This window comes from Piliocolobus tephrosceles, chromosome 9 (genome assembly GCF_002776525.5).
Source record: "Piliocolobus tephrosceles isolate RC106 chromosome 9, ASM277652v3, whole genome shotgun sequence".
Taxonomy (NCBI): Eukaryota; Metazoa; Chordata; class Mammalia; order Primates; family Cercopithecidae; genus Piliocolobus; species Piliocolobus tephrosceles.
This window is the reverse complement of record NC_045442.1, coordinates 80226232-80281732: the sequence shown is the minus strand read 5'-3', so window position 1 is coordinate 80281732 and position 55501 is coordinate 80226232. Positions and strand designations below refer to the sequence as shown.

The following is a 55501-nucleotide window of genomic DNA, read 5'->3' as shown; positions in this document are numbered from 1 at the left end:
AAAAAAAAAAAAAAAAAAAAAAAAAAATTAATAACACACTAATATAAAGATAAAATTTAGCTTATCTGGTATAAAAATCATATGAGAAGCATTGTTAAATGTAAAATGGTATTTGGCTTTCTTTGGTTTAAAAACTAATAAAAATAGGTGCTAAAGGAAATTTCTCAGTAAAAAGGCAGTAAGGACTATAAAGTCCACTGCCAAGGCCCCCACATTTAAAACAAAAGGTCAATTTCTTAAAAATTATATACGTGGTTTATCTTCCACTTTCCTTTCTCACACACACACACAAAAAACTAAGAGTCTTTTAGCACATGTACTGCCCCTAGGATTTCCAGTAAACCAGGACCAGCCTGAAGATCACGTTCTCATTAAAGGATGGAAAGAAGAAAAACTCGACCCAGCCTGGGAACAACCCTACCTTGTGCTGCTAACCACCAAGACTGCCGTTCGTACAGCAAAAAAGGATAGACTCACACCAGAGTCAAGAAAGTGCCACCCCCTCCAGAGTCGTAGGCCATAGTTCCAGGGGAAAACCCTACCAAACTAAAGTTAAGAAAAATTTAACTCTTTTCATCTATTCTATTACTCTTTTTTCTTTCCTCATTCTACTGCTGGCCATCTAGTTATTAACATAACCAACTCAATTTTGCCTCAAACTATTCCATTTAATGCTTGCCTTGTTATATCCTGTGGGGACTTGCCAAGTCAAAGACAGCTCTCTACTTCAGAAAAGTACTTCTGTCCCTCCTGACTGTCCTCAGACTGGGCATTAGTAAACTAGGACCATTTATTCCAGGAAGATTTTGATAAAGACCCCAGTGCCAACCAGGAGTCTTGCCCCCGATGTACAGCTTTCATGCCACAGTTGGTCCAACGTTCTGTGGACCACTGAAGGGCAAAGATGGACTGCCCCAACTGGTTTTTGTAATTTCCTAAAATCATACATTCATTTTACTATAGGATCATAGAAGTTAAAGACTTAAAACAAACTTTAGCAATTAAGACAGGATACCAAGATGCAAATGCCTGGTTAAAATGGATCAAATATTCCATCTGCTTGTTAAATAAAAGCAATTGTTATGCTTGTGCACATGGCAGGCCAGAGGCCCAGATTGTCCCCTTTCCACTAAGGTGGTCCTCCAGTCGACCAGGTGTGGGCTGCATGGTAGCTTTTTTCCAGAGTTCTACAGCCTGGAGTCATGCCAAGCTCTCTCTGCTATATCCCAAAGTCCAGCACCCTGTGGGTCAGCCCCCGAGGGCCATCCAGCCTCTGTCTCCCAACGCTAAGTTCACTTCATGTCTCTCACGACAGGGAGGAAACTTAGTGTTCCTTGGAGACCTGAAAGGATGCAGTAAGCTTAAGAATTTTCAAGAGTTTATCAATCAGTCAGCCCCTGTTCATCTCTGAGCAGATGTGTGGTGGTATTGTGGTGGACCTTTACTGGGCACTCTGCTGAATAACTGGAGTGGCACTTGTACTTTAGTCCAATTGGCTATCCCTTTCACCCTGGTATTTCATCAACCAGAAGGAAAAAAAATAAGACATCAAAAAGCAAGAGAAGCCCCTTATGGGTCTTTCGACTCTCATGTCTATTTAGATGCAATTGGAGTCCCACGAAGAATACCAGATCAATTTAAAGCTTGAAATCAAATAGCTGCAGGAATTTAAGTCAATATTTTGGTAGGTGACAGTTACTAAAAATGTAGATTAGATAAACTACATCTATTACAACCAACAGCAATGAGGTTTTCATGAATTAAAAGAAAAACTCACATCGGTCCCAGCCCTGAGGCTACCTGACCTGACAAAACTCTTTACACTCTATGTGTCAGAAAGAGAAAAAAAATGGCAGTTGGAGTTTTAACCCAGACTGTGGGGCCCTGGCAAAGGCCAGTGGCCTATCTCTCTAACAACTAGACAGGGTTTCCAAAGGCTGGTCCCCAGGTCTAAGGGCCCTAGCAGTAATGGCCCTGTTAGCACAAGAAGCAGAGAAACTAACCCTTAGGTAAAACCTGAATATAAAGGCCCCCCATGCTGTGGTAACTTTAATAAATACCAAAGGACATCATTGGTTAACAAATGCTAGATTAACCAAGTACCAAAGCTTGCTATGTGAAAATCCCCACATAACTATTGAAGTTTGCAACACCCTAAACCCCGCCACCTTGCTCCTGGTATTAGAGAGCCCACTTGAACATAACTGTGTAGAGGCGTTGGACTCAGTTTATTCTAGTGGGCCCAACTTCCGAGACCATCCTTAAACATCAGTAGACTGTGAGCAATACATGGATGAGAGCAGCTTCCCCAAGCCCTGCAAAGTGACTCCGAAGAAGACGACAAGCCCTGCGTCAGTCACACCCAGAAGCTGACTAATCCACACGTGGCCGAAGCATGAGGAAACTCACTGTGGGACTCATTTTCCTTAAAATTTGGACTTGCACAGTAAGGACTTAAACTGACCTTCCTCAGACTGAGGGCTGTTCCCAGTGTATACATCAAGTCACTGAGGTAGGACAAAAGGTTGCTACAGTCCTATTATTTTATGGTTATTATAAGTGTACTGGAATTCTAAAAAGAACTTGCTTGTATACTGTCATCTATACAAGGTATGTAGCACAGGAAATGACCAACCTGATGTGTGTTATGACCCATCTGAGCCTCCCATGACCACAGTTTTTAAAATAAGATTAAGAACTGAAGACTGGTAGGGGCTCATAAACGATACGAGTAAAGTGTTAGCCAAAACAGAAAAAAAAGGGGTGCCCAAACAAGTCACCTTAAAATTTGATGCCTGTGCTGTCATTAATAGTAATAAGTTAGGAATAAGCTGTAGTTCTCTTAATTAGAAAAGAGGCTATATGGCAGAAAATAAGTACATCTGTCATAAATTAGGACTGTGTGGAAATAAATGTAAATACTGGTCTTGTGTCATTTAGGCCACTTGAATTTAAAAAAAAAGAAAAAACATGAAAAGGATCCAGTCCACCTTCAGAAAGGAAAAAATGGCCCTTCCTGTATTAAGGGACAATGTAACCCCTTAGAGCTAGTAATAACCAATCCCCTTGATCCTTGCTGGAAAAAAAGGGGAACATGTAACCCTAAAACTTGATGGAGCTAGACTGGATCTTCAAATAAATATTGTGGTTTGAAAAAAAGTTTATAAACGCTGTCCTGAGCCAGTATTTCAAACCTTCTATGATAAACTAAAAGTGCCAGTACCAGAAATTCCAGGAAAAACAAGAAATTTGTTTTTGCAATTAGCCGAGCATGTAGCCAAGTCTCTCAATGTCACTTCATGTTATGTATGTGGAGGAACTGTAATAAGAGATCAATGGCCATAGGAAGCCCGAGAATTAGTACCTACAGACCCAGTTTCTGATGAATTCCCAGCTCAAAAGAATCACCCTAATAAATTCTAGGTCCTAAAAGCCTCAATTATTGGACAACATCGCATAGCTAGAGAAGGGAAAGAATTCACTCACCCCATAGGAGGACTTAGTTGTCTGAGACAGAAACTATATAATGGTACCACAAAAACAGTCACTTGGTGGAGTTCAAATCACACAGAGAGAAATCCATTTAGTAATTCCCAAAGTTGCAAACTGTGTGGACCCACCCAGAATTCCACCGGGACTGGACAGCCCCACTGGATTATATTGGATATGTGGACATTGAGCTTACACCAAATTACCTGACCAGTGGGCAGGTAGTTGTGTCACTGGCATTATTAAACCATCTTTCTTCCTACTGACCATAAAAACAGGTGAACTCCTGAGCTTTCTTGTCTATGCTTCCTGCGAAAAGAGAAGCACAGCTGTAAGAAATTGAAAAAATGATAAATGGTCCCCTGAGAGAATCATACAATATTATAGACCTGCTACTTAGGCGCAAGATGACTCTTGGGGATACCGGGCCCCCATTTACATGATCAACTGAATCATACAGTTACAAGCTGTCTTAAAAATAATCACTAATAAAACCGGCAGAGCCTTGACTATTCTTACCCGGCAAGAAACTCAGATGAGAAATGCTATCTATCAAAATAGATTAGCTCTCGATTACTTGCTAGCAGCTGAAGGAGGGGTCTGTAGGAAATTTAACCTTACTAATTGGTGCCTACACATAGATAATCAAGGGCAAGTAGTTGAAGACATGGTTAGAGATATGACAAAACTGGCACATGTGCCCATGCAAGTGTGGCATAGATTTGATCCTATGGCCATGTTTAGAAAATGGTTCCCAGCGCTAGGAGGATTTAAAACTCTTATAATGAGAGTTATAATAGTAATAGGAACCTACTTACTGCTCCTTTGTTTGCTACCTGTACTTCTTTGAATGATAAAAAGCTTGATCGCTACCTTAGTTCACCAAAATGCTTCAGCACAAGTGTACTATATGAATCACTATGGATCTGTCTTGCAAGAAGACATGGGTAGTGAAAATGAAAGTGAGAACTCCCACTAATAAAATGAGTGAAAGTCTCAAGAGGGGAATAAGGGAAGAGACCACCCCTCATATTGTCTTATGCTGAATTTCTGCCTCCAAAGAAAGAAGTAAAAACTAAAAGGCAGAAATGAAATCCACAGGCAGACAGCCTGGTGCCGCACCCCTGACCTAATCAGTTATGTTATCTATAGATTACAGACATTGTATAGAAATGCACTGTGAAAATCCCTATCTTGTTTTCTTCCCATCTAATTAAAGATGCATGTAGCCCCCAGTCACATAACCCCTGCTTGCTCAATCAATCACGACCCTCTCACATACACACCCTTAGAGTTGTGAGCCCTTAAAAGGGACAGGAATTACTCACTCGGGGAGGTTGGCTCTTGAGACAAGAGTCTTGCTGATGCTCCTGGTCAAAAAAACCACTTCCTTCTTTAACTCGGTGTCTGAGGAGTTTTGTCTGCCGCTCGTCCTGCTACAGTTTCACGTCTCCCTGTACCCTGGGTTAATCTGTCCACCACAGCATTGGTGGTAGGGCTACCCTGCCTCACTATGGCAGCAGCTAGCAGGCCTGCAGGCTCCTCCACAGGGAATGTGCTGAAATGTCATGATGTCTACTATGCCACAAAGATGACACTAGAAGGCAATGTCTTTCATTCTCCCATGGCCGCTCTAGGTTGGTGTTGAAGCATGTGTGAAACCAGACCCTGGGCCCTTGATGGGCATACCCCCTTCATATTTGGCCTTGCTCTCTCTCTCTGGAGTTTCTGTCTTTTGCCCCCAACCCTTCACACCCAGTCCAAGTTTCAGCCTAAAGTGGAGGACTCAGGACCCTTGTATTTGGTGTCTTTCTACCTCCTCCACACTTGCTAAAAAAGCACAGGCTCCACAGCCACACGATCAATGCTCTAACCAGCGCTGTCCTATGTTTTAGCTGTGTGACCTGCACAAGTTGCTTGACTTCTCTGTGTCTTTGTTATTTTGAATGTAAAATAGTAGATGCAGCTGGAGAGGAACAGATTCACTGGATGAGAGCTTAATGTTAAACGTGCCACGCAATATGAACATAATTTTTTATTATTTTAGGTGGCCAATTTTCAGAAGTGGGGTACATAGCTTTCCCTTCCTTTCTCAATTTTTCTTACCCCCCATGTTTATTATAATTGAGTATTACAATAGTTAAGGATAAAAGGCTTTTGCTTTTTTGAGACAGGGTCTCCTCTTACTATGTTGCTCATGCTGCAGTACTGTGCCTATCCGCGGGTGCAATAACAGTGCCCTGCAGCCTCAAACTTGTAAACCAAAAGTAAATTCTAAGCCCCACCCCCAACCAATGGAGTGGACTCCTCTTCTGGGCCAAGGGCATTCTAAAGTAAACCTGAAACACTAGTTCAGGCATGATGGGAATGGGTGGGAAGACAGGCCTCATTACCCCCTCCTCCCTTTGGAATTCAGGCACAGTCGACCAGCGTTAACATTAAAATAGAGACCTGAAGACTGACAAAAGACTCTTTGTAGCAATATGACAGCTAGCAGGCCCTGAAAAAATATGTATTTTTACCCCCAAAATGTATTTCTTTGACATATTCTGAAATGGCCCTGCAAATCTGTCTCTTGAGAGGAAAATCAACATTCCATAGAGTTGATTTTCATCCTTTTCCAGGTCTTTTTCCTGATCCAGGAGAGAATTAACTAAGAGTCTAGCACCCAGTCTGATAAGAAGCATTTATAATCTATTCTCTCTGAAGCCTGCTACCTGGAGGCTTCATCTGCATAAGAAGAACCTTGATCTCCACAACCTCTTATCTTAACCCACACAATCCCTTCAAATGATTCTAGATCTTTAGATAAACTTTCAACCAAATTGCTATTCAGAAAATCTTTGAATCCACCTAAGACCTGGAAGCCCCTAGCCCTTCGAGTTGTCCCACCTTTCTGTACAGAACCAATATACATTTTACCTGCATTCATTGAAGTCTTATGTCTCCCTAAAATGTACAAAACCAAGCTATAGCCCAACCACCTTAAGCACATGTTCTCACGATCTCCTGAGTTCTGTCATGGGTCATGGTCACGCATATTTGGCTTAGAATAAATCTCTTCAAATATTTTACAGAGTTGAACTCTTTTCATCAACAAACTCTTGGGCTCAAGTGATCCTCCCACCTTAGCTTCCCAGGCAGCTGGAACTATAAGAACATGCCATCGTACCTGACTACGGATAAAAGACTTTAGAACACTCAACTAACAAGGCCATTCTGACCCTGAAATTCTAGTGAAATTGAACTTAACACAGATCCAAAATGTAATACTATTCCCCAGGAATTTTTTTTTTTTAACTTCTGGATCTTTTTGGTTAACCTTGTAACCATTGGCTTAGATTTCCAGTTTCTGCAGAATTCTCATTATTTAATTTATAATATGATAATAAAGTATATTTTAAAAATTATTTTATTTTTTGATAAATTATAATATATTATTATGGCAGACAGTGATGTTATATGTACACAGTGTGGAATCATGGAATCAAACTAATTACCATATCCATCACCTTAAATACACATCATTTATAACATCTCCTCATTCCCTGCCACCCACCAGCCCCTGGTAACCACCATTCTACTTTCCACTTCTATGAGTTTTAGATCCCACATGGAAATGAAAATGTGCATTGTCTTTCTGTACCTGGCTTATTTCTCTTAACGTAAGGTCCTCCGGGTTCATACTTGTTGCTAGTAACAGAATTTCATTCTTTTTAAAGGCATTTTTTGAGTGCATTCCATTGTGTATATATAGCACATTTTCCTTATCTATTCATCTGTTAATGGACAGTTAGCTTGATTCCATATCTTGGCTATTATGAATAGTGCTGTGATAAATATAGTAGTACAGATATCTCTTCAAGATACTGATTTCATTCCCCTAGTATAGCCAGTGGTGGGATTGCTGATCTTCCTTCCTTTTTCAACAGCAATCTGTCTCCAAAAAATACCCCACCTCCAAAAAGTACCCCACCTCCCACTTGTGCTCAAGGATAGCTGATACTGGTTTAATGGGGAACGACTATTTTTCTTGCCACAATTTGAGGCAAAGGAAGCACACACACTGAAATTTAGGTCCAAATGACTGATCCTAGGCCCATATCCAAGTGCAGATTTTGACAGAGAAAGGTGAGAGGACAAATAGAGCAAGTGCAGGAGGAACTCGGGCAGGAGGAGGGAGGGAGGTTGTGTAGAAAGGAGAATTAGCAGCGCCAAAGCTTTCCTCTTTTGCCAGTGCTTAGACCTGGAAAACTGTAGGTAGGGCTGGAATGGATCCTGTTTGTCGGCGTCTGTTCTGTACTTTGCAATTTGACAGTAGGCTTCCCAGCAAACATGTGTCACCTTGCCTCAGCATTTTCACCCTCACACCTAGCACTCCCAGGAAAGGGCAGGGATATGGGAGGTGCAGCCAGGGCCATGTACTCTGGGGGTAAACTTCAACCTCACAGAAGGAGCCAGGCTAGGAGGACCCTGAAGGCCCTGGGTTCAGTTCTGCAGGGCGGAGAGACTCTCTGCTTTCCTGGGCCTTTCCGCTAGTTCCAACGTCTGGAAAGCTCCTCGTAAAGTGTTTCCATAATTTTCATTTTCTCTCCATTTGTACTCTGCCTTTAAAAAAACTACTTAAGGGCAGCTATAATATACTTAAAAAGATACCAAAAGCCCCATTTTCTTATCAAATGCCCATTTTTTTTCTGCCACTCAGAATTAACAACAGTGAAAGTCATGTCAAAATTTCTCCAACTTCTTTTTAAATAAATGTTCTACTTAAATGAGGAAGGCAATCATGCCTGCATCTTCTGAGAAACAGTGTGGTTAAGGGTGGCGTCATTTGATTGTCACACAGCAGAGTCCTGGAGGACATTGTATAGCTTTTCAAGAATACCCACATTTTTGTCAGGGTCTTGCAGGCAGAGAAAGTTGGGTTCTCTGCAAAGGAGTTGAGGAACTCCCCATGATGCTACACATGCGAGCTGGGCCAGACATTCCCCTTTCCACAAAGTACCAACCTTTCTGAGCTGGCGTGTGTGGACTCAGATGTCCCAATATGCACTTCTCGTATTTGCCTCCTTCCTCTGAACTCCTGTGGCAATTAGTCTGAATAAACCTTTTGTAGTTTCCGGATAATGATTTTATAATTACCCTGAGTCACTGAAGTGTGTTGCTATTTCTTATCATTTAACTACTCTTGTACTACTTTAGAGTGTCTAATAAATGTTGACTTAATCTCTTAAAACAGTGGCTTCCAATGATTAACATTCCCCACCCACAGTCAAGGCTTCTACCTTCAGCACTGCCTTCTCACACTAGAATTAGATCCCTCCTGGCAACTGCCCACTCCCACTGCTCATTGAATGCTGTCTTCTAGAATGATGAGTTTCCAGCCGTTCATCCTTGTGTTTCCCCACAGCTGGTGCTAAGAGTTCATTCCCTCAAGGTGTACCAAATGGAATGAACCTATTAAATCCCTCACTCTACTCACTAACAGATCATACCAAACCAGTAACGTGCCCTCTCTTAACGTCCATTTATATTCCTGTTTGGGAGTCATTCTGTGTTGCTGAGCTCAGTTCGTTCAACCTGCATACTTAAAAGTACATAACTGGGCCTTCACTCTTCCTCCCCCCACCCCACCATGTGAGGACACAGCAAGAAGGCTGCCATCTACAAGCTATAAAGTGATCCTTGACTGAGTGTGGTGGCTCACGCCTGTAATCCCAGCACTTCGGTCTCAGAAAAAAAAGTGATCCTTCACCAAATACAGAACATGCTGGCACCTTGGACTTGGATTTCAAGCCTCCAGAACTGTAAGAAAATGAATTTTTGTTAAGCTTATAAAAAAAAAAAAGAAAGAAACCTTCAAAAAAGTACATAACTGGGTGGGGTCAGCTTGTTTGTACTTCAGAAGATCCCCTCTGAATCATAAGTAATAATTAGTTACTGAGGTCATTTATCAAAAGACAATGCTTTAAATACCTGTTCTTACAGGACAGTGAAGTATTAGAAAATCATGGGAAAAAGAAAACCACCGAAGAATTTTTTCCATTTTAAAATGACACTGACTTTAAGACATTCTAGTTTTGGGGGGGAAAAAAAAAATCCTGAAATAGAATATGCACTTCAGAAGTGAAATGCAAAAAAATGCTGTATCTTAGAAATAATACAACTACTAAGCAAATAAAATAAACCTGTAACATTCCTCCGATGAGATGGCCATGGGCCTGTTCTCTCTGTTGACTGTGTGAACACTCTGGACACATAGGTGAGAAAATCCACGTCAGCCATATGGAGGGTTAACTTGGAGGAATCATGGCCCACTGACACCACACCTGTGGGTCATCAGGCCGCTTTTACAAAATTGCCCAGTGGAAAGCATAAATTGAAGGTTTAAAAACTACTAAACTTGTGTATACGGTTGTGAGGAAAAATGTCCATTCAGTCCTGCCAGAACACATTAATTTTATCTCAGTGCAGCCACAGGGATCCCTGCACTTCTATCTGTATCCAGTGAGGTTGCAACAACCTCACCATCCATCAAGCTCTCTATGGAAGGTGGAAGGCTGAGAGAAGTCCCCTGAGGAAGACTGACATTGCACTGGGTGACTCTGATGCAAGCTGCAAACGAGGCGGAACAGGATGCTGAGGCTGAGGGGAAGAGCTTGTGCAAGACCTCCCCTCATGCTAACTGGGCAGCAGCCCATGAGATGCGGGCGAGAATGGTCCTTATGATTCTCCTCCCCAACCAGTCTTCTATTTAGGTTCATTTTTGCTTCTGGCAAAAATACTCTCTTCATGGTTCTCAAATGTTAATGAATGTTCACCATCCATCTTCCTGAACCGCTTCAAAAAGAATCTTACTTTAAAGGTGCAAAGTCCTCAAGGTCGTAGCTTTCTAATCTATTCCTGAAAAATCGTTTCCATTTTGTGCTAGTTAAAAATGGAATGCATTTAAGGAAGGATTTCATCTTACTGATTAAATTGACCTTAAAAAATGGTTTGATTTGTAGCTCGGAGTGGACTGGGCAATACAACAAAGGACTATTTTGTACCCTAAGAAATAGATGTGAGGAAGGCACGATGATTTCCATTATCCTTCACTGAGGTCAATTTTTTTCACAAAAAACTAAAATGTTTTACTCAGAATACTGATTCCCAAGATTTTAAAAGTGACTTACAATTTAATAGAACCTCAACCTATTTAATTTACACAGTGCTTCTGTGATTCTCAAACAAAATTTTACTTTTTCAACTTTTACTTTGGATTCATGGAATACCTGTGCAGGTTGTTACCTGTGTATATTGCGTGATGCTGAGGTTTGGAGTACCGATGATCCCATCACCCAGATACCGAGCACACTGTCCAGTAATTTTTCAACCCTTGCCCCACTCCTTCCTCTAGGAATCCCGTGTCTATTGCTGCCATCTTTACATCCATGAGTACCCAATGTTTAGCTCCCATTTGTGAGAACATGAGGCATTTGGCTTTTTGTTCCTGGGTAAATTTGTTGTAATAGGATAATGGCCTCCAGCTAACTCTGTAAAGACAAGCTTGCTTTCTTTTATATGGCTGTGTCAAATACGGTTTTAGATCTATCATCTATCTTCCCGGCATAATTGGTTAGGGAGTTTGTCTGACTCTTCTTCCCAGCCATATGACCTTGTGCAAAGATCAAACTTTGGGCAAAGAGTTCAATTCAAACATCAGCTATTACTAGTGTAGCTGGGCCATCCTACCCACTGGAATTACACAAGAATTGTGTATTACTCAGTTTCAGTACCTTTAACCTGGACACATCCTACCCAGATACAATTTCAAGGGAAACATGCCTAGCCGTCTTCCTATTTTTTTTTTTTTTGCCCAGCAGGAGTGCAGTGGCACAATCGCAGCTCACCACGGCTTCGAACTGCTAGGCTTAAGCAATCCTCCTCGGTAGCTGGGACTTCAGGTATGCGCCACTGCATCCCGCTAATTTAAAAAAAATTTTTTTTTTTGAGGCGGAGTCTTGCTCTGTCGCCCGGACTGGAGTTCAGTGGCCGGATCTCAGCTCACTGCAAGCTCTGCCTCCCGGGTTTACGCCATTCTCCTGCCTCAGCCTCCCGAGTAGCTGAGACTACAGGCGGCCGCCACCTCGCCCAGCTAGTTTTTGTATTTTTAGTAGAGACGGGGTTTCACCGTGTTAGCCAGGATGGTCTCGATCTCCTGACCTCGTGATCCACCCGTCTCGGCCTCCCAAAGTGCTGGGATTACAGGCTTGAGCCACCGTGCCCGGCCTTAAAATTTCTTGTAGAGATGGGTTTGTTGTGCAGACTGGTCTTGAACTCCTGGGATCAAGCAATCCTCCTGCCTCAGCCTCCCAAAGCATTGGGATTACAGGCATGAGCCACCACGCCTGGAGGTTTTAATGTGTCAGGCAAAGAACACACCCGCAGCAAGTGGGAAATCCAGCTTCAAGACAATTTCCATTTCTTACCATCTTTTTCCACTTTGTCCATCTCTCCCTGCAACCCTCCTCCATCAATCATCCATTTTATAAAATGCCCATACTACCTACTCTTACTCTCAAAAATTTCCTCCTGGGTCATCTTAGAAACTTATTATTCAGTCTGCATTTCATTTTGCTTACCTTTCTGTGACACTCATCCAATGGCCTATGGCCGTGTTTACACGGATTTGATATGCTTTAGAAGGCAATTACTTTTATTCATCATTGCCTCCCCTGGGCCCAGCTAGCATGGCACCTGTTACATAAAAAATTCATGTTTTCTGACTGTTCAGTAGATACCATTTTAAGCAACAACTCAAGGGCCTTTTTCTTGGGATTATTTTAAAATGTTTCATTTATCCTTTAGTATTTCAGATGATGTCAGAAAATGAAAAATGGACATTTTCCTTTTTTACCTAAAGCCTATCACTTTGCAGGTCATTACTCTTTGCAGTGAATGAGAAAAAAAAACAAAAACAAAAAACTCTGTGGTATGTTAACAAGAGCCAAGAAACTAGTGATTGTTTTTCTATTGCCATTTTACAACTAGTATATTTTACAAATGACCACATTTTATGTATCAACTTACCTTTTATATGTTATTTATTTTTTTGGAGACGGAGTCTCGCTCTGTTGCCATGCTGGAGTGCAGTGGCACCATCTTGGCTCACAGCAACCTCTGCCTCCTCGGTTCAAGCGGTTCTCCTGCCTCAGCCTCCTGATACCTGGACTACAGGTGCGCGCCACCACGCCCAGCTAATTTTTGTATTTTTAGTAGAGACAGGGTTTCACCATGTTGACCAGGATGGTCTCCATCTCTTGATCTTGTGATCCACCTGCCTCGGCCTCCCAAAGTGCTGGGATTACAGGCGTGAGCCACCGCACCCAGCCACCTTTTATATGTGATTTTACACAGTCTTCATTGTCTTAGCAAAGTCAGAAGAAGTCCAATAACATAATGTCATTAACAACAACAACAACAACAAAACAAAACAACCCAGGATGGGGGCAGTGGCTCAAGCCAGTAAAGTCAGCACTTAGGAAGGCCAAGGTGAGTGGATTGTTTGAGCCCAATTCGAGACCAAACTGAACCCCTCTACTAAAAAAAAAAAAAAAGCAAAACAGTAAAAAAAACCCTTGGTTTTCTAGATAAGCTGCCTGATACCATCACTGAAATTATATCATTTTGTGTGTGAGTGATATTAATTTAAAAAAGACATAAACTTTGGGTTCTAAAAGGTGACTTACAGAAAACAAAGCACTTTAAGATCATACTGATATGGGTATCAGGATGGGGTGGAGAAAAATAGAAAATTGGCATTTACATTTTTACTAATAAAAATGTGAGCATCAATAGCTAAGACTTATGTAATGCTTACTAAGTGCCTGCACGTTTAACCATAACCCTGTAAGACAGGTTCCAATATATTCATTTTACAGGAGAGGAAACTGGGCACACAGAGGTTAAGTAATTTGCCCAAGGTCACATAAGAAATGAGTTGGTATTCAGATAGAGGTAGTGTAGCTACAAGTATCATGTACTTATCACACTGCACTATATTACACTGGCAAGAAACTAAGTTGCTTTCTTGAACAAATCCCTATTCAAATGGCATGCATATGATTCACTAGGAAAAATCAGACCCATCACCAGCTGGCTGAAACCTTTGTTTCAGAAATAAGCATCCTATGTACTTGGAGATGATTACTTCTGGATTACTGTAATAAATATTTGTCAAAAATAGCAATTATCTCAGTCATCATACAGACTTCTTTTCCTTCATTAAAGACTTCCAAAAATAACTTCTGTATCAAAAAACTTACAAATGTCAAGAAAGTAATGGTGTAGCAGTGTAAGAGAAGTAAATTCTGCTAGGGGAAACTAATGAAGAATTTCCCTCATTAAGCTTTTGGGTTGATATATTTCATTAAGACAGAATTAGTTCTGTGTGCTTTGCTTTTTAGTGCTTAGTCTGAGAGGGAATGCAAGAACCCAAAAGTCTTAGGAGAAAAATTGCTTTCATAATTTTAAGTGTAAGCCACAAACAGGCTTTTCTATAAAGGCTTCAAAGCTTGAAGAGATGATCAAAGCAAGCTGTATTCAATTAGTTCAATAAATATGCAAAAATAAAAAACACTTAGCAGTCATGAGTATACTATTTGTATTCTGGAAAAAGCAACATATTTCATGCTTTGAATATTTTCTCTTGAGAATAGTTTTAAAGTTATTTCCTTTTGTAACATTCAAAAGTAAAACACACATATATAATTCCATCAAGGATTCTCTGTATGATTAACATTCTGTACTTTCCTAACAAGTCAAACATGACCACATCTATATTGGAAAGACAGCACTGAGAAGCAACAGCAGGAGAATGCATCATCTGTGTCTGTTTCAGGATTAACAGTTTTGTTAAGTTCAGCAGATGAATGTAACAATGATCATTTGTTTCCAAATACCCAGGTGTTTCTTACTGGCTCCTCACTAATCAATCACATACGTGCTAAGACCTAAGTATTTTTAAAAAAAAGGCTGCAGGTGACTCCTTCTCTCTGGTCCCTTTACCAAAGCTCCAAATCACTTATGATATTAATTACAATATTCTGCACTCCAAAAACTATGCAAACACAGGTTTGCTAAATTTTACCTACTTAGCAAACCTACTAAATTTTAAAGTAGAAAAAACACATTCTCATGATACAAACTTTAGTTTTCACATTCACTACAACGTTTTAAAAGCACTCAAACATGAGAATTGAAAATGTGTGTGCTTATTTGGGAGTGGATTACTGCATTTATTCTCCAGAAAAAAAAGCAGACCTGAGGCATCACATTACTGGAACATTTAAACATGATGACATGTTCTTATCTTCTAAACTTCAACGAAAGCTGCTTGTACAAACTATTTAATGCATATCTGCCCCATTAAACAAGCAAGATGTTTGATGTAGCAGCGAAGCCAGACACTGAGTCACTTCATTTCTTTCTGTTGCTTCCAGTTGCTAGCATAGTTGCAACTCGTATAAATATATTTAATGTATCCATGTAGATATTCAGCATCCTAGAAAAGAAAATTATGCCCATTACATATGATGCAATTCTAATAGCGATGATGAATTCTTAATATAGAAAAGAAGAAAAAGCAGTACTATTTGTCTTAGTGATATAAAATGGATATTAAAAATAAGATGTTTAACTGCCAACTAATGAAATCCTAGACTAGAAAATAGTTAAGGCCTTCCTTTTGGCAGACTCATCTTTTAAATGTTAAAGAGCAGTTAAAAAAAAATCATTATTTTGTTCTCTGACACTCTGCATATATCAACTTGCAAAGAAAACTAGGTGGCAGACAATGAAATAATCAAAACAAGACCAAAGAAACACTTTTATTAAAACCTGTTAGACACAAGTCTGGCATTTTTTAAATATAAAAGATCCACTTCACCCCTCTAAAAAAAACTTCCACAGATCTGAAAGCTTTACAGCAACTTTTTTCCCCTTAAGCCATTACATTGTTTTATTTTTAGATAAAGAAAATCAAATTACTTTAAAAAAATTGTGACAGACACAATGAAACTGACTCAAGAAAATTGTTTAAATAAAATAACCTACTTTGGTAGACTCCAAGAAAAAAGAAAAAAAAAAACATAATAACAATGCCAACTAAAGTTGCCTATCTCTGAAATTAGAATCTTTATACTGAAGAGTTTCTAATTTCTAGAAGTATAAAATAGGCTGTTCTATTAAAAATTGCAAGTCAATTATATACCTTTTCCAATAAATAATACTTGACTAATACATTTCTTCAGTTTTAAAGTCTGCAAAATACACTAACGAAATTAAGTGACCATAAAGTCTGCAAAATACACTAACGAAATTAAGTGACCAATAAGAGCACGTTATTTATTGTACCCTGAGGCTGGCTCACAAAAATAGACAAAATATTCTGACAATGGAATGCACTAAGTTGCAATATAATCAGAGGTTTTTTGGATAGTTTACTAAACAGAGAACAGACCAAACTGCAACAAAAGTAAAATAGGAAATCTGACAAAGCCATTGGTGTGGTTTAAGCTGTGACCCTCCTCCGCCCCCACAACGAAGTATGATGAAATCCTAAGCCCCGGTACACAGGAAGAGCACGATGTGAAGATGGAGGCAGAGACTGGAATGATCCATCTACAAGCCAAGGAATGTCAAGGACTGCCAGCAGTAACAAGAAGCTGAGAGGCAGGGAACAGATTTTCCCTCAGGGCCCTCAGAAGTACAACCCTGCTAACACCTTGAGTTTAGATTTCTGGCCTCCAGAACTACAAGAGAATCATGTTTTGTTTTAAGCCACCCAGTTTGCGATACTTTGTTAACAGTATCCCTAGAAAACTAACACAGCCATAAAACAAAACAGGTCAAATACACACAAGCATCCTTATGTGACAGAGTAACAGTGTTAAGTAAAAAGCATTACTTACGAGTTAATGGGATCATATTTTTGAACTCCATACGCTGGTAACACTTCTGCACGCTTGATTACTTTCTGGGTATCATACAAGAGGAACATGCTGAAAAGAACTAATCCACCATACATTGCCACTGAGTAAAGAGTGGCACCAGCCACAGTGGTAGGTGGAAGAAACATAGATCCTGAAATCAAAATGCAAAAACAATCAAGATTTTTTTTAAAAAAGGATTTCGAATAACTGAGTTTATGATTTATATTACTCAAAAAAAAAAAAAACTTCTTGGTATACTGTGCAGGTAAGACGACATCTGGGTATACGTACTGTCTAATCTTATTTGTATTAGTTCAAAATCCATGATACTCATTCCTCCAACGAGCCACTTGCCCATTTCACAGCAAGGTTCTTGCATTGCACCAGAACAATATTCATGTTCTCCAGACCAACTTTCCCATTTTAGATGTGTTTGGTAAAGCCAGTAATAATGGTTGACCATGTTGCCATGATTTTTATATGATGCCAATAGTAAAATCCAGTCAAATTAGCATCAATCTTTAAAAAAAGTTTTAAAATAAATGACTCGGTCAATTAGGATATTGGAGTATTTCAGGTTACAGGAAACTATGCATCAAGAATTAAGTGTAAAAACACAGCAGCTTACCCAGTGAGGACACAAAGACGAAACCCAGGCCCACTCCCAGGGGCGCACCCATGTCCAGAAACTTTTCACTGGGCGCACACATGGCCACAGTGGAGAGGCCTCCCACAATGCCAGCTGTGTACCATGCAGCTCTGATGAGAAGAGGACCCCCTAATATTGTCAGAGGAGCCACCACTGCACCCATCACACCTGGAGAAAGAGCAAGTGCTCATTAAGTATTTACTAAATAACAAGCAAAAGGAAAATAACACTTCTAACATGCCACTTTATATTATACCCTACTGTTTAAGCACTATGATTCAAAAAGTTCTGCCTTTTAGATGATACTACCCCCACCAAATTCTACAACCCAAACTGGTGACTACTCAAATTCTGTATCACAACATTAACACTATTCCTAATCAATCACACTCACAAGCAAACACTCATCTACTTATTTAGTAACCATCAAATTCCATGCAGCTATTTGAATCTGATCTTAACACTAGTTTCTACAACATTCATATAATTGAGATAAACAAGCTTAAAACAAGTAACTCAAAGTCAAACCTACTACTATCAAAAGCGAAAAGCATACAATGATAAACGTAAAGTGTGGGGACTTCTAAGATAGACACTGCTGTTGCTTTACGTAATAAGGATTGCTAATAGCTTATAAATAATTTTAGTTGTCAGATATTTATAAGTAATTTCATAAAAATTACAGTAAAAATTTTACCAATAATTTAACCAAGGTAAAGGAACTCCTTAACTGAAAAAAATCTTAGATAATGCATTATTTCAGTGCTAAGCAGAGTAAGTTACCTTTTACTTAAATGCAGTTTACCTCACAGACTAGGCACAAAGCTATCTTTATACTGAATTTTCAATACTAGTTTAAAGAGTAACACTTCTAGATCAAGCTATATGGTTAACAAGGTATACTATCTCATGATGATGAATAATTTAAAAATACTTTTTGCTCTAGGCAAAACAGTGGGTGAAATTTCTACACAGAACACTTCTGTTAGGACTCCTCTCAGTTTTTTGTATTTTGCAGCAACATTTTCAGCACAACTTTCTCTATCCTCAGTTTTTAATTTTTCTAAATATACCAGACAAAAACAACTCTCAAATGATGCATACTAGATATAAAGCCCTCCTGGTATTAAACAAAATACACAAAAGTAAATCTCTGCATATACTAGAATGTCAGAAGACACAAGTTTCGTAATGAAGATGTCCATGGTCTTAGTAGCAAAATCAACCTTTCGAAGCAAAGGTCTGGCAAAAAGGCAGCCAGTAATGACTGAAGAAAATTGTGTCTTCTAAACATGAGGTTTAAATTCCATGTAGGTCATTTACAATTGGCAAGAGCCACCCAAAAAAGGTAGTAGTCAAGGTTGTCTCATAACAATTTAAAACAGAACATACCAGAATGTAGCAACCAGGCAAGATGCTTTGGGCCTGGGCTCTGGTCATATGGTATTGATCGTACCAGCATTCCAGCTCCAATCATGGCTGCAAAGGTCATACCAATTGTCTGAAAGACAAGTACTATTAAGAAAAACTGATCCTTATATGAAAACAAAGCAGAAACCCACAGGTTTGAAGTCCAATTAGTTATTTCTAATACTAGTTGTAAAAATATTAAAGATAATAAATCAAAGCTTAAGGTCAGGTGTGGCGGCTCATGCCTGCAATCCCAGCACTTTGGGAGGCTGGGGCGGGTGGATCACCTGAGGTCAGGAGTTCGAGACCAGCCTCACTAACATGGTGAAATCCCGTCTTACTGAAAATACAAAAATTAGCCAGGTGCGGTGGTGCATGCCTGTAGTCCCAGCTACTTGGAAGGCTGAGGCAGGAAAATCACTTGAACCAGGGAGGTGGAGGTTACTATGAGCCAAGATCGTGCCACTGCACTCTAGCCTGGGCAACAGAGCGAGACTCCATCTCAAAAAAAATAAAAAAATCAAAGCTTTTATTTTTCTGCCACATTAAAAGCTCTGAGTTGGCTGGGCGCGGTGGCTCACGCCTGTAATCCCAGCACTTTGGGAGGCGGAGATGGGTGGATCACAAGGTCGGGAGATCGAGACCACCCTGCTAACATGGTGAAACCCCGCTCTACTGAAAATACAAAAAAATTAGCCAGGCGCCTGTAATTCCAGCTACTCAGGAGGCTGAGGCAGGAGAATGGCGTGAACCCGGGAGGCGGAGCTTGCAGTGAGTGGAGATCGCACCAAAAATAAAAAATAAAAAATAAAGCTCTGGGTTTATTTCACAGTTTTGGCTAAGTTAGCATGAGTGCCCCCTACTGCCATATATGAGGTTTTGCAGATGGCTTCAAATGCATGACTTAATTAAGCTTGGACTGGCATCACATCTTTTAACAATTTTATTCTTGTTGGGCAGAGGTGAAACAAAAACCCGTTAGGGATCCCAAGATAAATAACTCTTAATTAAAAAATATATTTTTGTATAGCACAAACAGGATTTTCTTTAAAATCAGTCAAGCTTACAAATTAATTTTTTTAAAAAAGAAAGTATATATATAGCACATAGCTTTGAACTCCGTATCTGCTAAATTTTCAATAGAAAGTAGATATCACAGGCCGGGCGTGGTGGCTCAAGCCTGTAATCCCAGCACTTTGGGAGGCCGAGACGGACGGATCATGAGGTCAGGAGATCGAGACCATCTTGACTAACACAGTGAAACATCGTCTCTACTAAAAAATACAAAAAACTAGCCGGGCGAGGTGGCGGGCGCCTGTAGTCCCAGCTACTCGGGAGGCTGAGGCAGGAGAATGGTGTGAACCCAGGAGGCAGAGCTTGTAGTGAGCTGAGATCCGGCCACTGCACTCCAGCCTGGGCGACAGAGCAAGACTCCGTCTCAAAAAAAAAAAAAAAAAAAAAGAAAGTAGATATCACAGCACATGGAAAAGAAAAATGAGAATTAAGATTCTATACTTCTACCCTTCTAGGTTTATGGTTAATTTGGTCCTCATTCCTTTTCTTTGCCTATCTTAGATTTCCAGTGTTATAATATTTAAATATTCCTTGTGTATGAACAGAAATGTACTAATATGTAATGGAAAAAAGACAGTGCTAATCTTCAAGAAATTTAAATCAGAGACTGCAAACCTGTAGCCCTTGGAATCAGGCCACAGATGTTTTGTTTGGCAAACTATGTAAAAATAAAAAAATTTAAAAATAAAAAATAAAGAACATGGTGAATGGTTTTAGTTGAGAAGGCTACTCTAGATGTCAGTAACCTCTAGATGTCAACAATCTCCTGTGTGACACACCAGGCCTCCTCACTCACCTGTATTATCTGTCTCACCCATGAACATCAAATATTCAACCTCTAATATAAAGTACAGGTAAACAAAACAGTTGGTTTTGCCAAGAATGGGAAAATCTTAACACAAAAAAGCATACTGAGCTGGGTACGGTGGTATGTGTCTGTAGTGTCAGTTACTTGTGAAGCTGAGGTGAGAGGATCACTTGAGCTCAGGAATTCAAGCCAAGCCTAGGCAAACATAGAGACCTAGTCTCTATTTTTAAAAAACATTAAAGAGAAAAGAAAAGCGTATCAAGCTCCACTCCACCATTTTCTAATGAGAAATAATTACTACAAACTATTTCACACATCCTCTGTGGGCAGCACTTTTGGGATATTTACTGCAACTAAATTTTTTAAAGATCTTTTATGATCCAGTCTCACTCCACACTCTTCATTCCAACCACACTGAACTGGCAGGGCTGCCAACATGCCCCAAAGTTTCAGCCTCCTTAATTCAGTCCATCATGCCTAAGAATACTTCCTTCCATATCTGGTTGACTTACTGAAGTCTTGTCTCATCATCTCAAAAGCTTTTTCTAGTAGGTACCCTGGCTACCCAGGAGCAAGATCAGATACCTCTCCTCAGAAGCACTTGGGACAAACTTTGACATTATCTGCATGTCTATGTGTGTATTTTTATATATATGTCTGTCACACCCAAAAGGTTACATCTTCATCTCTGTACACTTGTCTTTGGCTTTCCCGAGTATTTTCTGTATTACTAACAGTGGAAGAGGGTTATCTTTTGCCCAGAAGGGACTGGGATATGGGCCAAACACAAAACTTCTTTGAAGCCTCATTTTACAGCCTAAAATTTTAGGTAAATATTGCCATGTTTATCACAAAAGTATTGTTTTAAATAATTTGCTTTTGATTAAAACTGACATCCCCAGTGAGAACATTATGTGCCTTTGCGAACCTCTGGGCTGGGAGATTCATGATATCTATGTGAAAAGCATCATCCTAAAAATACATAAATGTCCAAATAGCTATGCTACTGTTAATGGCTATCCTTTAGTAAAGTATAATACAGTGAAAATATTGTGGATTTTGGTCCCTATGTGGGGAATCAGTGTTACATGAACTCTTCTAACTCTCCTTCCCCTCCAGTCTTACACTCTGCTCTAGTTCAGGTTCTTATCATTCCTCATTTCAGATCTTACAAAGGCACAGCTGGTACAGCTGCTCCATGTCTCTTCCACATTGGTTCTAAAAACTCAAATATAAATCACGCTTTTGTTGTTCCAGTATCTCCAGTGGCCTCCGATTGCTTAGGTTCTCTCCTCAGCTTGACAATCATATCCTTTCTAAGCATATCTTCTTCAACATCCAGACCTCAAACACTTATATTTCCCTCTAATGGGACTGCATGTCACCTCTAAAATTAGGTTTTCCTACCTCCTCTTCGCTTAAACTGGTAAAATTGGACTGCCCTTGTCTACTTAAAAATTTTTTTAATTTTTAAAACTTTGTATTTATTTAAAAATTACCAACAGTGTCTCACTACGTTGCCCAAGTTGGTCTCAAATTCCTGGGCTCAAGCAATCTTTCCGCCTCAGCCTCCCAGAATGCTGGGATTACAGGTGTGAGCCACTACACTTGGCCCTCTTGTCTACTCTAAAATAAATGAAACATGTTAGCCTTCAACAACCCTGATTAAATAAACGTCTCCTTCATGGACCTTGCCTAACTGTTCAAGACAGAAACTCTCAACTGACTTTGCACTTTCTTACTGCATATCTGTGCCACTTATTCCAGTTCATCTCTTCTACCAAATAGCAGAATAGGGCACACATACTCAAATTCTCGTATCTAGCAAAATAACAAGAGCTCTAGAGAAACTCATTAAATATAAAAATCTTCTATAAGGTCAAGAATCTTAGGAATAGTAGCAGCAGCACTATTCTACCCTTAACTTCATAAAATGGCTACGTTTTTGTAACAGGCATTTCTGTCTGACTTCTAAGATGATTTTGCATTTGCTTTATTTTTTTAGTAAACTGCTACAAATTAGAGGCTGTTTGATATCTGCTGCTAGACAAGAACATTGTCCTTGTAAGTCTGATTTCTAACTCCTCCGGTATTATTCGAATACATGTTTAATAAAGAATAATAGCTGACCTACCCAGAATTAACTTCCTACTTTATCTCAGCTGCACTAATACAGGTTGAGTATCCCTCATCAGAAATGCCTGGGACCAGAAGTGTTTCAGACTTCAGATTTCAGACTATTTATCATTATACTTCATTGTTGTTAGGGTTCAGGATCCCTAATTCAAAAACCCAAAATGTGAAATGCTACAATTTTCTTTGAGCATCATGTTGGCAATACAAATGTTTTGGATTTTGGAGCATTTCTGGATTTTAAATTAGGGATGCTCAACCTGTAATTCATACATTATTTGAACAAAAACTTGTTCAATACAGTATTCTTTCCATTTAATACCCCCTTCCCACCAATATATTTTATCTCATCTTTTGATCTTCAGATGAAAAAGGAAAACAAAAACATCTGACTTACCACCAAAGAGCCTCTCATCATGAAGTTCATGAGAACAGGCGTTCTGCTTATTGCTATGGCAGACAAAGCTGTTAAACCAATACTCCCTGCTAAGTACATATAGGTGGAATGAATTCTATCCTTCACATACTGAGGCCAAATACTGTAAGAAACATGACATGATTAATTTATAAAATTACAGATTTGATTTCTGGTTGAGTCATATACTAGGTGGGCGACCTCGCAATAAATCATTTTCTACTTTAAATGTTATTCACTTCATTTATCATGGAAATAATTATGATAATTATGCATACCTGGGAATTACTGTAAGGATTAAACGAGATAAAACATACAAGCACATATAAAAAACAACGTATTTTTGGCTGGGCGCAGTGGCTCACACCTGTAATCCCGGCACTTTGGGAGGCCGAGGTGGGTGGATCACTGGAGGTCAGGAGATCGAGACCAGCCTGGCCAACATGGTGAAACCCCATTTCTAAAGACACAAAAAATAGCTGGGCGTGGTGGCGGGCACCTGTTGTAGTCCCAGCTACTCAGGAGCCTGAGGCAGGAGAATTGCCTGAACCTGGGAGGCGGAGGCTACAGTGAGCTGAGATTGCACCACTGCACTCCAGCCTGGGTAACAGAGCGAGACTCCCTCTCAAAGGAAAAAAAAAAAGAAAGAAAAAAAAAAAAAAAACCAAACAACAACGTATTTTCTCCTTAAAGACATATAACCTCGCTAAAAGATTTTTATTTAGATTTGAATAAATAAATGTCAAAGAAGCAAGAAGAGATTATTTATGTGTATACACAAAGACTGGACACAAAACATTCCAAAGTGACTAAAGATAGGAATGAAAATAAAACTGGAATTTTTGTTTTAAGGTTGGAGTTGTTTAGGAACAATTTACTTAAAACAATTTACTTACACAGCCTTTTCAATAGCTCCAATCTCATTAGACAGTCCCAACCCATAGTAGCACAATGCTCCAAGACCAACAGCAGCCCCTCCAGCAACAAACCATCTTCCCATCTGATCAACTGCAGAACACAGAAGGAAATGCAGGTTAGTACTGGCACATCTGGACAAAGCCTTTAAAATATTTATGAAGGGAATCAAATAATGTATCATATTTGATAACAGCCATAATCAGTGCATATGGGGCACAGAAACTGCCCTAATGTTAGGTAACCAGTAAAAAAAAAAAAAACACTCCTGAAACAAACGTATAAAAATCAGTACCAAAAAGAAAGAATCAGACTTGGTGAATCTTCAACCTCACTCCAACAATATTTGAGGGGGCAGTATGTCTGTAGATGTGGAGCTACTTCTGTGACACACACTATTTTACTAGTAAGAGGCTGAAGTATATTCACATGACATTCATGGAAAGTAAAAAATGAGAAGGAAATGTTAACAGTCATACCACACTGCCTGGTATTAACACAAATGATGCTTTACGTGGAAATCAAGAAAAAACAGAAAGAAAATATAATCAGTGTTTATGCAGCACAATCAAGTGAGAGGAGGCTCCTGTTTTAGGGTACTGACAGACAACTAACTTATCAACTCTAACTCAACAGAGGTATTCATAAAGTGCATCTTATTCTTTTAGTCTAATTCGTTTACTAAGAATATTACCAGGCTGTCACTACATAATTTGCATGATTTGGTCTCTACGGTCAAATCAGAAAGAAATGACCTGAAGGATACTGATTAGGGCTCTCTCCCATTGTAAAGACATTTTGTAAGATTATTAAGGAGCAGTGGTATTCTTTTAATAGCTTTAGGATGATTAACAATCTAGTTTATGAACTTGCGAAGCTGATATCCAAACTGAACCAAACTGGCAATACGTTAAAGTACTGCCTCCTGAGGCCCTATGTGAGCAGTCAAAGGACTCTTCTTGGACAGCTAGGCTTTTACTAACATCTATGTGTTGGCGATTTATTCTTAATCTGAAACATACACAAATATTATATGCTTGAATGAGGATTCTACGCACTTAAAATGAACTTTCTCAAGAGACTATACCTTTTGGACTATGGCATATTAATAATCCTTTTCTTTAAAAAAAGGAGGCCGGGCGCGGTGGCTCAAGCCTGTAATCCCAGCACTTTGGGAGGCCGAGACGGGTGGATCACGAGGTCAGGAGATCGAGACCATCCTGGCTAACACAGTGAAACCCCGTCTCTACTAAAAATACAAAAAACTAGCCGGGCGAGGTGGCGGGCGCCTGTAGTCCCAGCTACTCTGGAGGCTGAGGCAGGAGAATGGCGTGAACCTGGGAGGTGGAGCTTGCAGTGAGCTGAGATCCGGCCACTGTACTCCAGCCCAGGGGACAGAGCAAGATTCCGTCTCAAAAAAATAAAATAAAATAAAAATAAAAATAAAAAAAGGGAAAGTAAGGCCGGGTGCGGTGGCTCAAGCCTGTAATCCCAGCACTTTGGGAGGCTGAGACAGGTGGATCACGAGGTCAGGAGATTGAGACCATCCTGGCTAACACGGTGAAACCCCGTCTCTACTAAAAAAAAAAAAATACAAAAAACTAGCCGGGCGAGGTGGCGGGCACCTGTAGTCCCAGCTACTCGGGAGGCTGAGGCAGGAGAATAGTGTGAACCCGGGAGGCGGAGCTTGCAGTGAGCTGAGATGAGGCCACTGCACTCCAGCCTGGGCGACAGGGCGAGACTCCGTCTCAAAAAAAATAACAATAAAAATAAAAAAATAAAAAAAGGGAAAGTAAAATTTCCACTGGAATAAGTATGACTGATAACCACTAAATCCAGTGCAAAGTACCAAACTTTGCTGGGTTGTCAGATCTCAGAATAATGATGTGGTCTTCCCAGAAAACGCACAAATACACACACAAATACACATATGTTTTTAGGAAGTTGTTCATGGACCTCTTAAAACACATCCATAGATTCTAGGTTAAAAACTAAAGACAGCCACCTACTTTTAAATATTTTTTCCATCGATGGTTCAAATGCTGCCTCTTTGAGTTCTTGACCAGTTCTCCCACGCCGGATCCCAATTCTTGTTTTGGTGGCATATTCCTGACACACATGCAAACAAAGACATGGACCACCCACATGAAAACAGATGTCAATAAAATAAAATGCAAGATCTCTTTACATTAGAAAACTCTAGTTAAAGAAAGTTGGTACTTTCTATATACGTCACTTCACTATGAAAATTTATTAGCCAACTTAAAAAACTAAATGTAAAAATAAATAAGTAAATGTATACCTTTCCTGTGCTCCACCTTCGGTAGTAATTCATTATATTCTTCTTAGTTTCAATTTCAGAAAAACTGTTTCTTTTACAAGCTATAGATTTAAATACCTAGAATTATGATATTTTAAATCCTAACCAAATATCAAGATGAGAATCTATTAGCATTTTTAAGAAATGCATTCTATAAGCATTATTAGCCATATTTCGTCATCTGGGATATGTATTCAAGAAAGGCATCTTTCCTTAACACAAAGCCAAGAGGAGGGAAGACTACCACCTCCATGTTGGCTCTTTTTCAACAGTGGAACAGTTAATTTAAAAGAGAAAAAGTCTCCTTCTAGCTTCTGTATATTGTCCTCATTACCTCACACTTTAAGCCTTATAATTTGAATGCTAGAAGATAAATCTATTATAAAGATGGGTTTCTTTCTAAAGTGGGGGGAAAAAAGAAAGATCAGACTGTTACTGTGTCTATATAGAAAGAAGTAGACAGAAGAGACTCCATTTTGTTCTGTATTTGAGATGCTGTTAATCTGTGACCCTACCCCCAACCTTGTCCTTGCAAGAGACATGTGCTGTGGTGACTCAAGGTTTAATGGATTTTGGGTTTTGCAGGATGTGCCTTCTTAAACAAGTGCCTGAAGGCAGTTTGCTGGTTAAAAGTCATCACCACTCTCTTAATCTCAAGTACCCAGGGACAGGCACACTGCCAAAGGTCACAGGGACCTCTGCCTAGGAAAGCTAAGTATTGTCCAGGGTTTCTCCCCATGTGATAGTCTGAATTATGGCCTCGTGGGAAAGACCTGATCGTCCCCCAGCCTGACACCCATGAAGGGTCTGTGCTGAGGAGGACTAGTACAAGAGGAAAGAAGACCTTTTGGCGGTTGTTGGCAGTTGATAGAGAAAAGCATCTGTCTCCTGCCCGTCCCTGGGCAATGGAACATCTCGGTGTAAAACCGGATTGTGTGTTCTGTTTCCTGAGATAGGAGAAAACCGCCTTAGGGCGAAAGGTGGGACTTGCTGCTCAATGCTGCTAAAAGGTTTATGGAGATGTTTACATATGCATATCAAGGCACAGCATTTTCCTTTAAACTTATTCATGTCACAGAGATCTTTATTCATATGTCTTACTGCTGATTTTCTCCCTACAATGATCCTATTATCCTGCCACTCCCTTATCTTTAAGATGGTAAAGATAATTATCAATAAATACTAGGGAACTCAGAGACCATGCCAGCGCGGGTCCCCTGGGCCCATTTTTTCTTTCTCTATACTTTGTCTCTGTGTCTCATTTCTTTTCTCAAATCTCTTGTTCCACCTAACGAGAAACACCCACAGGTGTGGAGGGGTAGGCCACCCCTTCATCTAACCTGACAGATACTAACCATCTCTAAATAAGAGATAATTTAATAATTTATTAATAAGCTGTTGGCCAACTGGTAATATCCCTGGGTTCTTAAACTTCTGACTATGTGCTCCCGGATCTCCGTTACACCACGTAACTCTCAATCCCTCACAATGTACTCTAAATTTTCTAAATGAGAAACTCCAGAAGCTGTAAGCAAAGGCAAAGTTACAGAAACTCATTTTCTTTTTCATATGGGATAAAGAGGGACCAGAATGATACAAACTAATGGGGAGAAAGAGCTGACGGGATATTATCAGGGCTAATTGACGTATAACACACTAAAGGCAGAGCAGCCACACTCTGCCAAAAAGAAAGGGCACAAATGGAAAAAGAAGCAATATAAAAACATTCAGATTATCTTTACCCTGCTGGGTGTTAACAGCCATTGATTCTTTGTGATGGAGTTCTTCACAACAGGGGAGGCCTTGGTGAAAGCTGGGTGGAAAACCCTAGAAGGTAGTGTCCGGAGACACACAAGCCTTGCAGCCAACATGGTGGTGGTGCACCAGGTCTACCAAGCAGATCTGAAATGCTAGTAAAAAAAAGGCAAAAACAACAAAAAGAACATAAACAAAACAATCCACTAACCAATTAAGAGAAGGACATACAGAGTCAGAGTCAAGAAGGAACAAACTATTTTTTAGTAGAAAAGGAAATAAAGCCAACTTTTTAATTTTCAGCGATGAATTCTTTGCCCAATCATCCCTTGGTAATGCAAGAAACCCATCCCAGAGAACACAGCTGAGGATGGAGGAACAAATTAGGTTTAAGTCCCAGTTTGACCAATAACAAAATAGATGATTGCAAAAATTATGTGTAACACAGAATGGCTGTTAACTGGATGTGTTACACCCGGGTCTATGATGGTTTTTACAAATGTAGTTTTGGCTTAAGATTCATACCAGCATCCAGTGGGAAAATTTAAAAGAATCTCCATAACTTTTGGTCAGAGAAATAGTGTCATCTAAAGAGACCTGAATAGCTCTTCTGCATTACAAAGCTAAAAGATATTAAAAGAAGCCAACTATATGAATTTCAGCTAATCATATCAAAGAATACTTTCCTTCATCATAAGATATAAAATTATTCTAAGTTAACCTATTCAATATATCCTACTATAATGCGTAAAGGACATTTAGTCTTTCAAAGTAAAATCGGTTACCAACCAGGTTTCCCTTACATTAGACTCCCTCAATGGTGTCTTCAAAAGAAAAACGTGCTAAAAACTGGATTATCTTAGCTCCAGGGCACATCATACTAGATGGGTGGTCAACCAGAAGTCAGCGGATCGTGTCTCTGTAATGCTACAGTGAGGTGACTATGATAGATCAGAATGAAATGACAAGTGTAAACCAACTGGGGCTACCAGCCCATCTCTGCCAATGATTCGTATTGAATTTTAGGCAAGTGATATCCTTCTGAGTCCATTTCCCCATCTGTAACATAACGATTCCCAGTGTTCAGACTACAGCGTTGACCCCTGGACTACCTGCTTGAAAGTGACCTGGATGCATCTTAAAATGTAGGCTCCTGCGTCTTTCTTTGCTCCTAATGATTCTAGCTCTAGGAATAGGACCAAGAATATGTGTTTTAACGAACATTCCGAAAGCTAAGAACTATTCGCTTTAAGATACCCGAGCGTCCTCCGAGCTCTGCAACTTAACTGAAAGGTCTTAATACTCGGCACCTGGCCTTTGGGAAAACATTCAGCGCTTTTGGAACTTTCCTGCCATTACATCATCTCAACCTATGGCTGTCCTGTATCTTTCTCAGTACTCAACCCACTGGATGGGGCCGAAGAGGTTCAGCTCAGAGTGACCTCCATGTGGCCTAACAGCCCAGAGTGGGAATCCCACTTCTGACACGTTAGAAGTGACTTTGTGAGGGTTGTGGATCTCTAAGACTCAGATGTCGTTGCTACAAAATGGGGAAAATACTACCGACCCTAATCCAAGGGCTTATGCCTCCGTGAGCATTGGATGAGTTTGGGTACCTGGTCCCCGAGAAAGTTCACCTAGCCCACTAGATACGGATGAGAACCTGGCAGCAAACCTCCACGTCAACTCACAACACCTCTGTCCGCGCCCCAGGTGCCGCTACCAGCGCAGCGGCTGTACGGCCTGGCCGCAAGAATGACTCAGCACCTTGTTGCCCTGGGACAGAAGCACAGCTACAACAGCCCTTGCGCGCCTGAGCAGGACCTTGTGGCCGCCGCCCTCTCCACTGGGTCACCCACAGGGCTGCGACCCCAACGCGCAGGCCGGCCCTGACGCACCCAGCAGCACCGCTGCTACCAGCACTTCCCTCCGCACCCAGCGGTCCCGTGAGGGCGGCTGTCAGGAGCAGCGGGGATCCTGGGCGCCCGCCAGCCAGCCGGAGCATTACCTCGGTCCCCGGTCACCTTCGCCGCGTAGTTTCCCTTCCGGGCCTCCAGCACACTCCTTACGGTCTGAAAGCGCACAGTTCCGCCAGCGCACCGCATGACGCAACATCGAGAGGAGGTAAATAGTACGAGTAGCCAATCACTGGCAGGCCTCTGTCGGAAACGCAGGCACAGTGGGGGAGGAGGGGTTCCGGTTACGGAGGCGGGGTTCCAAATTGGTGGGGCGGGGCCAGTTGAGGATTGTTGCGGGGAACGTCATAATCAGCGTCCATTTTGCGTGTGGGCATGGGAGTCGTCTAGGCCATCTTTGTTCTGGGCAGCGGATGTCTCTTTTGCTTTTGTTTTAGCCTTTTCACTCGCCGCAGATGTAAGAATTATGTAAAAATTGAAAGAAAGTAATGTTAGAGTTAAAAATTATTCCGTTTATTCCGTTCCTTTCTGTTTGAAGGACTTTTTGTCCCTTAATTTATTGTGAGATAAATATCGTTGCAAATGTGACTGCTTCTGAGCGGAGTCATGCGGTTTCTGGGGTCTCACGCAAAAGGTTAGATGGTGAAATCCAGAAAAGATTTTTTTCTAGATGGTTTTTTCATTGCTTTTTGACTTTCCCGTGTACACTTTCAAGTTTCACCCTAAACCTGTGTAATGGGCCTGATGACAGCCACCTGTGCCTGGCACCCAGGGTTGCTCTGAGGACTAAGATGTTTCCATTGCGTGTAATTTGATAGGTGAAGAGCTAGTTGTGGAATAAGCAAGGGAGTTACTTTCTTTTTCACTCTCTATTTTTTTTTCTTGATTTTATTTATTTTTATTTATTTTTTTAAATTATACTTTAAGTTCTAGGGTACATATGCACAAGGTGCAGGTTTGTTACATATGTATACATGTGCCATGTTGGTGTGCTGCACTCATTAACTTGTCATTTACATTAGGTATATCTCCTAATGCTATCCCTCCCCCCTCCCCTGTCCCCACAATAGGCCCCTGTGTGTGATGTTCCCCTTTCTGTGTCCAAGTGATCTCGTTGTTCAATTCCCACCTGTGAGTGAGAACATGCAGTGTTTGGTTTTCTGTTCTTGCCATAGTTTGCTGAGAATGATGGTTTCCAGTTGCATCCATGTCCCTGCAAAGGCACAAACTCATCCTTTTTTATGGCTGCATGGTATTCCATGGTGTATATGTGCCACATTTTCTTAATCCAGTCTGTCACTGATGGACATTTGGATTGATTCTAAGTCTTTGCTATTGTGAATAGTGCTGCAATAAACATACATGTGCATGTGTCTTTATGGCAGCATGATTTATAATCCTTTGGGTATATACCCAGTAATGGGATGGCTGGGTCAAATGGTATTTTGACTGCTAGATTCTCGAGGAATCACCACACTGTTTTCCACAATGGTTGAACTAGTTTACAGTCCCACCAACAGTGTAAAGGTGTTCCTATTTCTCCACATCCTCTCCAGCATGTGTTGTTTCCTGACTTTTTAATGATTGCCATTCTAACTGGTGTGAGATGGTATCTCATTGTGGTTTTGATTTGTATTTCTCTAATGACGAGTGATGAGCATTTTTTTCATGTGTCTGTTGGCTGTATGCATATCTTCTTTTGGGAAGTGTCTGTTCATATCCTTTGCCCACTTTTTGATAGGGTTGTTTTTTTTTTCTTGTAAATTTGTTTGAGTTCTTTGTAGGTTCTGGATATTAGCCCTTTGTCAGATGAGTGGATTGCAAAAATTTTCTCCCATTCTGTAGGTTGCCTGTTCACTCTGATGGTAGTTTCTTTTGCTATGCAGAAACTCTTTAGTTTAATTAGATCCCATTTGTCAATTTTTGCTTTTGGTGCCGTTGCTTTTGGTATTTTAGACATGAAGTCCTTGCCCATGCCTATATCCTGAATGGTATTACCTAGGTTTTCTTCTAAGGTTTTTATGGTTTTAAGTCTAACATTTAAGTCTCTAATCCATCTTGAATTAATTTTCGTATAAGGAGTAAGGAAAGGATCCAGTTTCAGCTTTCTACTTATGGCTAGCCAATTTTCCCAGCACAATTCATTAAATAGGGAATCCTTTCCCCATTTCTTGTTTTTGCCAGGTTTGTCAAAGATCAGATGGCTGTAGATGTGTGGTATCATTTCTGAGGGCTCTGTTCTGTTCCATTGGTCTATATCTGTGTTTTGGTACCAGTACCATGCTGTTTTGGTTACTGTAGCCTTGTAGTATAGTTTGAAGTCAGGTAGTGTGATGCCTCCAGCTTTGTTCTTTTGGCTTAGGATTGTCTTGGCAATGCGGGCTCTTTTTTGGTTCCATATGAACTTTAGAGCAGTTTTTTCCAATTCTATGAAGAAAGTCATTGGTAGCTTAATGCGGATGGCCTTGAATCTATAAATTACCTTGGGCAGTATGGCCATTTTTATGATATTGATTCTTCCTATCCATGAGCATGGTACGTTCTTCCATTTGTTTGTTTCTTCTTTTATTTCACTGAGCAGTGGTTTGTAGTTCTCCTTGAAGAGGTCCTTTACATCCCTTGTAAGTTGGATTCCTAGGTATTTTATTCTCTTTGAAGCTATTGTGAATGGGAGTTCATTCATTCTCTATTTCAACAAATATTTACTGAATGCTCATCTTTGTACCAAGCTGTGTTCTAGAAATATATACAAATGAATCAGCCAGGCATGGTGGCCCAAGCCTGTAATCCCAGTACTTTGGGAGGCTGCAGCGGGTGGATCATGTGAGGTTAGGAGTTCAAGGCCAGCCTGGCCAAACCCTAGCTCTACTAAAAATACAAAGTTTGCCGGGCATGATGGGCTCCTGTAATCTCAGTTACTTGGGAGGCTGAGGCAGGAGAATCACTTGAACCTGGGAGGCAGAGGTTGCAGTTAGCCCAGATTCTGCCACAGCACTCCAACCTGGGGATAGAGGGAGACTGTCTCAAAAAATCAAAATCAAAAACCAAAAAACAACAAATGAATCAAACACGTGTGTGCAACCACCATTTTAACAAAATAAAGTCCTTGCTCTGTGGCTTTACTTTCTGGTAGAGACAGAACACAGAAAAAATATAATGTTGTGATAATACCGTGAAGAAAGAGCAGGTTAAAACCATGAAAGGGTGATAAGGTGATTAACAGCATGCAAAATTCATGAACCTTTATCTCTTAAGCAGTAGTTAATTGTGATTTATGATTTCTAATCATGTAAACCTTGACAAATATAAAGACTTGCCTTCTATGTGGATAATAAAAGATTCTGGCAGCAACACAATTCTTATCTCTTTGCGCTGAAAATGGCAGGAAAACACTAGAGAAATCTCACTTATGAAACTGAACAGATTAAGCATGACCAATTTCATTTTTTTTTTTTTTTATCTATGCCCAATTTCATTAGCTAGCAAATAGATTTTCTGTTTGGCTCCTTCAGTGGTAGTCTTTTGTTCTAGAACTTTTGTTATCAGCAGAGAGAAAGGATTTATAACATAGTACCGGAATAAAAATCTTGAAGTCAATGACTCAAGATTTCTTCAAGATTCCTATTAAAGCTTATTTTCTCCATATTAGAATAAAAATGTCTGATTTCATATTTTCCTTTCTCAAGTAAAGGGCTTATATTTTTGTTTCCACAGGGGTCAAATATTTTGAAGCAGGGGAGGAATCTGGTCACATCGTTGGGAAATATATGCTCTTGTGGCAGTGTAGGAAGGGAGAGGTTCCATGGACCAGGACAATAATGAGGAATTTATTGTAGTTGTTCAACCAAAAGGCGATAAAGGCTGGAATTAAGCCAGTAGAAAGACACAGAGGGGATTATGACGGAGATATATTGCTGAAGTGGAGTTTGCAGGATTGAGTGATTGATCAAATATAGCTGATAAGAATGAGGGAGACTCCCTGAGTAATCCTTCTGAATTGGGTGGATAATTATATCATTAATTTAGCAATAGGATACAGGGAGAGATACAAGTGAGGGGAAGTAGATACATAAAACTTAGTTTGAAGTGTTAAATTGTTAGGTTCTCTGCTTCTAAGGTCTTAGAGCATAGGAGAGAGAAAAGGACAAGCCAGGAATGGTGGCATATGCATGTAGTCCGAGTTACTGGAGAGGTAACCCAGGAGCTTAAGGCCAGCCTGGGCAACATAGGGTGATGCTGTCTTTAAAAATAAATAAGTCAATAAAAAGGAAAAGACATGATTCGTAAATCCCAATACCATATATATGTCATGGTTTTTATTACAGGCTGCTGATGAGTTCCGTATTCTCCACTTGCTGGCTAAGTGAGATGTGCTGCGTTATAGTGGAGAAAACTCAGAGCCAAGGACAAAAGATAAAATAGTTTATTTACTTTCAGTTAAAATAAATGCTGTCACCTTGCCCTACTACGCTTTCCCATCAGAAGATGTGGTGTGAGTGAAACAGAGTTGGAAAGGGAGTTTGCTGGGGCTTTAACCTCTGCCCTCCCTGATGGAGTCTCCCAACAAAGGGAAGGTGCTTCTTCCTGGAAGGTGGCAGATGTTTCTGAATGTAGGGATCAACTGGCACCTGCTTCTCATGTGGTTGCTAAGTGGCAGACAACAGAGCAGGTAGGAAAGGGACAAGATCTTCCTGGTCTTGGCCTTGTTTTCCCTTGGCATCCCCAAGGCCTAGATAAGCACAAGAATGTGATTGTGAGCAAGCACCTACTTGTCTGCACCCTTCGAGATGCTGCTCAGTAGTGAGGCGACACTAGAAGTATGCATGGGTGAGATGCCCAGATGGGCACTAACAGACCATTTAGTGTACGACATGGCAGAGCCATTTGACTCTGCTTGGGTGAGAGATCAAACCGTGCCAACTTCAAAAGTTATATCCTGCCAGCCACAGAAAGACAATGAAGCCATGGGGACTACTCCCTCTAGATTCTGCTGGACAGCAGCTACATGACAATGCAACGACCAAGAGGTAGAGTGGAAGGACAGAGAACCTACACTTTTCCCCTCCTGTTTAATGTAAATGTTTCTAATCCAGCTGGGGCCCAGGATAGGAGAAAGGACTTTGAACTGCAATGTGACTGATGGTGATAAATCCTGAAACTGACAGATAAATTGTCAGACTGTTCTGAGCTTGCTGAATGGAATAAATAGGCTGTCTGCTCTAAACTGACTGGGGCCTTGAAAGTGACATCGGGCTGGGCGCGGTGGCTCAAGCCTGTAATCCCAGCACTTTGGGAGGCCAAGACGGGTGGATCACGAGGTCAGCAGATCGAGACCATCCTGGCTAACACGGTGAAACCCCGTCTCTACTAAAAATACAAAAAACTAGCCGGGTGAGGTGGCGGGCGCCTGTAGTCCCAGCTACTCCGGAGGCTGAGGCAGGAGAATGGTGTAAAGCCGGGAGGCAGAGCTTGCAGTGAGCTGAGATCAGGCCACTGCACTCCAGCCTGGGCGACAGAGCCAGACTCCGTCTCAAAAAAAAAAAAAAAAAAGAAAGTGACATTGATGGCAGTTTAAAGAAAAATGTAGCTCAATTTTGCCTTCACCTAACTGACAATTTTCCAATATATACCCCTCACATATGTGCAACTAAATGCTGTAAGTGGGCTAAAGGACAAAGTCATTAGTGGGGTAGTATCTGTGGAGGGACAGACATTGGCAGAAAATTGAGAATAGTGTCATGCTTTCTGGTCAGGTTTCCAAGAGGAAACCAACACTCAGAAATCATAGTAGCTTTTGTTAAGAAAAATGTATTAGACTGTTCTTGCACTGCTATAAAGAAATACCTGAGGCTGAATATTTTACAAGAAAAGAGGTTTAATTGGCTCATGGTTCTGCAGCCTATACAGGAAGCATAGTGGCATCTGCTTCTGGGGAGGCCTTAGGAAGCTTCCAATCATGGCAGAAGGCAAAGAGGGGCAGTTACGTCACATGGCAAAGGGAGGAACAAGAGAGAGAGAGTTGGTGGGGGGGGCCACACACTTTTAAATGACCAGATCTCCTGAGAACTCACTACTTCAAGGACAGCACCAAGGGGATAGTGCTAAACCATTCATGAGAAATTCACTCCCATGATCCAGTCACTTCTTTCCAGGTCCCTCCTCCAATAACGGGGATTATAGTTCAACATCAGATTTGGGTGGGGACAAATATACAAACTATATCAAAAACATAGCAAGGTAAATGGTGGATCTGGGCCTAGAACATGCGATGGAGACAAAAACTGGTACTTGAAGGATTAAATAAAAATCTGTCTTTTTAATATATAATGCATGGATATACAGACAGCACATGTGCCAGTATAGCTGCAACATTAAGATGTCAGAGGGGAGAGAATCAGGCAAAAATATCTGAAATTAATTCTTAGGGAAGCAATCATAAAAGGCTGAGGAGCATTGGCCTAGAATATAGGACTTCTGTAATTCACTCTGATGTCAGGTTAATCAGAAAAAATTTTGATGTCACCCTCTATGATTCTGTCAGTGAGTTGTTATTTGAGGTGATTTTGTGATCCTGAAGGAAATGAAAATATTTCATCCCAAAATGTATTTTCTTGACATTGTTCAAGATGACTATTCAGAAAGGCTGGAAATAAAATAATAGCTAAAAAGCTATCTTTTGTGGGAGAGATTAGCATTTGTAGAAAAAGTCTGTATTGATAAAGTCCTTCATTCTCTGAAAGTCTTCCCTTGTCTGATCTAGGAAAGACTGAGAGTCTAGCACCTTAAAGGTCTGAGAGAAACATTTACTGTCTTTCTCTCTGAAGGCTAGTACCTGTGAAGTTACATCTGCATAACAGGATCGCTGTTGCTAGCCAACCCTCCTCTTCTCTCTCTCCCATAACCTGTCTTGCCACTCTAACCTGACTTATCACCATAATCTATTTTTGGCCATACTCTGAGCCCCCATTCTTTCTGTCACCTGGAGATGATGTATAATCTTTTGTACCCCATTGTGGGGTTGCTATTATCACTCTGTGATTTCCCCATGCATGTTAATAGACTTGTATGTCTTTTTTCTTTATTACTCTGCCTTTTGTTATCTTATTTTTCCGGAAAACTTCAGAGGGTGAAGGAGGAATCTTCCTTCGGGCCCTACAACCTCTTGATAAATATTCCATAACTATATCCTTTGAGCTTCAGTATCATCTCCCCTCCCCTCCCCTTCCCTTCCCTCCCCTCCCCTTCCCTTCCCTCCCCTCCCTTCCCCTCCCCTTCCATTTCGAGATGGAGTTTCACTGTTGTTGCCTAGGCTAGAGTGCAATGGCGTGATCTAGGCTCACCGCAACCTCTGCCTCTTGGGTTCAAGCAATTCTCCTGCCTCGGCCTTCTGAGTAGGGAGGGTTACAGGCATGCACCACCACGCCCAGCTAATTTTTGTATTTTTAGTAGAGACGAGGTTTCTCCATGTTTATCAGGGTGGTCTCGAACTTCTGAACTCCAGGTGATCCGCCCACCTTGGCCTCCCAAAGTGCTGGAATTTCAGGCATGAGTCACCATGCTTGGCCCCAGTATCGTATTTCTAACTACATTAGGACATCTCTATTTAACATATCTGAGGACATCTCTATCTAGCATATTTGAAACCAAATTATAGCCCAGAATCTGAAATGGATTAGAAAGTATTTATTACTGGGAAATATCTCAAACTCAAAGGGTAGGAAGTACAGTTGGATACCATAAAGACTCAAGTCAAGAACTGGAAAGTCAGGAAACACAATCCCTGTATCAGCTTTGATTTAATCAGATAATTTGGACTATTAATATTATGGAATAAGGAATACACGAGAGAAATAAAACCTTGTGTAATTGTAGCAGGATCTGAGGAAGTAAAGATCCAAAATGCATCCAGAGAAAAGTCACTGACACGGCTTGGTGCTATCAAGGTCTACAGGAAGGTAAGCTGGATGTGGAGCAAGAACAGGCAAGGATGACTTGGAAACCACTAGTACCTCTGAGTCTTTCCCTTATAGCCCTTGATCAATGATGATCAATGGTGAGCATCATCTATTCAGCCTTCCTTCTGCCTCCTAAATTTTATCAAGTTTCTCTTGCAGCCAACCCTAACTGTGAACCGTGTAGGGAGGGATTTTTTTCTTTATGGATCCTGTTTTGTATCTTTTTTTTTTTTTTTTTTAGATGGAGTCTCACTCTGTCACCAGGCTGGAGTGCAATGGCACAATCTCGGCTCCCTGCAACTTCTGCCTCCTGGATTCAAGTGATTCTCCTGCCTCAGCCTCCTGAGTAGCTGAGACTACAGGTGTGTGCCACCACACCCAGCTCATTTTTGTATTTTTGGTAGAGATGGGGTTTCACCGTGTTGGCCAGGATGGTCTTGAACTGACCTTGTGATCCACCTGCCTTGGCCCTCCAGAGTGCTGGGATTACAGGTGTGAGCCACAGCACCCGGCCCTGTTTTGTATCTTTTTTGCTGTATAAACTATACCCATGCCTATAATGGCTTCTGAGTCTTGTGAGGCCTTCTAGTGAATCTTCAAATCTGGAGTCCATCTTGAAAATCACCAATACAGTAAGACATCACATCAACCTGATTATTGAGAGAGTCCTCTAGTAGGCATATACATGGTACTTAAATATGTAAGTTCTGAGGCAGTTCTTATAAGTCCATTTTATACCTCTCTCCCAGGTCACCTAATGTCAATCTTCTGTTTTTCAAATTCTTACCAGTTGGCCAATCTTTTAGCCACAGTCCAAGAGTCAGTGTAGACCAGTATTTTAGTCCCTATCTCCTTTAGTGCAAATTGAACTTTCAAATGGTCTTTTCTCCTAAGCTTTACCCATTGGGAAGACTTATTTTCATCACTGTCTTTCAAGGCTGTCCCTGGGTTAGGGCTGTAATATAGTAACATGCAGATCAACTATAGGTTAGGCCCATGCTTATGCTCTTAGGTTAACTGGTCATAGAAAAAGGTCCACGAAATCATAGATTTTGGTTGAGAAAAAGGTGGCAAAGCAACAACAAAAGGTACCATGAGAGTCTCAGGCATTTCCCCAAGCAGTTATTTGTGTCCTCAAAACCTGCTTGAGCCTGTTCCTGTAAATACTATCTCCATTAACAAAGGAATAATGTTGAGAATGTTTAATCTTATTGATTTGGAGGATCAGGCAACACTCAGTTTATGATCCTGGGTCCTGAAGTCACTTGGTATTCCTTGGCCATGTTCTCATGACTTCTGCTGCCTTACCAAACAGGTGCCACCTTTTTGCCTTGGCAACTAGATGCCACAATTATCTCCCAATTAATTTATCTGGACCTACACTTCCTGCCTCATCACTGCCAGTAACAATTTGGGTAATTATGATGGCACCACATGTCTGCAAAAGAGGTGATCTGTCCTCTAATCAAATGTGTGAGCAATTTTAGAATCCTGTTTTGAGGGTTTGTCTCCTGGGTACCACCTATTTTATTAGCATCTGGTAGGAAACAGATGGTACATCAAAAAGATACAATTGAAGGATGTCTAACAAAGTCACTATTGACAAATATGTATGCTGGCATAACAGAAACAACAAGGGATAGTAAAGCACCTTGGAATTAGCAGCAGTGGGAAGCCATTACCACGTTGGTCCTAGAGGAACAACGGGTGGGAATAGCTAGTGGATCCTGGCAAGGATTGGAGGTATAGGAGAAGGATCACCAAAGAGGTGCCATAACCACCATTCAGCCGTGGCATGGCAGGATGGGAACCAGAGCAATAAATAGCCCAACCTCTCACCCTCTAATTTCCTCCCAATAACACCCAATGGTGTTAGAACCCAATTCTAATACAGAAGGAGCTAGGACAATACAGTTGCCAGGGGTCAGCCTCCCAGGGCCCAGGGTAGGGTGAAGAAGTAGATCTCAAGTTTCTCATCTGTTGTGGACTGAATTGTGTCCCCCTGAAAACTCATATATTGAAACCTTAACCCCCGATGTGACTGAATTTGGAGATGGAGTCTCCATGGATAGAATTAAGGTTAAAGGAGATCATAAGGATGGGGTTGATCCAATAGAACTGGTGTCCTTATCAGAAGATGAAGAGAAACCAGAGATCTCTCTCTGTCGAGAAACCAGAGATCTCTGTCTCTGCCATGTGAAGACACAATGAGAAGAAGTTGGCCTTCTATAAGACAGGAAAAGACCTTTCACCAGGAATCAACCTGGCTGGCACCTTGATCTTGGCCTTCTAGCTTCCAGAACTGTGAGACAAATAAATGTATATTGCCTAAATCACCCAGTCTGTGGTATTTTGTTACAGCAGCCTGAGCAGACTAATGCATCATCTATAAGATGCATCATTTATAAGATGAAGACTGTAACATGTGTCTCCTGAGATTCCTATGATAATTATATGAAGTAACATGGATTAGATTTCTAAATACAGTAGATGCATGAGAATCACTAATATTTATTGCTTTTATTATTGGTATTCAGAGTTTTTTCTTTCTTTTTTTTTTTTTTTTTTTGAGACGGAGTCTCGCTCTGTCACCTGGGCTGGAGTGCAGTGGCCGGATATCGGCTCACTGCAAGCTCCGCCTCCTGGGTTCACGCCATTCTCCTGCCTCAGCCTCCCGAGTAGCTGGGACTACAGGCGCCCGCCACCTCGCCTGGCTAGTTTTTTGTATATTTTTTTAGTAGAGACGGGGTTTCACCAGGTTAGCCAGGATGGTCTCGATCTCCTGACCTTGTGATCTGCCTGTCTCAGCCTCCCAAAGTGCTGGGATTACAGGCTTGAGCCACCGCGCCTGGCCAGTATTCAGAGTTAAACCAGAGTCTCATTTCATGATTTTTACTTACGCCCTCTTTGTTTTTTCTTTTTATGAATTCAATTATCTTTCTTGAGGTGACTAAAATAGATCTTTATACATTATAGATACTATGTGATCTGGAATACCTTCTTATATTCTATTTGTAATCTGCTTTTGTTAATGTCTCACTTTTCCCACCCTCTGTATCATATTGGATTAGTGTCTCATTTTAGCAGTTTATAGTGTCTTCCTTACTGGTTTATAGCAGATGGTTCTGAACTCATTACTCTGTAAATATAGATTATATATTTATTTTTGGAGTGAACTACTTTGTATCAGTCCCTGTTGAAGTTCACCTGCCATGTTTGAAAATATTCTTGTCAAATAGTAGCCCCAACACTATTTCCATTTTTATCTTCTGTGTTTTACATCTTGCCTTGCTTGTCTTTTTAGTATATAAATGTGTATGGGTAGAAAGCACTCATTTTATATTACCTTATATGTCAGTTTTAAGCATCAAGCACACTGATAATTTCAAAAAAATGAAAATCTTTTTAGTTAAAAAATTTCATATTTTAGCACGAGACTTCTTTAGATTTACTGGAATGGTGGGTGTGCTTGTAATGAAGCACTGTCATCTGGACATTTCAGTTCTGTGCCACATGATCAGAGATGCACAAGTGTGGGAACTGCATGGATTCTTCTTCTCCAGAAGATAGTACCTCCAGAAGAAACATGGCCTGGCTGAAATCATTTCAGACTCCAGAACTGTAAGATAATACCTTTATATTGTTTTAAGTCAATAAGTGTGTCATAATTTGTCACAACAGCAATACAGCAGGTATTACTATAGAATCATCGATAAGGAGAGGGATGGTAATAGGGATGGCATGAGTGGTAGATGACATAACTAAGGAAGCAATGACTGACCCCTGCACTGAAACGTTACTGGGGTTGCAGAAGGAGGAAGGAATTTTACAGTTGAGTCCCAGGGGTCATGGTGAAAGACTTGGGAAAGGTGGAAAATTAATCAGATTAGGGTAGTCATAGAACTATGGTAATAGAGAACCTGGGGAGTTTGGGTTTCTGGTTGTATCTGGATAAACAAGGGAGAGAGGTAAGAGCCCAGAGGGTCTTTTAGCTCCAAGTACTATAGTTTCATTTATAGTAGTTCCTGTTTATCTGTGGATTCACTTTCTAAGGTTACAGTTACCTAAGGTCAACCACAGTCTAAAAATATTACATGGAAAATTACAGAAATCAACACTTTATACTTTTATTTTTCTTTTTAAGAGATGGGGTGTTGCTACTTGTTCAGGCTGGAGTGCAAGGGTATTCACAGGTGTGATCATAGCACACTACAGCCTCAAACTGTTGGCCTCAAGTCATCTTCCCACCTCAGCCTCTCAAGTAGCTGGGACTACAGGTGCATGGCACTGCATTTGGCAACAATTCATAAGTTTCAAACTGGGTACATTTTGGGTAGCATGATGAAATCTCAAGCTGTCTTACTCTGGTCTTGCCTGAGACATGAACCTTCCAGTGTATTCATGCCGTAAATGCCTCCCATCCATTAGTCACTTAGTAACTGTCTAGGTTATCAGATTGACTGTCACAGTATCTCAGTGTTTGTGTTCAAGTAACCCTTATTTTACCTTATAATGGCCCCAAAGCACAAGAGTAGTGAAGCTGGCATATTGTTACAATTGATCTATTTTATTAATAGTTATTGTTGTTAATCTCTTACTGTCTCTAATTTATGAAAAGTTTATCATAGATATGTATGTATAGGTAAAAGCATACTGTATACAGGGTTTGGTACTATCCACAGTTTCAGGCATCCATTGAGGGTCTTGGAACATGTCCCCATGAGGATCAGGGGTGTCTAGCAGATTTACTCAACACATATTTATTAAACACTTACTCTGAGGAGGCTCTGATATGGATATGAGTGGTTTAGTGGCCAAAGGGTAAGCAAGTGCATCCTCCTGGGAACCCCGGAAATTAGAGTTGCTCCAAGCTGCTTGTTTCTGTTCTGGAGGCAAAGCAGTGTGATAGGGTGTGTGGGTAGAGGGGGAATGAGAAGGAATGGATGTTGATGGGAATTATGTCTTACTTGGAAGTGGTAGCTTGGGATTTCCAGTTTTCTCTGGTAGTTTGATGGGCAAGAGAAAAGACAAGCAACCTAAAATGGGAGAAGAATCAGACTGGTGTCAGATTTCTTATCCACAGCACAGGATGCTAAAAGTCAGTGGAGCAATGCCTTCAAAACTTTCAAGGAATAGAATTGAGAACGTAGAATTATGTAACAAGTAAGAATACAAGTACGCATGCCAGTCTTTGGCCTCTGTGGCATAATATGAAATACACCTATTTGAGGCCGGGCACGGTGGCTCAAGCCTGTAATCCCAGCACTTTGGGAGGCCGAGATGGGCAGATCACAAGGTCAGGAGATCGAGACCATCCTGGCTAACACTGTGAAACCCCGTCTCTACTAAAAAAAAAAATACAAAAAACTAGCCGGGCGAGGTGGCGGGCGCCTGTAGTCCCAGCTGCTCTGGGCGCCTGTAGTCCCAGCTGCTCCGGAGGCTCAGGAGAATGGCGTAAACCCGGGAGGCGGAGGTTGCAGTGAGCTGAGATCCAGCCACTGCACTCCAGCCCGGGTGACAGAGTGAGACTCCGTCTCAACAAAAAAAAAAAAAAAAAAAGAAAAAAAGAAATACACCTATTTGGTCTTTGTCCCACATTCCTGTCATAGAGCTCCTAAAACACCTGGAATTTCCTGAATAATAGGAGTATCTTTTGTTACTCTTAGTGGGCCCCTGTGATGACTCCTCAGTTTATGCTAATGAGATTAGTTAGGATAGGGCCAGTCGCTGGAAAGACCAAGTGATAAGAGGACTAGAGAGTTAGAGCTTTCAACTCTACCTACCAGTCTCTGGAAAGGACAGAGATGCAGGTGGGAGTGGGGGAGGGTGGAGATCAAGCTTTATGAAAACTCTTGAGCAAGACTCAGTGGGCTTCCTTATTGTGGAACACATGGAGGTTGCTGAACACTGGAGGTGCTGGTGAGGGAGGATACACACCCATGGAGGATGTGAGAGCTTTGCCCCACCACACCTCACACTATGTATCTCTTCATCTGGCTTTTCATCTGCATTCCTTATAGTATCCTTTATAACAGACCAGTAAATGTAACTTATGTTGGATATGAGTTCTAAATTTCTTTTCAAAGAATGTGTCAGTATGTTCAGTTCTTTGTCTTCTACCTTTAAACTTAACTTCTTCATAAAGCAACCTTTTCCAATTACCTGCTCCACTCTGACTCCTTTCTTTTCTTTTTTTTTTTTCTTTTTTTTTGAGACGGAGTCTCACTCTGTCGCCCAGGCTGGAGTGCAGTGGCCGGATCTCAGCTCACTGCAAGCTCCGCCTCCCGGGTTTACGCCATTCTCCTGCCTCAACCTCCCGAGTATCTGGGACTACAGGCGCCCGCCACCTCGCCCAGCTAGTTTTTTGTATTTTTTAGTAGAGACGGGGTTTCACCATGTTAGCCAGGATGGTCTCGATCTCCTGACCTCGTGATCCGCCCATCTCGGCCTCCCAAAGTGCTGGGATTACAGGCTTGAGCCACCGCGCCCCGCCCACTCTGACTCCTTTCAATCACCTGCTCCACCCTGACTCATTCCAATTACTTACTCCACCCTGACTTATTCCAATTACCTACTCCACCCTGACTCATTCCGATTACTTACTCCACCCCAACTCATTCTGATTACCTGCTCTGTCATAACCATATTTCCCGCCAAACCACTCACCCTCTCACTCTCTTTAAATTAGCCAGTCAGAATTAGTTTAGCCTGTGTGGTCTAACCCTAGCCAGTAGGGGAATGGCATAGTAGCAGGGGCCACATGCATCAGGGATAAGAACCCCTTCCCCTCGCTTGTCCAAGTGTGCCCTTGCCATTGCTCCCTCTGTAAAGGCACACCCTTCTATAGAAGTACCTTGCCTTCCTGATAATTGAAAGAAAATTTTATATTCGAGTGCTATTTATTTTGCAGCACTGAAACTTTATATATATATAACAATTTGGGGGCTTGCCCATGATTACATTCCCCTCTGGGGAAGGTCTCTGGTTCTCTCTCGTGAGGAGGTGTGCCCTGCCCCCTTGTGGTGTCCTCAGGGGTGAGAAATCAAGGCCTACCCAGTGCGAGGAATAACCTCACATGAAAAAAAGAAAACTGGCTAGCGACCTAGCTTAAAGGATCCTCACATACTGTGGCGACGACTCTGTGCACCGACCAAGGAAGGAGAAGCCATGGGAACTGGTAAAGTATTTCCTTGGTCTGGACCAAGGTAAGAAAGCCGCGGGGTGGGTGGAGGCATGGAGCAGGGTGAAGTACTCCTTGGTTGGGGTGGCTTAGAGGTTAAAAAGATGCAAGACATCCCCATTGTGGGGAATTGAACCTCGCACGAACCTCCAGTAGTAGAAAAGGCAAGAAATTTCCAGTGGGGAAATTAAGCCTCACCCCAAAAGGCAAAAAATTTCCAGTGGGAGAAATTGAGCCTCACCCCAAAAGGCAAGAGATTTCCAGTGGGGAAAATTGAGCCTCACCCCAAAAGGTGAGAAATTTCCAGTAAGGGAAATTGAAGCTTGAACCTTACCCCAAAACCATCAAGATAGGAAATACCACAAGCAAGACAGGTAAAAAAGGGGATAAAATGGTAACACAGATATCACCCCAGGTACCCCCCTAGGTCTCATGCTAAAACACTGGAAGGATAATGAAAGGACTAAACATAGGAAAAAGCAACAAATGATAAAATATTGCTTTTTTATTTGAACTCAGGGACCCATCCTCAAACCCTCAATCTTTTGGCCAAAGTTTAGTTCGAATGAGAATGTAATGTGTCAGTTTCTAATCTGATATATTAATGATAAAAGTCCAGTGTTTCAAGAAGAACTAGGCTATGCTTTTTGTTGGAGGCAAGGACCTGCCCTCCTTTTTCCCTTAAAAACAAATTGGGAAGAACCCAATCTGGCATCTCAAAATGAAAAGTCAGAGGAGCCAGCTCTCATGCCTAAAGACACTCAGTATCCCCAATCTTTCCCCTCAGACAGCCACTGCTGCCACAGATCCCATTCCAAATTCCCCCTCTAAGTAGATAGGGAATTACAACCCTGACTTTTGGGAATTACTGTCCCACCAGCCTGTTCCCCTCCCAACCTAAAGACCCCTCTCTAAAAGGACTCCAGCGTGAGGTAGAACAATGTAAAAAAGATATTCAGAATTTCCCATTTCCCTCCATATCTAAGAGGTTAGCCCCGACCCTCTTCCCTTTGAAAGAGGTACTACAAGAAGCGAGGGCCATTGGCTTTGTAAATGTTCCCTTAACCAGTTCAGAAGTCTAGAATTTTAAAAAAGGAGCTTAAACTGCTACTAGATAACCCTTACGGAGTGGCAGACCAAACTGACCAATTCTTAGGACCTCAGTTATACACTTGGGTCATGTTAATGTCCATTTAGGCATCCTCGTTTCAGGTGGAAGAAAGGAGTATGATTCATAGGGCTGCTATGGTAGTTTGGGGATGTGAGCCCCCCCCCCCCCCCGGTAAAAACATTCCTACTGCGGACCACAAATTCCCCTTCCGAGACCCCCAGTGGGACGATGACAATGAAGATCAACGGGAAAATATGCAAGACCTAAGGGAGATGATAATAAAAGGATTTCGGGAATCAGTACCCTGAATCTGAAATCTTTCTAAAGCATTTATTTGATATACAACAGGAAAAGGATGAAGGGCCTATGAGATTCCTAGACACACTGAGGGAGCAAATGAGGCAATATGCAGGCTTCAATTTGGATGATTTCCTTGGGCAAGGAATGTTGAAACTCCAATTTGTCACTAAAAGTTGGCAGATATTTCAAAACTGTTACAAAAGATAGACAATTGGGAAGACCTTCCTCTAAGTGAGCTTCTCAAGGAAGCTCAGAAAGTATACATGAAAAGGGATGAAGAAAAACAGAAACAAAAGACAAAACTTATGTTTTCCACCTTCCAACAGATGGCTGCAAACCCAGGTACTTCTAGATAGAGTTTCCAGGGAGCCAGAAACTATAAAGGGTCCGAACCCTCTTTTAAAGGACCCCAGCCTCCATCTGGAGGACCAAGGTCCTAGTCTACAGGCCCCCTAAAGAGTATGGGGGAGCAGGGTTTGTTATGCCCAGACCGTTTATTCCCTGAAGAAGACCACCAGAGTCCAGAGTCAAAGCCAAGCGGCAAGGATCTTTACTGCAAGTTCGAACTTGATCCCTCCGCTTCACAGCTTACAAGAGGGCCCCGAACAATGCGTGCACTTGCTTTTTATAGCCCGATGTAAACAGGACTTGTAAGGTTACAGAGGAACAAGGCATTTCTCTAGGTTACAGCATTGCAATTGGTTAACATTTTAAGTTATACATTTAGTAGTTTTCTATTGGTTCCCGCGCTTTCAGTAAAACCACAAACGGCTGTGTCCTTATCGGGGGATTTTCCAGGTGGTGTTTTTCTAAAGTTGAGCTATATGGTAGTCTCTGAGTTGATAAATGTGTTTGTACTGGGCTCAGGAAGTTGAGAGATATATGGTGGGACGTGTTTGTACTGGGCTCAGGAAGTTGAGAGATACATGGTGATTTTGTTGAAAAGAAAAGAGGGAAATGTGGGGAAAAGGAAGGTCAGCCTGTTACTGTGTTCTTATAGATAGAAGTAAGTTTAAGAGACTCCATTTGGCTCTGTATTTGAGATGCTGTTAATCGGTGACTCTACCCCCAATCTTGTCTGTTTGGACGAACAGAGGCAAGATGGTGCACTTCCGGGTTCTTCTTCACCACCAACTCTTCCTGCGCACGCGAAAATGCAGCCGGCGCCCGGGAAGGTGCAGATCAACTGGGCATGCACCAGGTGACGTCAATCCGAAGAGACCAAGATTTACCTGGTTGCACCTGCGGAACACCCCCCGACACGCCCGTGCCCCGCCTATTGCCCTCCCACTCCTAGAAAAGCCACTCTTGGCCAGTGAGCCACGCGGCCTTCTCACAGCCTCACTCCTGTTGGGATGTCGGGACTGTGGGAACTCCGTCCGAGAGCCCCACGGGGGGACTCTGCCGGCCTCCTTTGCCGGAGGCCGACAGACTTCTCCCCCACACCTTAGGTTACCAAAAATAAATGTGCAGTTTTGCTCCTACACTTGCCTACCTGCTGGTTCTTTTGTGCCCTCTCAGCTGGTCTTAGAAAAACAAATCATTGTCCTTGCTAGAGACATTGCTGTGGTAATTAAGGTTTAAAGGATTTTGGGCTGTAAGGAATGTGCTTTGTTAGGCAAATGCTTAAAGCCTGCTTGTGGTTGAAGGTCAGTACCATTCTCCTAAATCTCAGCAAAAGAAAAACATCTGTCTCTCGCCCGTCCCTGGGCAAATGGAACATCTCCGGGCATCTGTATGTCTTACTGCTGATTCACTCCCTCATCTTCTGAGCAACAAATACCGAGGGAACTCAGAGACCGGTGCCAGTGTGGGTCCTCTGTAAGCACAGCACTGGTCCCCTGGGCCCCGCCTTTCTCTCTCCGTACTTTGTCTCTGTGTCTTTATTTCTTTCAGGTTAAAGAATCCCAGAACAAAGAGAGAGAGGGAGAAAAGAGAGAGAAAAAGGCAGAGAGAGGAAGAGACAGACAAACAGGGAGGCAAAGAAAGAGAGAGAGAGACAGAAAGTCAAGAGAGAAAGGAAGACAGAAAGAGAAGTAGTAAAGAGAAAACAATGTATCCTATTCCTTTAAAAGCCTGGGTAAATTTAAAACCTACAATTGATAACTGAAGGTCTTCTCCATGACGTTGTAACACTCCAATACCACCTTGTTGTCAGTGTAAACAAAGGCATAGCCTGAAAGCACTGAGGCCACTGACAACCCATAGCCTTCCTATCAAAAATCCTTAACCCAGCAACCCGTGGATGGCCCAAATGCATTCAATCTGTAGTGGCAACTGCTTTCCTAGCAGAAGAAAGTAGAAAAATAACTTTTAGAGGAAACCTCATTGTGAGCACACCCTTGCTCACCAGTTCAGAACTATCCTAAGGAAAAAAAAAAAAAAAAAGGCGAAAAGGTAGTTTACTAACCCCAAAATCTTAAAGTATGGGGCTATTTTGTTAGAAAAAGAAAATTTAACATTAACCACTGATAATTCCCTTAACCCAGCAGGTTTTCTAACAGGAGATCTAAATCTTAATTAATTACCATACAAAGGTCCGACCAAACCTAGGAGAAACTCCCTTCAGGACAGGACAATAGATGGTTCCTCCCAGGTGACTGAGGGAAAAAGACATAATGGGTATTCAGTGAGTGATGAGGAAATTCTTGTAGAAGCAGAGTTAGGAAAATTATTAGGAAAAAATCCTAATAATTGATCTGCTCAAACATGGAACCTGTTTGCACTCATCCAAACCTTAAAGTACTTACAGAATCAGGAAGGAGCCATCTATACCAATTCTAAGTTAATATGGACTGAACTAGGTCTTATGCTAAAACACTGGAAGGATAATGAAAGGACTAAACATATAGGAAAAAGCAACAAATGATAAAATATTGCTGTTTTATTTGGACTTAGGGACCCATCCTCAAACCCTCAATGTTTTGACCAAAGTTTAGTTTGAATGAGAATGTAATGTGTCAGTTTCTAATCCAATATATTAATGATAAAGGTCCAGTGTTTCAAGAAGAACTAGGCTATGCTCTTTATTGGAGGTAAGGACCTGCCCTTTCAAAGAATAATTGAAATCCCAAACTTCCAAGGTCTTCAACAAAAGTAAAATTTGCTAAAAGTTAACAGTGTAACATGTATTATCCTAACTTCTGATCTTGTGGCCTTAAATAGTCTAGTCCACAGAAATGAAGAAAGTTTGCTTTGGAAAAGAATGGTTATCATCTTTGAGAAAAAAAAAAAAGGCAGCGGAAGGGGGGTAGAAAGTATGTAAAAAGGAATGTTATATGGTAAATTCTTGTCCTAAAAATAAATTAACTGGTTGTTTAAAAAAAGGAATGTTTGCAACAAGTCAGAAAGTTGAGGCATGTCGAAGAATTGTCTGTAAAAGTCGTGAAAAAAAATTATAAAAGGGAATTTATGCAAGAAATGTTGTATAACTTAAAAGTAATTCAGTCTCCTGAATGTAAAACTATTGAAAAAAGTTTATGTGCAAGGTGTATAAGGAAAGTAAAATATACCTTTGATAAAAGGATTATAAGGAGGCATAAGAATGTGGATTTTTACCTATGTTAAAAGGTTAGAGGCCGGGCGCGGTGGCTCAAGCCTGTAATCCCAGCACTTTGGGAGGCCGAGACGGGCGGATCAAGAGGTCAGGAGATCGAGACCATCCTGGCTAACACAGTGAAACCCCGTCTCTACTAACAATACAAAAAATTAGCCGGGTGAGGTGGCGGGCGCCTGTGGTCCCAGCTACTCGGGAGGCTGAGGCAGGAGAATGGCGTGAACCCGGGAGGCGGAGGTTGCAGTGAGCTGAGATCCGGCCACTGCACTCCAGCCTGGGCGACAGAGCAAGACTCCGTCTCAAAAAAAAAAAAAAAAAAAAAAAAAGGTTAGAAAAAAATTTGTTTTAACAGTTTAAGCTAGTTTTGAAATGTTAATTGTAAAGGAAGTTCTGTGTGTAAACATACTGGCTAAAGTTAAAGAGGTATCATCCAATTTTTCTGTGAACTGGACAATAAAATAAAAGCACAACAGGTTTTTCTTAAAGCACTAACCTGCTCTTTAACACAAATATAAAAGGTTGAAAAGAGGCTATAAAAACCTTACCGTATGGCCAGACATTAAAATTAGATAAATATGTCTATAAGGTTTTATTACAATTGACTTTAACATTAATAACACACTAATATAAAGGTGAAATTTAGCTTATCTGGTATAAAAATCAGACAGGAATCATTGTCAAATACAAAATGGTGTTTGCCTTTTTTTAGTCTAAAAACTGATAAAAATAGGTGCTAAAGGAAATTTCTCAGTAAGAAGGCACGAAGGACTAGAAAGTCCACTGCTCATGTCCCCATATTTAAAACAAAAGGTCAATTTCTTAGAAATTATATACTTGGTTTATCTTCCACTTTCCTTTCCCTCAAAACTGAAAGTCTTTTAGCACAGGTATCACCCCTGGAATTTCCAGTAAACCAGCACCAGCCTGAAGATCACGTTCTCATCAAAGGGTGGAAAGAAGGAAAACTTGAGCTAGCCTGGGAAGGACCCTACCTTGTGCTGCTAATCACTGAGACTGCTGTTCATACAGTGAAAAGGGGATAGACTCATCACACCTGATGAGTCAAGAAAGCACTGCCCCCTCCAGAGTCGTGGGCCATAGTCCCAGGGGAAAACCCTACCAAACTAAAGCTAAGAAAAATTTAACTCTCTTTCATCTATACTATTACTCTTTCTTCTTTCCTCACTCTATTGCTGACCATCTAGTTATTAACATAACAAAGTCAATTTCTCCTCAAACTATTGCATTTACCAAGTCAAAGACAGCTCTCTACTTCAGAAAAGTACTTCTGTCCCTCCTGACTTTCCTCAGACTGGGCATTAGTAAACTAGGACCATTTAATCCGGGGAGATTTCGATGAAGACCCCAGTGCCAACCAGAAGTCTTGCCCCCTGATGTAGAACTTTCATGCCATAGTTGGTCCAACATTCTGTGGACCACTAAAGAACAAGAATGGACTGTCCCAACCGGTTTTTGTAATTTCCTAAAAGCATACATTCATTTTACTAGAGGGACAGCCCTTCCCCCTAACTGTCAGCTAAACCAGCATATTTCTATACAGGTTATTATCTCAAACCCTCAAAGTTCTTCCCCTTTTCTAAGCCAGTTCCCTTCGTTAGGCCAGTTTTATGGTATAGGGGCTGAGGTTTCAGGGACAAACTCTATTAGATTCATTTCTTTGATCTCCCACCACCTGCACCTTCCTCTAAGCCTTCTTCCAAAACCTCTCACAATGGAACAATTGCTCCTCATCCATCTAACAACAAGACCAAGATAGCTGTCATAAAAGTTAAAGACTTAAAACATACTTTGGCAGTTAAGACAGGATACCAAGATGGAAATGCCTGGTTGGAATGGGTAAAATATTCCATCTGCACGTTAAACAAAAGCAATTGTTATGCTTGGGTGCATGGCAGGCCAGAGGCCCAGATTGTCCCCTTTCCACTAGGGTGGTCCTCCAGTTGACCAGGTGTGGGCTGCATGGTAGCTCTTTTCCAGGATCCTACAGCCTGGAGTAATAAGTTGTGCCAAGCTCTCTCTCTCTGCTATATCCTGAAGTCCAGCACCCTGCAGGTCAGCCCCCGAGGGCCATCTAGCTTCCGTCTCCCAACACTTAAGTTCACTTCATGTCTCTCATGACAAGGAGGAAACTTTGCACTTTTTGGAGACCTGAAGGGATGCAGTGAGCTTAAGAATTTTCAAGAGCTTATCAATCAGTCAGCCCTTGCTCATCCCCGAGTGGATGTGTAGTGGTATTGTGGTGGACCTTTACTGGATACTCTGCCAAATAACTGGAGTGGCACTTGTGCTTTAGTCCAATTGGCTATCCCTTTCACCCTGGCATTTCATCAACCAGAGGAAGGAAAAATAAGACATCATAAAGCTAGAGAAGCCCCTTATGGGTCTGCCAACTCTCACGTCTATTTAGACACAAGTAGAATCCCAAGGAGAATACCAGATCAATTTAAAGCCCTAAATCAAATAGCTGCAGGATTTGAGTCAATATTTTGGTAGATGACAATTAATAAAAATGTAGATTGGATAAACTACATCTACTACAACCAACAGTGATTTATTAACTACACTAAAGTTGCTCTTAAAGGGATAGCTGAACAATTAAGGGCTACTAGCCAGATAGCTTGGGAAAATAGGATAGCTTTAGACGTGCTATTAGCAGAAAGAGGAGGAGTTAGCGTCATGATTAAAACTCAGTGTTGCACCTTCTTCCCAAACGACATCACCCCTAATGGAAGTATAACAAAGGCATTGCAAGGTCTGACTGCTCTCTCCAATGAGTTAGCCAGCAACTCAGAGGTAAGTGACCCCTTTACAGGCTGGATGAAAAAGTGGTTCAGTAAATGGAAAGGAGTAATAGCCTCAATTCTTACTTCCCTCACAGCCTTAATGGGTGTACTTATCTTGTCAGATGCTATGTCATACCATGCATCCATGGGTCAATGCAGAGGCTCATAAAAATGGCACTTACTAAAACGTTCCTTAACTATCCAACAACTGATCCAGAGAAGCTTCTTCTTTTGAAAAATCAAGCAAAACAACTAAGCCAAGATATGTTTAAAAAGTTTGAAAAGAAAGCTGTAAGGAAATACAAGGGGAGGGATTGTTAGATATGAGTTCCAAATTTATTTTCAAAGAATCAATATGTCAGTATTTTCAATTCTTTATCTTCTACTTTTAAACTTAACTTCCTCATAAAGCAACCTTTTTCCGATTACCTGCTCCACCCTGACTCCTTTCAATCACCTGCTCCACCCTGACTCATTCCGATTACCTGCTCCACCCTGACTCATTCTGATTACCTGCTCCACCCTGACTCATTCCAATTACCTGCTCTGTCATAACCATTTTTGCCGCCAAACCACTCTTCCCCATCACTCTCTTTAAGTTAGCCAATTGGAATTAGCTTAGCCTGTGCGGCCTAACCCTAGCCGATAGGGGAATGACACAGCAGCGGGGCCCACGTGTGTCAGGGATAAGAACCCCTTCCCCTCCCTTGTCCAAGTGTGTGTTCACCATTGCTCCATCTTTAAGGGCACACCCTTCTATAGAAGTACCTTGTCTTTCTGAGAATTAAAATAAAATTTTATATTCGAGTGCTATTTATTTTGCGGCACCAAAACTTTTTATATAACAGTTAAGTGTTTCCCTGAGTTCTGTGAGTCACCTATTAAGTTATCAAACCCACGGAGAGAGGGTTGTGGGAAGCCCAATTTATAGCTGGTCAGTCAGAAGTATCTGTCTCCAGGGAGATAGTATCATAATTGAATTGAATTATAGGACACTCAGTTGGTATTGAAAGAAAGCAAAATATTTCCTCCCCAAATATTAAGAATTGTTAAGTTAAAGGAAAACACTGCATCAGCATCTGTCTGCCTGATGGCAGGACATAGATCTTTCCTTACTAGGGACAACACTTGCTTATCAGCCCAGAGAAGGCACCAGCAGGTACTAGAGGGATCAGGAACACATTTTACTATCTTCCCACATTTTCTTTTCTTTTAAAAGACTGGAACTGCTCTCTTTTTTGTCTTGTCACCATGCAGGAGTTATGGTTCTTTAACAGCTGAGGTTAATAAACCTCTGCTTGTTTTTCTTTTGTTAATCTGACTTTTGTTTTCAGGAGAGTGTCTCAACTAAGAACCTAAAAAGGGAAAGAAAAAAAAAATATGTTTTCTCCCCTACAATTTGGCAGTCCAGCCAGGAGAAACAGAGACACTCTGTGGCAGGCCAGGTTTCTGTTAACAATCAGAGAGGCCAGTTACCGCTAACCCTTTACTCTAATTCTGATGACTGCATAAGTTAAACATTAAAGAACTGGAGAAACTGGTGTCTGAGTATGAGGGTTGGAATGAAAAAACAAACACATTAAGACCCCATCTGGGTTTTCTCAGACCCTAAAGTCTAATTGAATGATAAAAGCATTCTTACACATACACCTTGTACCATAGCCCACTGAAGACTAAGACACTTTCCAAAGCTCTAGAATGTTATATATAAAGTTTTGGTGCTGCAAAAGAAATAGCACTTGAATGTAAAATTTTCTTTTTAATTCTCAGCGATGCAAGATACTTCTATAGAAGGGTGCGCCCTTATAGATGGAACAATGGTGAACACACACTTGGACAAGGGAGGGGAAGGGGTTCTTATCCCTGACGCATGTGGCCCCTGCTGCTGTGTTGTTCCCCTTTTGGCTAGGGTTAGGCCACGCAGGCTAAACTAATTCTGATTGGCTAATTTAGAGAGAGTGATGGGGTGAGTGGTTTGGCGGGAAAAGTGGTTATGACAGAGCAGGTAATTGGAATGAGTCAGGATTGAGCAGGTAATCGGAATGAGTCAGGGTGGAGCAGGTAATCGAAAAAGTTTGCTTTATGAGGAAGTTAAGTTTAAAAGTAGAAGGTAAAGAATTGAACATACTGACATATTGATTCTTTGAAAATAAATTTAGAACTCATATCTAACAACAAAAAACTTTCCAGACCACAGACCCTAGTTAAAGATTAGATGCAGATTGAATGAAACACTCCTGCTTGTAGTGCACTCCCACACGTTGGCATAGAACTTAAAATGTACGTAAGTATTGAAGCAAAACCTGTAACTTTGAGTTGACCTGGTGAGTTTCCCTGATCTTCTCCCTGTAACCAGTTGCAGAAATAAACTCCCTTCTTACCCAGTCTGTTCGCTTCTTGTTACTAGACCAGGAGAACAAGTAGCCAAACCTTGTTTGTCCAGGAACAACTCCACTCACTCCATGATAGAATCCTGGGAGAACTGGCAAATACCAGCAGAAAATAGTAAGGTTTCTTTCTCATCCTTTCCTTTCCAGGTCGAGATTGACCAAAATATATATATATATATACACACACACACACACACACATATACATATATACATATATATATGTGTCTTGTTTTTCTAAGACCAGCCGAGCGGGCGCAAAAGAACCAGCGGGTAGGCAAGTGTAACAGCAAAACTGCTGGTTTATTTTGGTAACCTAAGGTGTGCGGGAGAAGTCTGTCGGCCTCC

At 41.2% G+C, this 55501-nt stretch overlaps 1 protein-coding gene and 1 long non-coding RNA gene across 2 annotated transcripts; one reads left to right on the top strand and one right to left on the bottom strand.

Annotated features, from left to right (window-relative positions):
* Nucleotides 1–14117: 14117 nt before the first annotated feature.
* GHITM (growth hormone inducible transmembrane protein) lies at nt 14118–30111 on the bottom strand. The gene is made up of 9 exons (XM_023226102.2): nt 29951–30111; nt 27930–28097; nt 25877–25976; nt 23849–23960; nt 22935–23076; nt 18505–18613; nt 17092–17280; nt 16443–16614; nt 14118–15034 (listed from the first exon to the last, which is right to left on the bottom strand). Exons 2-9 carry the CDS (start codon nt 28056–28058, stop codon nt 14950–14952), a joined length of 1038 nt encoding a protein of 345 aa, XP_023081870.1. The 5' UTR covers nt 28059–28097; nt 29951–30111; the 3' UTR covers nt 14118–14949.
* On the top strand, nt 29761–45250 carry LOC111551993. The gene is made up of 3 exons (XR_002734522.3): nt 29761–30066; nt 41316–41434; nt 44846–45250. It is a non-coding gene; the product is annotated as an uncharacterized LOC111551993 (long non-coding RNA).
* Nucleotides 45251–55501: the final 10251 nt, after the last annotated feature.

What these genes read in the sequence shown, in the direction of transcription:
- GHITM (XM_023226102.2), bottom strand. Translation starts at nt 28,058, where the DNA reads ATGTTGGCTGCAAGGCTTGTGTGTCTCCGGACACTACCTTCTAGGGTT. An exon ending in GATGGAAAAAATATTTAAAA is followed by an intron (nt 23,961 to 25,876) that starts GTAGGTGGCTGT and finishes TGTGTTCTGCAG; the next exon opens with TTGATCAGATGGGAAGATGG. An exon ending in TGCCTGGTTGCTACATTCTG is followed by an intron (nt 17,281 to 18,504) that starts GTATGTTCTGTT and finishes CTCTTTCTCCAG; the next exon opens with GTGTGATGGGTGCAGTGGTG.